The sequence below is a fragment of the Engystomops pustulosus genome, chromosome 10, assembly GCF_040894005.1.
Source record: "Engystomops pustulosus chromosome 10, aEngPut4.maternal, whole genome shotgun sequence".
Classification (NCBI taxonomy): Eukaryota; Metazoa; Chordata; class Amphibia; order Anura; family Leptodactylidae; genus Engystomops; species Engystomops pustulosus.
Window position 1 is genome coordinate 62,106,679 of NC_092420.1, and position 72,089 is coordinate 62,178,767.

Sequence of the window (72,089 nt, forward strand, 5' to 3'; positions counted from 1 at the left end):
CAAATGATTGAAGAGTAGGAGTACGTCCAGGTTTAGTAATTTTCTCTATTCCCTTGCATTTAAGAACGCTACAATCACCTGCATGACAGTCTCTAATGTGTTTTGATACTGCAGAAATGTGGACCGCACTGTCCAAACTGACATCAGATAAGTGTCTTCTAATGCGCGTTTTTAAACTATTGGTAGTACATCCAATGTAATCAAGACAGCATGCGGTGCAACGAATTTGGTATACCACATACTGGGTATTACAGTTGATAAATTGTTTTATATCATATTCTGTATCTGAATTGTGAGATGAAAAAGTTTTATTTGGATCTGCAATAGAACAACATTTACATCGTGTAGCTCCACCTTTAAAGAAACCCTGAGTATTAAGCCAAGTGGTTTTTGTCTTCTTCTGTTGGAATAAGCTGGGTGATAAATATTGCTTAAGGTAGGGGCCTTTTTGGCTACACATTTGACATTTTTATCTAATATTTGTACCAATGTTGGGTCTGTGTGTAATATTGGTAAATTTTTATAAATTATTTTCTCTATCTCTTTATATTGAACACTATATACAGTAGAGAACACAATTGGAGACGTAAATTTCTTTGATGAACCTCTAGATATGTTGGCATTATTACTTGGCGTACTTTGATTCTTTTTGGATGAACCTAATAGATTATCTCATGGAATGTTTTTAACAATATGGGATGCTCTGTTAAGCATCCATTTCGGATAATTTCTATCCACTATTTTATTATGTACTTTTTTCTCCTCCAATTCATAAATAGCCGGCGTGGAACAATTTCTTTTAGTACGTATTAATTCCCCTGTAGGGATGTTTTTTATCACATGATTGGGGTGACACAAGTTAGCCAAGAGAATGGAATTGGATGCTGTTGGTTTTTCATATGGAGAAATTTGTACCACAGTGGTACTTGTCAATTCTATGTCTAAGAAATTTATGTTTTTATTTGGAATATTATGGGTGCAATGCCCGCAACAATGGGGAAGAGAGGAGGGGGGAAATTTCCTTGTGAATTTTGGGCAATGAGTGAAAGATTGGGGTAACAGGGAATTTTACTAACAGGGAATAATATTCCAGGAGATCATGCAACTGGGCCTGAAAGGTAGTAGTTGGGTTGGACCTTAATTTTTTGTATGTACATGAGTCATCCAAGATTTCCAAGTTTAATTGCTTGTATAGCTCAGCATTTAACAGCACTATGGCCCCTCCTTTGTCCGCTGTAGCTTTGCGTTCTAACTTGGAAATGTTACATTGTTGAGGGGATGTAGTTTCGTTTTTCAGTTTCATAAGGTCCCGTTCAACTTGTTCCTGGAAGGTGTCCATTACAGATGATCGCGATGTGACAGGGTAGAAGAATGGGTTAGTCGTTCTAAATGTTGCATTGCGATTTATAGTTGTTTCATATTCTGATTCTCCCTGTAATTGGCGTAGTGTTGAAATATAAAATTGATCCTCAAAGGAATTCATGTCTTTGTTCAGGCTCAATTCGACAGGTTTTTCATCAGGAACATCATATGGATGATTGTCTTGTAGCCTGTATGTCTTTTTCCTTCCATCCTATGCTGTGCATGCTTATTTTTAAAAGGATTTAATAAATGCTGCCATTTTTAACCCATTTGCCGACTTTCCGTGCTCAGCTGGACGTACTCCTACTCTTTAAACATTTACTATAACACTGCTCCCTATGTACAGGAATATAACTACTATAATACTGTCTCCTATGTACAAGAATAGAACTACTATAATACTGCCCTCTATGTACAAGAATAGAACTACAATAATACTGCCCCCTATATAGAGGAATATAACTACTATACACCCCAATACCCATTAACATTAAAGGCCAAGAAAAATTCAACCCCAAAAATACGTTTAATGAAAATGCCACACTCATGAATCTACTTGAAATGGATACAACAGAGGAAAAACTAACACCCATACTGAACACCTCCCATCTAGTCAGCATAAAAAACCCTTCTTTCTATCCGGTAGGAAGTAGAACGACGGAAATGGATCTATTCCAGGAGATCGTCGAAGAAGAATTAAAGGAATTATCCATTAACTCTATGTCTATACAGTCGGGATCTAACCTTACTCAACAAGAACACAGAGCCATAAATCAACTCAAAAGAAATCCACATATATACATACGTCCCTCTGATAAGGGAGGCTCTGTAGTAATCTTGGATAAAGATTTATATCTCCAGGAAGTCGAAAAAATGCTAAACGATATCGATGTTTATCAAAAAGTACCAGAAGATCCCACTCCCATCATTACCAAGAATCTACAATCCCTACTAGAAGAAGGACGATATTTGGGCATATTTGATGACAAAACTATTCAATATCTGTTACCTAAAGATCCGGTCACCCCCTCATTTTACGCCTTACCAAAGTCACATAAGCCCAATTTTCCACCTCCATTCAGACCGATTGTATCCAGCGTGGGTTCATTAAACGAGAGACTGGGTATCTGGCTCGACAAACTCCTCCAGCCCCTAGTCTCCCGTCTGCCTGGATATCTACAGGACTCAAAAGCGGTATTATCTATCATGGATGACTTTGACTGGTCCCCTTCCTCAGGCTGGCTCACGTGCGATGTTGTCGCACTGTACACTTCTATTCCGCACAAGTTAGCCAATGAAGCTCTAGAATACCACCTCAGAAAGTTCAGCAACTACGATCTTGTTTTACAGGACTATATGATTTGTGTTTTATCTTTCTTGCTTTCCAATAATTTTTTCATCTTCAATACCAAATATTACATTCAAAAATTGGGGTGTCCCATGGGGGCCAGCTTCTCGCCCTCACTAGCGAATCTTTACATGGCCCTATGGGAAGAACACTATTTGTTTTCTCCTCTCAACCCCTATTCAGGTTCCATCTCTTGGTATGGTAGGTATATAGACGACTGTCTCCTGGTCTGGAACTCAGACCAGGAGACAGTTGTCCACTTCATGGAATTTATCAATAATAACCCTTATAATCTCAAATTTACCCATGCATATGAAAGGAACACCATCCCATTCTTAGACATCACCCTAGTGGGAGACAACACAACAGGCAAGGTTCAGACGTCACTGTTTCGTAAAAAGACATCAGGAAATACCCTGCTACATTCTACAAGTTGCCATGCCCCCCACACTGTAAAAAATCTCCCTATCGGTGAATATGTCAGGGCCAAAAGAGCATGCACCACAGAGTCCAAATATAAGGAAGAATGCCACATCATTACAGAACGACTCAAATCTAGGGGCTACTCTAACAATTCATGTAAACGAGCCATGCACATTGTCAGTAAAAAAACCAGAACCAACTATTTACAAATTTTACCTAAAATCAGGCAAGATAACCCTAAGCTCACGTTCAGCTCAGAATATAGTTCTCAATTTTATGAAATTACTAACGTCATAAAAAGACATTTACCTCTCCTTAACCATGAACCTACACTCAAAAAGATTCTAGAAAATGGAGTTGCATTTGTCTCCACAAAAGCAAAAACGCTGGGTGACATTTTATCCCCTAATACTTTCAACAGCACCATCCGGAAAAAATCATGGTTACATACCAGAGGTAGTTACCGTTGCGGTGGCTCACGCTGCAACATATGTAAATACATTAATAAAACCACACAATTTTTCTCCATCAACAACAATACTATTCATAACATCAGAACATACATGAATTGTGAATCTACACACTTAGTCTACCTCATTCAGTGCACCAAATGCTCACTACAGTACATAGGATGCACAATGAGAAAACTTAAGGATCGCATCAGCGAACATGTCACCGGTGCCAACCCCAAAACTATTTCTAGCACCCGGAACCTGTCGGGGGTTTCTAGGCACTTCAAAGAAATTCACTCTGGCAATATGAATGGCATGTTGGTGACTGCGATCGAACAAGTATCACGCCCCATTAGAGGAGGTGATTGGAAAAAATTGCTTCTTTCTAAAGAAGCCTATTGGATCCTCAATTTAGATACTCGCTATCCTAAAGGGTTAAACTACAGACAGGACCTGTTGTATTTTTACTAAATTCTAAATATGTCAGTCAGCCTTACACACAAAAACTCCCCCCCACCTTTGCGGGGGTGTGGTAACTCCCCACACCGGAAAACACGTATACACACTCACCTGTAACTCTACTTAATTCTGGTATGGGACATCAGTTTGTTAGGTATGACTAAGGACTAAGACGCTACCAGAGTCCGAAACGCGTTACCTCTACCACTATTTTGTTTTTGTGTCCTTTACTGTTTGCCTTTGTGTCCATGTTCCCGCATGTTTTAGCGGAACTTTTTAAGAATTTTTTGAATTAAACCTGTTGGATTTTACTCTTATCAGTCGTTTACCCTTTGGACTTTTGTGTATGGCTGCCGGATTCCCCACCTTCCCCACTTTCCTTTGCTCCTCATATTTATCATATCTCACTGTGGACTGCCGGACCAGTGAGTGGGAACGTTCCGTGCACCTGGCCTGAAACAACGCCGTGAAAAGCTGCAGCGACACGAGGGTGAGCCGATACCATTACTTTTTTTCCTTTTTTTCCTCCTTATAACTACTATAATACAGCCCCTTATGTACAAGAATAGAACTACTATAATACTGCCCCCTATGTACAGTGATATAACTACTATAATACTGCCCCCTATGTACAGTGATATAACTACTATAATACTGCCTCCTAAGTACAAGAATAGAACTACTATAATACTTTCCCCTATGCACAAGAATAGAACTACTATAATACTGCCCCCTATGTACAAGAATAGAACTACTATAATACTACATATATACACAAAAGCGAACATGAAAAAAATCATATACAGCTACAGAAAACACATGAGAGATCCCTACCTTATCTTCTCCATTAGTTCCACCATCACCTTGTCTCTTCCTCCAGTTACACAGCATTCCTGCAAAGTTTACCACACAGACGTCTTATGTTCTGCACTTTCCCATTGTGCCTTCTTCTGCTACCACCAATATTGTGCCCCAAATACCGTAATAGAGCCCCCTGAAATATTAGTGACACACAAATAGTGCCCCATAATGTAACACCCCTACCCTAGACATAGAATTAATTGCCCCAGCCAGCCCTAGACATAGAATTAATGGCCCCAGCCTGCCCCAGACATAGAATTAATGGCCCCAGTCTACCCCAGACATAGAATTTATGCCCTCAGCCTACCCCAGACATAGAATAAATGCCCCCTGCCTGCCCCAGACATAGAATAATGTGCCCAGCCCGCCCCAGACATATAATTATTGCCCCTGCCTGCCCCAGACATAGAATAATGCCCCCCTTGCCCCAGATATAGAATGAATGCCCCCTGCCAGCCCCAGTTTTGGAATAATGCCCCCTGCCCCAGACATAGAATTAAAGCCCCCTGCCAGCCCAAGATATAGAATAATGCCCCCGACATATAATTAATGCCCTCTGCCAGCCCCAGATATACAACAATGCCCCCTGCCCGCCTCAGACATATAATTAATGCCCCCCCCCCTTCCCAGACATATAATTAATACCCCCAATTCTATAATTTTAAAAAAAAACCCATAATATTCACAAACTTCTTTGGCGCAGGTTTCTTCCCGTCTTCCCTCGGTTTTTGGTAGCTTGGTGTAGAGGCGCGGGAGAGTGACGTCACTGCCCCGCACCTCTTATACCAAGCCATGGAGCTACATGCAGGGCTGCACAGCTAACAGCTGGTAAGTGTCAGCGCTCATCCACGCTGACCTGTGTAGCTGAATATATACACAGACGCAGAAGCAGCAGTGCTGCGCTGCGTCTGTGTACTAATTAATAGTACCTACATCGAATGATGCAGGTACTATAGATTAAATCAAAAGTTGTAGGGAGTGCGGACCGGCTCCGGACCGGCCCCAGACCGGCCCAGGACCAATCGGCCCACCGCCCCTGGACAGGAAACGCTGGAGAAAGGAGACGCAGAGGCTTCTAGAAACGCTGGAAGACGGGAGCGTCACTTCAACAGGAACCGCTGTGGGAAGCGAGGTGTGGAAACCTTGGAAGTTCCATCAAAATGCTGAAGATCCGGCCAGGGAGGAAGGGAGGTGCCGTAATATAAGGGCTGAGCCGGATTAGTGAACTCCAATTAGAAGGACGCTGGCCCTTAAAATCTTGAGAAGTTGGCGCGTATGCGCCCTAGCAGTGGGAGCACGTGGGCTGAAAGACAGGAGGTGTGCAGCCTACACGCTTCAGCATCTTTGTGCTTCGAGGGAATTGCACGGGGCTAGGCCATCGGACGGCAGCATGCTGGATGGCAACATAAGCCTATAAACCAGCAGTGTCTACCACTAAACAACCAGCATGTTCTTTTGGGGCGGTGAAGAGACAACTATCACAGAGCTGCTGAATCTAAGGCCCCAATGGCATGGGGCTGAAAAAAACGGCCTTGACGACACCATAAGGCACAACCACACATGTGTTGCCTAAAATCTACATCGTAACACCACCATGCACTAACGCCATGAATCTTATAGGGGGATATATGACGTCCTGTTACAAAAACAACTCAGAGCAACGCTCCGGGTGTCTCTGACCCATGACATACCCCAAAACAAAGAAAGCCTGAATCCAATTATTAATCGTATGCGCCACCTTTGGCTTCCTGTCCTGAGGCCAAGCAGTAGCCACCACCTGTTCCCAGGTGAAAGTATGCTGATCAACAGACACCAGGGAGCAAATATCTATGTATGAATTAGCCCAATAGACTAGACCAATGCTACAATATACGGGGTCCTTGTCTTTCCCCGCCAGGGGGGTGTTCTGTCCCCACAGGAGGCAAATTAAGGCGTAACTGACTGGTAGATAGTGACTGGGAGACTTTCCTACCTTCACACCCAGAATGTGGAGCATACAGGACCAGAGCTCAGATGCAGCAGAGTAGATGCAGTAACACAGTGATGTAAATCATGACTTGGTTTATTTACCTTAAATACAGATGTAGTCGCTGATACAGTATTGTGGTCGCTCTGTGATTGTTGATGCTGTAGTAGCTGCTTTTCCTGTAACTATTGACACCTGTTGCTGCTGTTCAGAAATTGATGCTTCAGTAGCCCAAAAACATGTGTGTTCCCATTTATGGACAACCTAAAATGTCTGCCACAGCAGATGGCAACATAGAACCAATATATGTCACATATAAGAAATATGGACATAGAACACAATGCAGTAATGGGAACAGCTGCATAGCAATATATATATATATATATATATATATACATATATATATATATATATATATATATATATATATATCTGAGGAGAACAGCACAGGGGGTACAAAAGACACCAATAGGGAGTCACCAGAACGGGAGCGGGTGATGTTGGAGCGGAAATATGATATAGTGGGTATCAGTGAGACATGGCTGGACAGTAGCTATGACTGGGCTGTTGCTATAGATGGTTATAGTCTTTTTAGAAAGGATCGTATAAATAAAAAAGGGGGAGGGGTTTGTTTATATGTGAATTCTTGCCTCAAGCCTGTCTTGCTAGATGACATCAGTAACGCAAATGCAAATGTGGAGTCCCTATGGGTGGAGATAAGGGGAGGGAAAAAGAATAATAAAATATTACTAGGGGTTTGTTATAATATTAATATTATAATATTACTCCCAATATAATGGAGGCAGTAGAGGAAATGCTGATAAGTGAAATGGATGCGGCTTCAAAGCATGGTGAAGTACTTATCATGGGGGACTTCAATTACCCAGATATTGACTGGGGGGCAGAAACCTGCAGGTCCTTCAAATGTAGCAGGTTCTTGTCAACAACAAAAGACAATTACCTGTCGCAGCTAGTCCTGGAGCCAACAAGAGGGGGGTGGGGTGGGGGCACTGCTGGACCTTATCCTTACCAAGAGACCTGATAGGGTATCAAAACTACAGGTTGGGGGGAACCTGGGGAATAGTGATCATAATATCATTGATTTTGTATTACGCTTTACTAAGAACGTTAGGGAAGGGGCAACCAACACTCTAAACTTCAGGGAAGACCTTAAAGGCATAGACTGGGATAATGTTCTCAAAGACAAAAGCCCCCCCAAAAAAGTTAGCCACATAGGCTTTTTCTTGTTCCTCTTATGCTTTTTCCCATAAGGTATGTGTTTCTCACAGGACTTTTTCAGAATATATGAGAAAAAGTCCTGTGAGAAACACATACCTTATGGGAAAAAGCATAAGAGGAACAAGAAAAAGCTAACTAGTCTTGTAAGGAAAGCAATACGCGAGAAAGATAAGGCGTTTAAGGTGCTAAAACGTGAAGGTAGCGATGAGGCATTACAGGATTATAGAGAGAAAAATAAATCCTGTAAAAAGCAGATAAAGGCCGCAAAAATAGAGACTGAGAGAAATATTGCCAGGGAGAGCAAAAATAATCCCAAATTATTTTTCAAGTATATAAATGATAGAAAACTAAAAACAGAGAGTGTGGGTCCCCTTAGAAATAATATGGGGGTCATGGAGGAAGGAGATGAGGAAAGGGCCAATCTACTGAATGTCGCCTTCTCAACTGTCTTTACCCAGGAAAATCCCCTGGTGGAAGACATAATGAGGAATAATGTAAATTCTTTTTGGAATGTCAACAGTTTAAGCCAGGAAGAGGTACGGCGCCGCCTCGCAACCACTATGATTATGTTCCACAGGACTGGCGCATAGCAAATGTGGTACCAATATACAAAAAAGGATCAAATAGCGATCCTGGAAACTACAGACCCGTGAGTCTAACTGCTGTGGTGGGGAAAATATTTGAGGGGTTTGTTAGAGATGCTATCCTGGAGTATCTCACTGTGCACAACCTTATAACCCAGCGTCAGCATGGGTTTATGAGAGATCGGTCCTGTCAGACTAATCTGATTGGTTTCTACGAGGAGGTAAGTTCAAGACTGGATCTGGGGGACGCTGTGGATGTTGTATATCTGGACTTTTCAAAGGCATTTGACACCGTGCCGCATAAAAGGTTGGTATATAAAATGAGACTGCTGGGAGTAGGAGAAAATCTGTGTATTTGGGTAAGTAATTGGCTTAGTGATAGAAAACAGAGGGTGGTCATTAATGGCACATTCTCAGATTGGGTTGACGGTACCAGTGGAGTGCCACAGGGGTCAGTATAGGGGCCACTTCTTTTTAATATTTTTATTAATGACCTTGTAGTGGGTTTACACAGTCAAGTTTCAATATTTGCAGATGATACTAAGCTGTGTAAAGTAATAAATACTGAGGTCGATAGTTTAGCATTACAGAGGGATTTGTGGAAGCTTGAGGAGTGGGCAGAGAAATGGTTGATGAGGTTTAATGTAGATAAATGTAAAGTTATGCACTTGGGCCATGGAAACAAAAAGTATAATTATGTTCTAAACGGTCAATTACTTAGTAAAACTGGAGCTGAAAAGGACTTGGGCGTATTGGTGGATGGTAAACTTAATTTTAGTGACCAGAGCCAGGCGGCTGCTGCTAAAGCAAATAAAATGATGGGATGTATCAAGAGAGGAATAGATTCTCATGATAAAGACATAGTTTTGCCTTTATACAAATCCCTGGTCAGACCACACATGGAATATTGTGTACAGTTTTGGACACCAGTGTATGAAGAGGACATAGTAGAGCTGGAACGGGTGCAGAGGAGAGCAACCAGGATTATTAGGGGAATGGGGGGATTAGAATACACTGACAAATTACAAAATTTGGGATTATTCAGTTTAGAAAAAAGACGACTGAGGGGAGACCTCATTACAATGTACAAATACCTGAACAGACAGTACAAGGATCTCTCCAAAGATCTTTTTATACCTAGGCCTGTGACCAGGACAAGGGGGAATCCTCTACGCCTAGAGGAGAGGCGATTTTACCATCAGCATAGACAAAGGTTCTATACTGTAAGAGCAGTGAGACTATGGAACTCTCTGCCGCAGGAGGTTGTTATGGCGGACTCTATGTACATGTTCAAGAGAGGCCTGGATGCCTTTCTGGAGAGCAAAAATATCACGGGTTATGGGGATAAAACATTTATTTAATTCTTAAAGGTTGGACTTGATGGACTTGCGTCTTTTTCCAGCCTTATATACTATTACCACAGTAATACCCTCCCCACCACTCCACATACTTGAAAGTACTTTGCTGAGTAGCACCCGTGGCAGAATCGCCCAAACCAGGCTGGATACCCTGGAAGACCCACTGCAGTCCCATTGCTGCCATACATGGTGAGATGGACCAGGCCTCACGGAGGGGTTTTTGTGCCTGATGACGGTGAGTGCTCCCTCGACGCCCTGGAACTCCTTCGAGTTCGCGACAACCTGGAAAGGCCACTGTGCTGAGAAATTTGTGCCACAGAGGCACAGGAGCTACGCCTGCGGCCCTCCCAGAAGGATGGGGATGAAGAAAAGCTCTTATATTGCAGGGATAGGGTTTGGGACGGAGGGGGCATAAGCAAAGAAGCCCCTGCAGGCAGGATCGGCAGACATCTTGTCTGACGCTGTGGAGCTGATCTGTGCTGCACCCTCGTGCAGGACGAAATCACACACTGAATTCCTGCCAGCAAATAAAACATCACAGCGTGAGGAAAGCTACAAGCTACAGGCAAATAAGTTCTTTATCAAGGGGAAGGGAGGCACATTAGATCTGGTAGTATGTTGTGGCAGAGCAGAGTTGTAGCAGAGCTAAGAATGTCATTGTATGTAATATGCATCTCATCAGTGGCATAACCTTTAGTGACAGGGCCCCCTAACAGGATACTGGATGGGGCCCCCCTTCCCACTTAAAAAATATACATATTAGTATACTCACACATGCGAGTTACAATCACATATAAATACACTCATGTGCACACACATCATATACACACATACAGTGCCATATGCAACATACTCACATACACCATATACACATCACAGATACTGCATATATACATCACAGTATATGTATACATATTATGCTGGACAATGTGCAGTACAATATAGATATATTGGTGCACATCCTCCATTCTTTATTGTGTCAGGTCGGATGACGGGGCCACCTGAAACTGCAGGCCCCATAGTGGCTGCTATGGCTGCTACCGCTGTAGTTACGTACCTGCATCTCATGGATCTCAGGATCTCATCTTTGATCTGCCTCATCTCTCTTTCTATGTGTCAGATACTACTAAATGAAAGTGTATATAAACCTGTACCCTGATAATCTAACCACATTGTCAGCACACTGTATCTCACAGCAATACAGGGATCATAATGGAGCACATTTACTTACCCGCCCCGTCGCGATCCCCGTTGTTCGACTAGGATTCAGAGTTGGCACGATTCACTAGGATTGTGCGTCCAATTTTCTGCATGTGCGCTTTGTGTCGCATGCAAGCTGGCGCCGATGAGCCACAATCCGATCGCGTGCGCCAAAAACTCGAGGCAATTCAGGGCAAAAAGGAAAAATTTGGGAAACCCGACAGAATCGCGGTCCGTGGACCCTTAGTGAATGAGCCTCTATGTGTCTGCTTAGAGAGTCCCAGCCCACAATGACTGACCAGCCTAAAGAGTGATAGGAGCTACAACAGCAATAAAACTGAGTAAAATTCTAAAGTAGGGGATTAAAAATTATCTTTATTGTGTAAACATCACTAGGTGATTGAAATGTGAGAATTTTTTTCAATAGCAAACTCCTTTAACCCCTTATCACCAACACTAGTTTTCAGCTCAAATCTGACATGTCTCACGATAATTGGTTATAACTTCGGAACGCTTTAACATATCCTGGTGATTTTGAGAATGTTTTCTCGTGACACATTGTACTTCATGTTAGTTATAAAATTTAAGTGATAAGTTTTGCGTTTCATTCTGAAAAAAAGTGAAAATTTGGCAAAAGTTTGTAAAAATTCTTCATTTTCCAAGTTTGAAATGTTCTGATTTCCAGACAAGATGTAAAACTACCCAAAAAGTTTGATAATTAACATTTACAGAATATCTGCTTTATGTTGGGATGATATTTTATGCTTCCGGTCATTTTTCTAGGATGTTATGAGGTGCAGAACTTTAGGTGCGATTTTTCTTATTTTCATGAAAATTGCCAAAACTCACATTTTGAGGGACAACTCAGCTTTCAAGTGACTTTGAGAGGCCTAAATAATAGTAAAACCCCATAAATTACCCCACTATAGAAACTTCACCCCTCAACATATGTAAAACAACTTCTATTAAGTCCATTAACCCTTTAAGTGTTTCACATGGGTTAAAAAATATGGACCTGCGATTTAGAAACTATAGAATTTTTTTGGAAATACATTCATTTAGGCCAAAACTGACATTTTCAGAATAAATTAAATGATGAAACGCACTGCAACGCTTGATGCCCAATTCCTCCCGAGTGTACTGATACCCCATATGTGGTGGTAAACTGCTGTACGGACGCACGGCCGAGAATAGAATGAATGGAGGCGCCATTCACAGCAGATTTGTATTGTCACATTGTACAACCTATACATTTTTATTTTTTTTGGTAATGCGAACATATGAAGGCTTATTTTTTATGGGATGAGATGCAATGTATAAATAATTTATTTTGGGAGTCTAAAGCTTATTCATGAGATTTTATTAACTATTTCAAGGGGGACACAAGCAAAATCATCAATTTTTATTTTGGATTGTTAGCATTTTTCCCCCCGCTCACCGTAACGTAAAAATAATATTTTATCTTTATTCTCTGGTTCACTACGATTGCGGTGATACCTCATTTATATAGTTTTTTTTATTTTTGCTCAATTTTCCTGAGCAAAACCAATATTGGAGAAAATCGCATTGTTTTTACTATTGACAACTTTTCAGGGCCATAACTTCTGTATTTTTCTGTTGTCAGATCTGGTTGAGGGCCTATTTTTTGCGAAAACAGTTGTTCTTTTCAGTCGTATCATATTAGGTAACGTAACTTTTTTTGATCACTTTTTAGAACATTTTTTGTGATGGTGTTTGATGAAAAATTGTATATTATGGGAAGTTTTTCGAGTTTTTTTTTTACGCAGTTCACCGAGCGGGTTCAATATTGATTTACATTTATTGTACAGATTAATACGGACGCGGTGATACCAAATATGTACGTGTTTTTGTGTTTTATTTACTTTATTTGCATTTTATGTGTTACTGGGGAGATTATGGGACTTTTATTTTATTTATTCATTTAATTATATTATAAAAAGATTTTTTTTTTTTTTTTTACTTTTTTACATTTTCTACTTCTTTGCTTGAATAAGCGATCATCCGATCGCTTATTTAAGCCTTTACACTGCAATACACTTGTATTGCAGTGTATAGTGTAAGTAACTGAGCATGCCGCGCATGCTCAGTTACTTACAGCCGGGTCCTGCTAGGAAGGCAGAACCCGGCGGGGAGAGAAGCTGGAAGCGGCAGCGGCAGGAGGGATCAGATCCCCCGGTAAGCACACCGGGGGGGTCCGATCCACGGGGGACACACTTGCACGCAGCGGTCATGCTTGACCGCGGCGTGTAAGGGGTTAAACACCCGGGATCGGAGTTTTTCCGATCCCGGGTGTTAGTGCCGGGTCTGGGCTGTGATATCACAGCCCGACACCGGCACCAGCGAGACCCGGTGTCCCGAAATCTTCTTCTGACGCGCCGCCGTAGAAAGGCGTACGCGTCAGAAGAAGTACCCTTAATGACCGCCGTAAAAACCCGATAGGGCGGTCATTAAGGGGTTAAGGTATTAGGTGACAGATGAAACTGGCTATCAACATATCATGGTCTGACCAAGTACAAGGAATGTACCTCGCTTGAACCAGGTTATGTAGTGTGAACATATTGGTTAAAAGCAATTATGGGCAGCAGAGTAGCAGGAATAATCCCTTCCAGACACCATGAAACTCTCTCCACACCTCAGCCAAACCCAGGTCATACAATGTTGTGGAAATAAAAGTTCTATTAGTGGCATTTAATCTATGAGGCGTGGGGTGAGATTTATTGAGTGTCAGGGCCAGCACCAAATTAAAATCCCCCGCCCGAAAATCCTATCGATCGTTAGATGTCACAGGTGACCGATGACACCTGAAGCAGTAATGAGTCATAAAGGAGTAGAACTACTCTTTTATTGGGAGTGCAGATACACTGGTTCGGAAGAGTGTGAAAGATGGGATTCTTGAATACAAAGAACGTACGATTTATGTTTCACGTATCGGAGAAAAGCCTTCCTCCTTTTAGAGGGGGAATTAAAACCCTTTACATTATGGGTCAAGAACATGAACGTACCTCCGCACTATAGGCTAGAAGACAAAGATCACAGTAAGCTAAGAGTAAAATAGAATAAAAGGGGGGAATAGGAAAAACACATAAGGAAGAAGAACACATGACACAAACAAGACTGGGGAGGACGCAAAGACTAGACATAACGAGACCAAAAAAATCTATATAAGTAGATATAAACAACTGTCACAGGAAACTGACCGATGACCCAAACTAACCTTAAATCCAGATGTGGCAAGGTCACCAGTACCTCACCTACTTAACCTGAAAACCTAAAAGCAGAGGGGCAACAAGTGCCCCATTCCGGCCCAGAGTGACTGGAGCATCAAATTGAGGAGTGTGTCCCTGAAAGGCAACATGATACCTTATTTTCAAAACTGTCCTGAGACAGACAAAGAGCCTTATTGGTCAGGCCTAAAACTTAACTTTTATTTAAGTGTTAATGTAAAACATGACTTATTAACCAATCACACTAAACTGTCTTAAAACTTCACATGTTGTGGCTGCTATTATTCATGAATGAGTATCAAAAAGGGTATGTATCTACTCAGCGTATTGTCCTAAATGGTGGATCTCTGCAGAGACCCTACTAATTAGCAGCCACAATCATGGTAATCTCAAGCCCAAACGAAACCCCCCTGACATGTTTCGCCAGAGCACCAGCGTCATCAGGGGTCGGGGCTACTGATTTAAGGGAGGATCTAAGGTAGACATTTATAACTTCTGGGTGGGACCAACCCTGCCCAACTACTGTGAGCTCCAATAATCTGAGACTCCTCTTGTTGTGATAGCCCATATATTGTCCAATTGATGGGCAGAATAAACCACCATTTTGGACAATATGCTTTTTGATACTCATTCATGGATGATAGCAGCCACAACATGTGAAGTTTTAAAACAGTTTTAATGTAATTGGTTAATAAGTCATGTTTTGCATTATCACTTCAATAAAAGTTAATTTTTAGGCCTGACCAATAAGGATCTTTGTCTGCATCAGGACGGTTTAGAAAATAAGCTCCCAAAACAGGAGGCAAGTGTCGGCCTTGGCTCGTTGCTGCCACCTCCAGGAAACGTTTCTCCTACCCTCCTCATGGTTCTGATTCCTACCTGAAAAATGAAGAGAGAATGTATAACCCCACCTATAGGTTTCTAATATTCCCTCTTTTATGTTAAATACACACATTTACCTTTAAAATTCACCTCCAAAATATTATTAGAAACATTTGAAATCCCAGAAATGGCTTTGCATAATATTGAAGGCCCAATGAAATGTTCTTGACAGGAGTTCCCGATCACCTATGGAGTAATTCCTCTCTGGAGCTGAGAAGGTTTTTGAGAAGAAGTCAGAAGTGAGAGTTAAACCTTTGGGCCCTTTCTGGGTGAGAATGGCTCCGGCACCAACCTCTAGCAGGAATGGTTTCTCTCTGTCAGGCTGAGAACGGTAGCAGAGGCAAAGACAGACCTCAGATTGGAGAAAGCTTCTTAAGTCACTGGATAATCCAGACGGCATGACAAGATACTCGAAGTGCCCATCACAAATATTGAAGGCGGTCTTCCATTCATCGCCTTTACGGATGCAGATGAGATTATATGCCCCACGTAGGTCTAATTTGATGAAGACCTTGGCTCCTCGTAGGCAGTCGAAGAGTTCCATGATCAGAGGTAGTGGGTAGAGGTTCTTCAGCGTAACCTTGTTAAGGCCGTGATAATCAATATATGGATGCAGTGAACCACCCTTCTTAGCCACAAAGAAGAACTCAGCATCGGCAGAGGACTTGCATATGTACCCCTTCTGCAGATTCTCCTTCACTTAGGCTGACATAGTGCTGTTTCAGGCACTGACAGTGGGTACACTCGACCCCGTGGAGGAGACGTGCCCAGCAACAGCTCTATAGAGCAGTCATAGGGACAGTGTGGGGGCAGAGTCCGTGAAGACGTCAACAAAGTCCAAATAAGCCGGAAGACCCCCCAGAGGCTTGGAGGACACTGGAGAAGTCATGGTGGATACAGGATGAGGAACCACCAAACAGCGTGACTGACATTCTGGTCCCCAGCATAGAATCTCCCCAGTCTGCCATTTGAGCACAGGAGCATGAAGTTGCAACCACGGGAGACCCAGCAGGACAGAAGACGTAGAATGGGGTAGCACATAGAACGACAGTCTCTCTTTGTGTAATGCCCCAATTTGCAGACAAAAGGGGACACAGGAAGAGGCCAGCTATTTATTAGGGCAGCAGCCAGCCTGGGGCAATCATTGGCACACTGGCCCCAGAGCTTGCGTGTACGTCATAGGAGGCGGGGACGTGCGCTCCGGAGCACGTGGACCGCCGCTGGAGTGAGGAAAGATGAGTGAGGTTGTGTCCGGGCTCCAGAGGCACATGGAGGCAAGCGAGTGCGACATGGGTCACAAGAGCAGCAGTGACAGTTGTTATGTGTCGTGCAGAGAGAAACGTTAAGGCCTAGTTTTATTAAAACCAACACCCATAAGATTACTTAACCTTATTGCACAATATTGGCAAATGCAATGATTTTAGGTGTGGCTAAATGTTTTTAGTTGGTGCCAACAACTTAAGTAAACTGTCTGTTAACTCCATAATGTGCAATTTTTTTTCCAAACAATAGGACATTTCATTGTATACATGTGAGTTTAAAAAAAATTATAATAAAAAAACATAAAAATTCAAATCCCTCCCCTTTCCCTAGAACTGATCTAAAAATAAATAAACAGTACAAATCATAAACACTTTAGGTATCACTGCAAAAATGCCCGATATATCAAAATATCAAAACGTTTTTTTACTGCATTTAACCACGTAACAGAAAATAGCGCCCAAAGTCGAGTATGGCCCTTTTTTGCCATTTCAAAAAATATTTCAAATTCTATAAAAAATAATCAAAAGGTCGTACAGTCCTAAAATTTATAACATTGAAAACGTAATCAAAAGTCACAAAAATTGACACCACCCAAAGCTCTGTATACTAAAGTATGAAAAAGTTATTAGAGCCAGAAGATGGCAAAATCCCCCCCCCCCCCTCCCAAAAAAATTGTGAAAAATGGTGTAAATGCATTGGATGCAACACCATTTTTATTATTAAAACCTGCGCTCAATCCGAATCAGACTGATCGTCCAACGGCCCGCCCCCGATTTCTGTTGCATGAAAGCCAGTGCCTCTGTGGCAAAATCTGATCGAGTGCGCCAAAAACCTCTTTTAAATCCCTGTCCCAGTGGCGCAAAATGGAACTTGCTGGGATGTCCGACAAAAGTGCGGTCCGCGGGGCCCTTAATAAATGAGACCAAATGGGGGTAATTTACTAAGGGTCCGAACGCCACACTTTCGTCGGGTTTCCAAAATATTTACATTTTGTGCCGAATTGCCCCGGGATTTTGGCCCACGCGATCGTATTTTGGAGCATCGGCGCGAGCTTACATGCGACGGAAATCGGGGGAGTAGACGTTGGACAACCCGACAGATTCTGAAAAAACGCAGAATTTAAAAAAGGATTTGTGTCGCAAGATCACGCACTTACAGGCACCGGGAAGAAGGTGAACTCCGGCGGACCTCGGTGCAGCAGCGACACCTGCTGGATATCGGGCGCACGACCTTAGTGGATCCCGGCAGACCTGAATCCTCGTCGGACAACGCGCTGCGGTATCGTGACTGGACCGGGTAAGTAAATGTGCCCCATTGTCTTTCACTTGTCAAAATTAGAAACTGCACCCTCAGGGCGCGTTCACACATTGCATTTGCCCTGCATTTTCATTGCATTTGAAACGCATTACAACAGCTGAGGAGAGGTGATTTGCCTAATCACATTACTGTTAACATTTGCGTTTACAAAACACATCACAAAAGTGTTGTTAATGCATACATTAACATCGCATTAACACATGTGTTTTGTTAACATACACTATGAGGGAGGAATTAACCCCTTCCTGCCTGTTGTTCCTGTACCTCGACCTTGGCGGCCACCACGGACAAGTCACGCCTGTGGAACGACCTGGTGGTACCACACCGCAGCAAGACCATCCTGCTTTGTGGCAAGCTCTGGTGAAGAATGGTCGCAGGTCTTGGCTTGTGTCAACGTTGGTTCCCTCTGATCCTGACAGCTGGTTTTGGAAAAGATTGCAGGCACTTCCAGTGGAGGCCACGTCCCGCTATGCCCCCACACCCACATGGAGTGGAGGTGGTGTATTCGCAGGTTTAATCTCAAATTCTCGCACTGTTCAAGAATTTGTGATTTTTCCTCTGCTTCTACACCAGAAAACTGTCATAGAAGCAGTTTCAAATCCCCCCCCCCATGTGTGAATTATGAAAAGTATTGGAACAGGTGGCACAGAGGTAAAATAGTAGGGTAGGGGTAAAAGGGTAGCTCTGTCCCGCTGAGTGCACATGATAAAGAGACAAGCCAGAGTGTATGGCTGCTACTTTAGCTTCCTCCAGAGTTCAAACACACAGCAGCTTTACTCCTACCATGCTGTCCTCCGAAGCCTCCTCACACAGGGTCAGCAGATATCACATTGCAGTGGACAAATTCCGTGCATTATCTTGCCTCCTGTCAAGAGATGTTCCCACGAAGTGAAACAAAGGGGCAGATTTACTTACCTAGTCCATTCGCGATCCAGCGGCGCGTTCTCTGCGGTGGATTCGGGTCCGGCTGGGATTCACTAAAGCAGTTCCTCCAACGTCCTCCGGGTGTCGCTGCTGCACTGAAGACCATCGGAATGCACTGAAGTTCACCGAGCCATCGTGGGTGAAGGTAAGCGCGTGTCGAGCTACACTTTTTTTTAAAAAAATGTGGCGGTTTTTCAGAATCCGTCGGGTTTTTTTACGGCCACGCCCCCGATTTCCGTTGTGTGCATGCCGGCGCCAATGCGCCACAATCCGATCGCGTGCGCCGAAATCTCGAGGCTATACAGGGAAAATCGGCGCAAAACGTAAAAATTCGGTTAACCCGCCGCAAAAACGTAAATCGGGCCCTTAGTTAAATGACCCTCAATGTGTTGTGTGCATCTGATAATACTGCTGCCCGACCCGGTACAGTGCTGGTGGCTGGAGGCAGTGTTTAGTAAAAAAACACATTGGCCGCCCAGTGCAATGCTGGATCACCGGCACTGTTGATGCTGAGAACAAGCGCTGTCTGCATCAGTATTATACTTAAAGCCTTGAGACTCACCACCCCCACCTCAGTCCACCCAGCACCAGAGGGCCTCGGCACTCACCCAAGTATGCTAGGTGCTGGTACCGGCCCTGATTGTGGCGTCCGTTCTTCATGAATCTGACGCTCATTGCACTGCCCCAACTTTTTTCCCTTGCACCTTTAACATGGGGCGTGCAAAACTTCTGTCAGACTTTGCATGTTAAAAGTGGCGAACAGACCGACTGAGCAGGGAAACTCCTTTTTCAATGGCAAAATTTGTGTTGCGTGACAAATTGTGCAGCCGCGACACAAAAGGGTAGCGGGTGACACAAATGTGGTGCGGACACTTCTTAAAGGACACCGGTCATCAGGTCTCTGTCACTTGTCCTGTCACTACTACCTATTGGAGCAGCTCACAAGGATCCATCACAATCTTAATCTATTCAATTCATACATTAATAATTGCAAAATCATCTTTTCTTTATTATGTAAATGAGGCTGGTCACACGGTCAGAGGCAGTGATGTCACTCCTGTTCACCCTACCCTCTCCTCCCCCTGCTCATGTCTGTGTGTAATGTATAGTAAAGCATTGCTAGTGTCTGTGCTTTATCTGCTGACATGCTGCATCCTCCTAATACACATGTGAGAGACACAGACATCAGCTACACAAGTGCCTGACATGTTCTGCTACACACATGTGTGACACAGATATCGGCTAAACAAGTACCTGACATGTTCTGCTATACACATGTGTGACACAGACATTAGCTACACATGTACCTGACATGTTCTGCTATACACCGGTGAGTGACACAGACATCAGCTACACAAGTACCTGACATGTTCTGCTATACACATGTGAGACACAGACATCAACTACACATGTACCTGACATGTTCTGCTATACACATGTGAGAGACAGACATCTGCTACACAAGTACCTGACATGTTCTACTATAACATGGCTGCCTGGAGCTGTTGTATCTTTCACATACACACACACACAGGTTGCAGGGGGGCGCCAGCACCAGGAAACAAATGGAGGAGACATTACACCATTATACCTCACTTCATTATACAGGCTGTCAGTCAAGCACTGGAAGGTGTGGCTGTGCCTCCCACTCATGAATAATTGGGAGATTATAAGTGAATAAGCTTGAATATGATAATGACTCATCTCATGGGTCATTTGCATAGAGCTTTAGGACCTCACTGCTTAAGTTTACAGGCATGTAGAGGGACAATGAAGGGATAGAGGCAATGCTCTCTAATGGCAGTTTATGAAAAAATATTTAGTTTAGCGGGTTATTTTGTCTGACGGGTTCTCTTTATGCCCTCGGGCAGCAGGGGCTTCTAAAAACATTAAAAAGATGTAAATAAAATGTGAAATAAAACATTGTCAGGCTCCAGGGGTAGTGGACCCATACATGTGCAAGCAGTTTGCATATGAAAGAACGTGCAAAGTCTGACAGAAAACTGGCGCAAGCAACTTAGTAAATCTGCCCCATTGAGTTTCCCTAAAATCAATAATTTGTTATGTATACTGCAGGCAGAATAGATTTCTTTTTCCGTTTATGCCATTAAAAGTTAATAAAAGTTCCTTTCTAAATTGTATGGACTCCAAAGCATTGAAAAAATACATTTTGTGGAAATAAACAAACCATCATACATTTATGTAAACTGGTTATGCATATTTTCTAATAAAGCACCCTAAAATATATAATATCTGAGCACTGACTGCACAATACCACCACCATGGGAAATGGCAAAACCCTGGTGTAATTGGATAACTCCATGATAAAGGAACATACAACGTATACTAGATCCTCCTGATTTATTATAATATGGGAAATAAAAGTCGTTTTTTTAAAATATTCCTGTCCAGCGTGAAACATAACAAAATATCTCATCCACTCTTAACAGTTTTTTAGCTTTGAAATTTCGGAAAAAGTGTTGTCAAGGAAAGATTTAGACCCACAAACCACCACCAATGTGTAAACTGGAACATGGACATGTTTACAATTATTAAAGGTTTCCATTAATTCCACATTATTCAGTTTCTTAAATGCTTACAGTGTTAAGAGAACAATAAGAAAAAAACCAGCTGAGCTTGGAAAGCTAGGTATTGTTTATGCGCAAAAAAAAAAATGTGTGCTAAGCAATTAAACATGACAGAACCGGTATTGATCCCGGGTGTAGCCTGGGATAACAACCAATAATAAAATTGTAACCATGCCCTTATGTATATATAATACATTGTGGAAAGTACTCATCAGAGTCTATATGTCGTAGCAGCACCTAAACGAAATCCACTGTTGTTGAGATCCAAAAGCAGTCACCATGAATTTGGGGAAACAGATTCCAGACTTCAAAGCTGAAACAACAGAGGGTCCTCTTCAAATGTATGAATATATTAAAGACAGGTAAGTTCCTCGAAATACATGCAGAATGTAAAATTGGTGTCGCTGATAAAGTTACTCATCTATGGTATTGGCTAAAATGGTTGTTATAACCTCCAGTTTATGGAAAGATTGTTGGACCCCAAAACCAGGGAGTCCTGTATTACCCCATTCTACACATACAGGGGCACATTTACTAAGAATGTGGGAAACTGCACTAAAAGTGCTCTGCCCGTGTATAATGGTGCATGCGCCAGATTAATTTAAAAAAACATGCTCAAGAAATCATAAATCTGTTGCTTCCCTGCACTGGCCCCACAGAGTTCACCAACTTTTATAGGGGGCACCTTTAACATAGGGCGTGCAACAGACTTTGAATTTTAAATCAGGCGCACGGTCCGACTGAGCACCAGAAAGCCCCCTAATTTGTGTCGCATGGTGCCTAGTTTGTGGTGCAAACAGATCTTAAATACCTGAGCAAGCAGTTTGCATCTAAAAGAACATATAGGGGCATATTTATCAGGACCTCTGCGCAGAGGCCCTGAAATAATCGCAAATGCTAGCTTATCGCTAGCTTTTGCGATTATTTGGCCCGATCCGCCACCTTCACAATAGTGGGGCGTGAAGGGGCGTGAAGAGGGGTGCGGCAGGCCGAGCGGAGGGCGCAGCCGGCCGGGAGTGGGCCGGCGCGGGGCGTTACTGTCCCCGCATCCACTGCTGCCGGCGACTTTTCATATGTGAAAAGTCGTCGGCTGTGTTTTTTAAGATAAACGCTGCGCTGCCGGCAGCCCCCATACATCAAGAGCCAGCGTATGATAAATATCCCCCATGAAGTCTGTCAGAAAGCTGTCACAAAGCTCTTAATAAATGTGCCCCACAGTTTTGACTGTAACTGTATCAGTACTGATACATTGGGTACTTGATTGAGCCAGTACTGATACATTGGGTACTTGATAGAGCCAGTACTGATACATTGGGTACTTGATAGAGCCAGCACTGATACATTGGGTACTTGATAGAGCCAGTACTGATACAGATTGGGTACTTGATAGAGCCAGCACTGATACAGATTGGGTACTTGATAGAGCCAGTACTGATACAGATTGGGTACTTGATAGAGCCAGTACTGATACAGATTGGGTACTTGATAGAGCCAGTACTGATACATTGGGTACTTGATAGAGCCAGTACTGATACAGATTGGGTACTTGATAGAGCCAGTACTGATACAGATTGGGTACTTGATAGAGCCAGTACTGATACATTGGGTACTTGATAGAGCCAGTACTGATACAGATTGGGTACTTGATAGAGCCAGTACTGATACAGATTGGGTACTTGATAGAGCCAGTACTGATACAGATTGGGTACTTGATAGAGCCAGTACTGATACAGATTGGGTACTTGATAGAGCCAGTACTGATACATTGGGTACTTGATAGAGCCAGTACTGATACAGATTGGGTACTTGATAGAGCCAGTACTGATACAGATTGGGTACTTGATAGAGCCAGTACTGATACATTGGGTACTTGATAGAGCCAGTACTGATACAGATTGGGTACTTGATAGAGCCAGTACTGATACACTGGATACTTGATAGATCCAGTACTGATACAGATTGGGTACTTGATAGAGCCAGTACTGATACAGATTGGGTACTTGATAGAGCCAGTACTGATACATTGGGTACTTGATAGAGCCAGTACTGATACATTGGGTACTTGATAGAGCCAGTACTGATACAGATTGGGTACTTGATAGAGCCAGTACTGATACATTGGGTACTTGATAGAGCCAGTACTGATACAGATTGGGTACTTGATAGAGCCAGTACTGATACACTGGGTACTTGATAGAGCCAGTACTGATACATTGGGTACTTGATAGAGCCAGTACTGATACAGATTGGGTACTTGATAGAGCCAGTACTGATACAGATTGGGTACTTGATAGAGCCAGTACTGATACATTGGGTACTTGATAGAGCCAGCACTGATACAGATTGGGTACTTGATAGAGCCAGTACTGATACAGATTGGGTACTTGATAGAGCCAGTACTGATACAGATTGGGTACTTGATAGAGCCAGTACTGATACACTGGGTACTTGATAGAGCCAGCACTGATACAGATTGGGTACTTGATAGAGCCAGTACTGATACATTGGGTACTTGATAGATCCAGTACTGATACATTGGGTTCTTGATAGAGCCAGTACTGATACAGATTGGGTACTTGATAGAGCCAGTACTGATACAGATTGGGTACTTGATAGAGCCAGTACTGATACATTGGGTACTTGATAGAGCCAGTACTGATACAGATTGGGTACTTGATAGAGCCAGTACTGATACACTGGGTACTTGATAGAGCCAGCACTGATACAGATTGGGTACTTGATAGAGCCAGTACTGATACATTGGGTACTTGATAGAGCCAGTACTGATACAGATTGGGTACTTGATAGAGCCAGTACTGATACACTGGGTACTTGATAGAGCCAGCACTGATACAGATTGGGTACTTGATAGAGCCAGTACTGATACAGATTGGGTACTTGATAGAGCCAGTACTGATACATTGGGTACTTGATAGAGCCAGTACTGATACAGATTGGGTACTTGATAGAGCCAGTACTGATACAGATTGGGTACTTGATAGAGCCAGTACTGATACATTGGGTACTTGATAGAGCCAGTACTGATACAGATTGGGTACTTGATAGAGCCAGTACTGATACACTGGGTACTTGATAGAGCCAGCACTGATACAGATTGGGTACTTGATAGAGCCAGTACTGATACATTGGGTACTTGATAGAGCCAGTACTGATACAGATTGGGTACTTGATAGAGCCAGTACTGATACAGATTGGGTACTTGATAGAGCCAGTACTGATACATTGGGTACTTGATAGAGCCAGTACTGATACATTGGGTACTTGATAGAGCCAGTACTGATACAGATTGGGTACTTGATAGAGCCAGTACTGATACATTGGGTACTTGATAGAGCCAGTACTGATACAGATTGGGTACTTGATAGAGCCAGTACTGATACACTGGGTACTTGATAGAGCCAGTACTGATACAGATTGGGTACTTGATAGAGCCAGTACTGATACAGATTGGGTACTTGATAGAGCCAGTACTGATACATTGGGTACTTGATAGAGCCAGTACTGATACACTGGGTACTTGATAGAGCCAGCACTGATACAGATTGGGTACTTGATAGAGCCAGTACTGATACACTGGGTACTTGATAGAGCCAGCACTGATACAGATTGGGTACTTGATAGAGCCAGTACTGATACATTGGGTACTTGATAGAGCCAGTACTGATACAGATTGGGTACTTGATAGAGCCAGTACTGATACAGATTGGGTACTTGATAGAGCCAGTACTGATACATTGGGTACTTGATAGAGCCAGTACTGATACATTGGGTACTTGATAGAGCCAGTACTGATACAGATTGGGTACTTGATAGAGCCAGTACTGATACATTGGGTACTTGATAGAGCCAGTACTGATACAGATTGGGTACTTGATAGAGCCAGTACTGATACACTGGGTACTTGATAGAGCCAGTACTGATACAGATTGGGTACTTGATAGAGCCAGTACTGATACAGATTGGGTACTTGATAGAGCCAGTACTGATACATTGGGTACTTGATAGAGCCAGCACTGATACAGATTGGGTACTTGATAGAGCCAGTACTGATACAGATTGGGTACTTGATAGAGCCAGTACTGATACAGATTGGGTACTTGATAGAGCCAGTACTGATACACTGGGTACTTGATAGAGCCAGCACTGATACAGATTGGGTACTTGATAGAGCCAGTACTGATACATTGGGTACTTGATAGATCCAGTACTGATACATTGGGTTCTTGATAGAGCCAGTACTGATACAGATTGGGTACTTGATAGAGCCAGTACTGATACAGATTGGGTACTTGATAGAGCCAGTACTGATACATTGGGTACTTGATAGAGCCAGTACTGATACAGATTGGGTACTTGATAGAGCCAGTACTGATACACTGGGTACTTGATAGAGCCAGCACTGATACAGATTGGGTACTTGATAGAGCCAGTACTGATACATTGGGTACTTGATAGAGCCAGTACTGATACAGATTGGGTACTTGATAGAGCCAGTACTGATACACTGGGTACTTGATAGAGCCAGCACTGATACAGATTGGGTACTTGATAGAGCCAGTACTGATACAGATTGGGTACTTGATAGAGCCAGTACTGATACATTGGGTTCTTGATAGAGCCAGTACTGATACAGATTGGGTACTTGATAGAGCCAGTACTGATACAGATTGGGTACTTGATAGAGCCAGTACTGATACATTGGGTACTTGATAGAGCCAGTACTGATACAGATTGGGTACTTGATAGAGCCAGTACTGATACACTGGGTACTTGATAGAGCCAGCACTGATACAGATTGGGTACTTGATAGAGCCAGTACTGATACATTGGGTACTTGATAGAGCCAGTACTGATACAGATTGGGTACTTGATAGAGCCAGTACTGATACACTGGGTACTTGATAGAGCCAGTACTGATACAGATTGGGTACTTGATAGAGCCAGTACTGATACATTGGGTACTTGATAGAGCCAGTACTGATACAGATTGGGTACTTGATAGAGCCAGTACTGATACATTGGGTACTTGATAGAGCCAGTACTGATACAGATTGGGTACTTGATAGAGCCAGTACTGATACACTGGGTACTTGATAGAGCCAGCACTGATACAGATTGGGTACTTGATAGAGCCAGTACTGATACATTGGGTACTTGATAGAGCCAGTACTGATACAGATTGGGTACTTGATAGAGCCAGTACTGATACACTGGGTACTTGATAGAGCCAGCACTGATACAGATTGGGTACTTGATAGAGCCAGTACTGATACAGATTGGGTACTTGATAGAGCCAGTACTGATACATTGGGTTCTTGATAGAGCCAGTACTGATACAGATTGGGTACTTGATAGAGCCAGTACTGATACAGATTGGGTACTTGATAGAGCCAGTACTGATACATTGGGTACTTGATAGAGCCAGTACTGATACAGATTGGGTACTTGATAGAGCCAGTACTGATACACTGGGTACTTGATAGAGCCAGCACTGATACAGATTGGGTACTTGATAGAGCCAGTACTGATACATTGGGTACTTGATAGAGCCAGTACTGATACAGATTGGGTACTTGATAGAGCCAGTACTGATACACTGGGTACTTGATAGAGCCAGCACTGATACAGATTGGGTACTTGATAGAGCCAGTACTGATACAGATTGGGTACTTGATAGAGCCAGTACTGATACATTGGGTACTTGATAGAGCCAGTACTGATACAGATTGGGTACTTGATAGAGCCAGTACTGATACACTGGGTACTTGATAGAGCCAGCACTGATACAGATTGGGTACTTGATAGAGCCAGCACTGATACAGATTGGGTACTTGATAGAGCCAGCACTGATACATTGGGGCACATTTGCTTAACCGTCCAGAAGAGCTCACAGAAAGTGAATTGCTGACGATCATGCACGGTGCAGTGATTCACTAAGATATCGGCGCCCGATATCCTGCATGTGTCGCTTCCTGCTCAAGTCCACCGGAATTCAGCTTCTTCGTCCTGGTGCATGTAAGTTCTTCATCTTGCGACACAATTTGAAACTTAAATCCTGCGTTCATTCTGAATCAGTCAGATCGTCCGTTGGGCCGGCACTTGATTTCTGTCGCACGAAAGCCAGTGCAGCTGCGCCACAATCCGATCGCGTGCAACACAATGCCCTGTTAAATATCTGTCACAGCTGCACAAAACCCGAAAACGTCAAGAAGTCCGACCAAAGTACGTCCACGGACCCTTAGTAAATAAGCCCCATTCTTTTTATTTCTTACTTAAAATTCAACAAGATAAGGTTAAGAGTTTATGTGATATTGGGATTGAAATATATTTCAGATATGAACTTATACTTGACTTAGTAAATATAATAATTAAATATTAAATGTATTCTTGTTTATTTTTCTCAGCTGGAGCGTTCTCATGACTCATCCCGCTTCCTTGACTCCTGTATGTACCACTGAAATGTCTGAATATATAAAACTAATATACGAGTTTGAAAACAGGAAAACAAAGCTCCTTACAATGTCTTTTGATTCCAAGGAGAAGAACAAACAATGGGTGGAAGTGAGTCATACTAAACCAAAGCTACATCACTGAAAAAAAAAGATATACTGAGAATACAGACAGACATGATAATGTGATACTTCAATTGTCTTCAATGGTACTGTGTGACAGGACATGATGAGGAGATGGTGTCCTAATTCTATACACTGACAAAAAATAAGTACTGTATATAGTAATACTGTATATGTACAGACAGATATGATAATGAGATACTGGTATAATACTGTATATACACTTTCAGACACCATAAGGGGATGCTGTGGTAATACTGTATATACACTGACATTATGATGAGATATTACTGTCATACTTAAAGGGGTTGGCTACTATACCTCATGTTTTTTGTAATGGGCGTGTAAGTATTGGGGGGCAGGATATTAGGTAATTTACCAATAGTAAAGGTAAAAATAATACTCGGTCTCCGTTTCAAGGGTTTATTCACATGTAGATATATGGCAACGTTTCAGCTAACTCAATGTAGCCATTTTCAAGCAGTGATAATTTACCAATACACATCTATTAATTGTTCTGCACTGCTTTATGGATATGTAAAGTGAAGCCTCATGTCTTTTACCTCATCAGCCAGACATTCCTGTCCTTAAAATGGCTGCAGATGGAGGGTCATGTGATCTCTAGTGCTAAACACTGGGACACCATTTAAAGATTTGGTGGAAATTTGGAGGGGGGGGCAGGTTAGGATCTTGACTTCCCTATAAGAGGCTAGACCTATAATTCGGCAGTAGTGTGGTGGTTGTTGAGGATATCATTAATGGTGCCCAAATAGGGCAAAATGGTGCTTTAAGCTGGGAGATGGCGTGGGGGAGCGGCTCAGTAACTAACCCCTCAATGCTGCACTGTGGTGTGTTGTTTGGTGCAGTTACCTGCTACCAATTGTATACTAGCGGTAACCGCTACTTATTTCAGTGGTTAAAGGAAACCTACCATTTCAAATGGTAGGTTTAAGCTGTAAACACCGAGCACCAGCTCAGGGTGAGCTGGTGCCGGTGCTTAGTTTCGTTAGTGTTAAAACCGCGGTATCGCGGTTTTAACACTTTTTAAACTTTATAGCATAAACTGCTTCGGCGCTGCGTGCGCACGACCGAAGCGGCTTCTGCTATAAAGTTTAAAAAGTGTTAAAACCGCGATACTGCGGTTTTAACACTAACGAAACTAAGCACCGGCACCAGCTCACCCTGAACTGGTGCTCGGTGTTTACAGCTTAAACCTACCATTTGAAATGGTAGGTTTCCTTTAATGTATGCTATTATTTCACCTTCTGTATGATTTTCCATCTTATTATTGTTATTTTCTTTTTGGATGGAGATCCTTATAGCACTCTGTAATAGCATTCTACAGAGTCTTGGCTCTGATTTATAATGTGCAAGGCCAAAGCTCTAATAATTTGCCAGAATTTAATGTGTTGCGACTGACCGCCACCTATTTGGAAGTTTAATATTAATAACCATATGATCATTTCTTTATTACACAGTCAAAGTTTAGGTTTTTATATACTGACAGCTAAGAGAGTGTGTTGTTTCCATACAGGATATTATTGCTTTAAGTAAAGTTGACTCTTCAAAACCCCTGCCCTTCCCTTTAATTGCCGATGAAAACCGTGAAATTGGAGTTATGCTTGGCATGATTGAAAAAGAGAAACAAAATGCACCAGGAATATACTTTCCTGCTCGTCATGTAAGTACCTTATCATATGAGTATAAACTTGTGTATTGTTTATAAGTCTAGGGTTTCTGCTTAAGTCAATAGGAATAGAGATGAATGGAGCAGCCCACCATGTGTAACCAGCTGCTCCACTCATCTTGAGGAGCAACGAGGGGTCCAACGGGGGTACATCAGACCAACCAATGATTGATGAGACCCCTACCAATCAGCAAGTTAGGCCCTATCCTGTGGCTTTTTAGTGAAGTTAATCAAGATGTGGTTGATGCACAATTTTAAAGGATACATCAACATGATCTTGAAAAAACATATCCTGTACTTGCCCTTGTAATGTTGCAGAGGAGACAACAGAAACATATGCCAAGCTGAAGAATAAACTTTAAGTGAAGGGTTAACAAGTACAATTGTCCATATAATGCAGGAATAACGTTTCAAACAATGGGATTGCTTTAGTCCTTCTGCTCTGTTAGTCTTTCTTCAGCTGTACATCTGTGGGACAGGAGACTCCCTCTCCATCCAAGATGTCCCCAGACTTTACCTGCAGACTGTCCTTCTCTTGCTCTCCCAAAATAAAGACTCCATTAAAAACTATGATGAAAATGCATTGCCATTATCCCTAAATGGTTCCTTTCCATGGCATCTATGTTACAAACATTGAGTCATGTGGGATGTCATGTGATCAGATACATACATGAGGGAGATGTTTCAAATGTAACGGGAGTATATCGGAGAGACAGCTGAGCAGGAAACACCCCCGCTGATGCCAGGTAATATAACATAAAGTTGATTTATGGGTATGTAAGGAAAACATTTTTTAGCTACAAGGTGGGCGTTTGCTGCATATTACAGCATACACCCACCGATAACACCCAGGTGTTAACCCTTGATAGAGATTTTTATCTGGGGCTCAACCCCCCATTGCAAGGTGACTTTCAAATTAACTCTTTCATGGCTGCCCGGTACCAGGACGAGAGAGCAAAAACCCAAGACACATCAGTCTCTTAGTGAATGTAGAATCTTCCCCCAGTTTATTAGTGCCCAGTTGCATATCAAATACAGAGTCATCAAGAAAAAGGGGCTTGACAAGGAGATAGAATACTGTAATGCTACTGGTCATAATGAATTTTACAAGGACATTCTCCGAAAAGGTTAATAAATCGTGCACTATCTTCCCATGCCTTGTTCACAGACATGTTTATATTATCCCAACTACAGAATTTCCTGAGAATGACTACAAAACAAGATAAGGGGAAGAACAGGCCGAAGGACAATCGTCTATAACAAGTGTCAAGGAGAAACTTTTACAGGCAGGTTACAGAAAAATGGCTGAATCATCACATTAGTTGGACAGTGGTCAGCATGACCCCCGGCTAAGACTGAAAATGGCCGCTTGATCTCCAAAATGGCCGCTGTTTGGTTCTCTTGGTCCAAGATGGCCGCTGTAGAGGAATATATCATTAACACCCTGTAAATTCTGTGATTTAAATCCTGTCATTTAAATCCTGCCATATTGGATTTGATCGCCATCCCTGTGAAGTCATCGGAGGGGGGGGCGGATGTCAGTTGTTATGAACCTCGGGTCGTACAGAGACCCAAGGCTGTCTAATTTTAACCCATGTATTACAATTTGTGATTTACACATTGAAATTGGTGATGTGTAAAATCTGCATATACTACCATACTGTAGTATGGCCACCGAAAAAGGACCCACAAATTTAAGACCCAACTTTTTAGAAGGAATCTTCAACTTCAAATTTTTTGTCAGGAGCCACGCACGGTCATCTACCACATTTTAGTTTTCAGTGAACAGGCCACCAGATTCCTCCTTACCTTGACCCAAATATTCTCCAATTTATTAGAGTAGAACTCCTCTTCTGGCACCAACGACTTTGCTCCAGAAAAGGGTCCAAAAACAGGGTTTTTCACCATTACAACAGAAGAACAGTGAGCAACCTGTCACAGAGGAATCATGGTTGATGAGTGCAAATTCAGCCAAAGGTAAGCAATCTGCCCATCATCCTTATTATCAGACACAAAACAACGAAGGAACTGTTCAAAATCCTGATTTTTTTCATTCAGTCTGTCTGTTGGACTTGGGATGTTACCCAGAGGAGAACAATTTTATTCCCAACCTGCCTCAAAATGCCCTCCAGAAACTTGCTACAAACTGGGAACCCCTGTCGGAGACCATGTCCTTCGGAACACTGTGCAGATGAACCACATTTTTAATAAATTTCTTAGCCAAAATTTTTGACATTGGCAACTTGGGAAAAGGAATCAGGTGAAACATTCTCCTAAATCGATCCACAATGACCCAAATTACGATATTTCCCTTTGAGCATGGCAGATCCGTTATGAAGTCCATGGCCAAATATGTCCAAGGACTACCTGGAATAGGTAATCGGTGCAGTAACCCTGCCGTCTGAGCATGAGAGGCCTTAGATCTTAGACAGACCGCACATTTAGAAACATGCACCGCCACCTCCACTCTACATCCAGGCAACCAGAAATTCCTAGTAACTAGGGAAACAGGGATGGGGGAAACTATCCCTTACTCTAAGGCTAAGCTAATCCCTGCCTGGTCATGTTCATGGTCAGCTGACCCAGGCTAGTTACAGTCCCGACAACCTCTCTCTCCCTGAACACGAAGATCCTTTTCCAGATAGTAGGGAACTAAAGGATACTTGCCTTTGGTGTTCTAAATTTGGGCCACCCTAATTACTGTTGCCTGTTGCTCAACCACCTGAGCAAATATAGTATGGAGGCATCTGTTACATAAATCCTCAGTTAGTCTCTTCATGTTGGGGTGGAAGTTAAAGGTTTTGGAAAAAGTTTTGAAAGACCAAAGTGTCCTTTTTTATGCACCCACAGTACTATTCTCTTCACTTTGTTGGAAGGCACAACCACTTGCCAGTTAGGGCATATCTCTGAGGGTAGCTGTACTGTCAAGGTATCACAAAACTTTTCTCTAATGGGCCAAACTACTGCCAGCAATTCCAGCTTGAATGAACTGTAGTTATCAGGGTTCTTCTCCCCATCCCTAAAGTCCATCCGGCATAAGCTATGACTCTCAACTGGCACAGCCCTTAAGTCAGCACAGCCCTTAGATCTTTCAAGCTCCTGTTAGTCTGTAGCACAAAGGGCAAATCACAATCTGCACAAGCAAGAATCGGAACACTGGTTAAGAGTCTCTGGTTCCACATCATCATTCCAAGAAAACACTCTTCGTTTGACTTCCTCTGGGGTGGCTCCATGAAAAAGGCCATGCAAAAGGGCAGCAATCATAGCAAAGTCTTTCAGGAAACGTCTATAATACCCCACTATACCCAAAAAGGACAGCAGTTCATTTACCGTACGAGGGGTAATTGCTGTACCGCACGTACCTTGGAGACCACGGGCTGGAGCCAGTCTTTGGAAACCATATAACCCAGGTATTCTATGCTCTCCCTGAACACATGACATTTGTGGGGCTTCAACTTAAAGCCAATGGCTTTCAGCCCTGCTCACAGTTAATTCACAGAGCATCTGGCACAACTTATGTCATCTAGGTTGATGACCAGACACTCATTGTTTAAGTCCTCCAGGCATAGCCAGGCACAGTCTCTGGAAAGGGGCTGGTAAATTGTTTAGTCGAAATGGCATACACAGGAACTCAAACAGTTTAATGGTGTGACAAAAAATGCTTTCTCCCGTTCCTTCTCAGTGATTTGCACCTGCAAGTACCCACTAGCCAAGTCCAGCGTAGAAAAGTATTGGGTGCCCTCCCCACAGTAAATAGGTAGCCAACTCACTTTAGACCCTTCACTTACTTTATTTGTCCCCAAAGGCAAATTCAAATTCAAGGCAAATTCTTGTACAGCTCAAACACAAAAGTATAAAAGACATTAAAATACATCAGCACATCATAACATCGACATACACAATACAATAACATCCACACTACAACTGTAAACACTTATTCTTGTAACTTGTTGCGTTCCCCGTCGCAGGCTTACCTTCAGTCGCCGTGTCTATCCATCCTTCAGCTGCCACAGGTGGTGCCTCTCACTCCTTCTCGCCTATCAGCGTATACCTCCAGCCATGTACCCCAGCATGCCCTTTTCTCCACACCTGAACAAGGTTGTTACTTAGGTCTAAACTTGCTGTATGGTGTTTGTATCTGCTTGTGTTCCCATGTGTGACCCCGGCTCGTCCTCTAACTCTGTTTCTGCTTTGTGTTCCCTGGTATCAGACTCCGGCTTGTATTCAGAACCTGCTGACTGCCACGCTCCTCTGCTTGTCTTCGTTTCTGCTTGTACGCTGCCTGCCTTAAATCCAGATTGACTCTGAGCTACATGATCCCTTGGTACCACATACCAGCATCTCTGTGCTCACTGGGCTAGCTGTTATCCACACTGGAACAACCAGAAAAGGTAGCGGCCTTCCGATCTCTCTGCATCAAAGTTCAGATCCCTGTAATGGGGTAAAAGGGTGAAAACCAGAGAGGTACATGGATAACGCCCTTGGTGTGTGGCCCAAAGCCAAACCTGTTGGATAGCACAGTGGTTCAAAACCCTCTGCTTGTCACAGTTTGCTCAGGCCATGGAGCCTGCTGACCAAGCCAAGTCCCTGATGCAAGCTTTGCTGGAGGACACCTGAACTCTGCATCGACTCCTGTAGTACCACAGGTCCCAGCCACAGCGCTCCTCAGTCTGCTACAGCTTCTGTCAGTCCCGCTGTCCAGCTTCTACTTCCGCCTTGTATGATGGAAGTGCCAAAGCCTGTTGTGGCTGCAAGGTTGTGTGTTTTATATGATTGGCTTGTATTGGTTTAAGGCAACTGGGCTTGCATCTATATTTGTCATAGAGGGGATTCGTTATAGTACCATTATTATAAGTTGAGTGGAATGCTAATATTGGTGTTTTCATAAGAGGAACCACATGGATCCATATTATTGAGAGAACAGAGGGGAGACAGTATGCATATCACAGATAGATGTGGTGTTGATGTGCAAACAGACAATAGATGTTACTATTGGGCAATGGTGTTCTTGCTTCAAATTAGTAAATGCTACTTTATTGCAGCATCGTTGATTGACTGTAGTGTCTGTTAATAGTCATCTATTAAGTTCTGTCACTTTGTAGCTCCACTGTATATCTTGATCTTTCTCAGTGCCATTTTCACCAATATGCACTCATATGGTGTAACCACTCATACTTCTATTGATCACTCATGCCATCACATTCACACATTATTTCTGCCACTAAACTAAATCTGGCTCCAATAGGTGTTGTCAACCCTTAGTCCGCTAAATAAAAGCTAACTAAACACTAGAGCCCCCCCCCCCCCCGACATGTTTCGCCACATCCGTGGCATCCTCAGGGGTGCCGGGGCTAAGTGTGTGGTCTAGCGGTCCGGAACTGCCATATAAAACCTCCGTTTGTGATGTAGTGGATGACGTCTTCCGATACAAGGCCAATCACTGGTGGGCTACTAGTGGTTGAAGGATATGTTACCTATTGGTTGTCACCCTTGTCAGTTGAGTCCGCGCATGCGGGAAAACTTACATTAATTGCCAGTAAGATATGTCAGCGCCGGTCATTGGGAAAGGATCTGACTCGAGAGGGGGATCTACTGCGCATGCGTGGGAATTTTCCGCGCATGCGCCCGGACTTGGGGTATTTCGCATTTCCCTTTTGTTGATCGGCAGTACGCGTAATCTGTGCGTGCGCTGGGACTTAGATTTGGCTTCATCTCGATGTCCCGATTAGCGGTGCTATTGTTGTCATCTCACTTTGGTTATCATCATCCAAAGGTAGTAAGAATATTTACAAGTCTTGGAAGTTAAATTCTATACGATGTGTCCCCTTTGTATAGCATTCACTTATTTCTTTATACAGGCGGTCCCCTACTTAAGGACACCCGACTTACAGACAACCCATAGTTACAGACAGACCGCTCTGACCTCTGGTGAAGCTTTCTGAATGCTTTACTATAGTCCCAAGCTGCAATAATCAGCTGTAAGGTGTCTGTAATGAAGCTTTATTGATAATCCTTGGTCCCATTACAACAAAAAATGTTTAAACTCCAATTGTCACTGGGGCCAAAAATTTTTTGGGTCTGGATCTACAATTATAAAATATACAGTTTCGACTTACATACAAATTCAACTTAAGAACAAACCTCCAGACCCTATCTTGTACGTAACCCGGGGACTGCCTGTATTGGCTATCCGAGATGCAATATGCTGGACCTATGTACAGACATGGTGTCATATTATACCTGTATTATATGTTAGACCTTAGTATCGTAGCAAAATATTAGCATTCCACTCAATTTATAATAATGGTACTATAAAGGCACTAGCAATAGCTCATCAATCTGAACTATAGCCGAGGGGGAACGAATCCCCTCTACGACAAGTTGCCTTAAACTAATACAAGCCAAACATATAAAAAACACAACCTTGCAGCCACAACTCCTTTTATAACAATACTAACATACACCAACCCTATAGTCTGTAGATTTTTAACTTTATTTGTGAGTGTCATCAAGTTCAATTTTAATAAATTTAAATAAAGATTGAAGTTTTAATGGGGAATATGAATTTCCTCTCTACCTCTTGACCAATGGGTCTTTTGTGAGGCCATCTCCAGGCCTTTTTTGTGAAATAAGATTGAATCGTTGAGGACCCAGTCAGAGAAAGTCACCCACGATTTGGTTTTTGATATTAAAGCCTGTTGTGGATTCCTGAACCAGTGTCTAATCCATTTTGAGTTGCATGCTCATCTGTTTCCCACTGAGCGTTCTAAGGTGGCATTCATTATTTCTTTGCTTTATTGAGAAGCTTTATCCTGGGCTAATCCTCTCAGGGAGTGTGGCAGTCCTGAAATAGAAGTTTGACAACTTTTCTGACTACATTTAGGACAGTCTTTAAGGAACCAGGAAAAGTTTTATCTGCGGCATCTGCACTGCTTGGTCTGTGTCAGGACAGACAGTGGGGCAGATTTACTTACCCGGTCCTGTAGCGGTCCAGCCGCGCGTTCACTGTGGAGGATTCAGGTCTTCCGGCGATTCACTAAGGTAGTGCGCCCAATGTCCACCAGGTGTTGCTGCTGCGCTGAAGTCCGTCGGAGTTCGCTGGAGTTCACAATCCGTTGCTGGGTGCAGGTAAGCGCGTGTCAAGCAACACTTTTTTTTTAAAAAATACGGCGTTTTTTCCGAATCCATCGGGTTTTCTGACAGCCACGCCCCCCGATTTCCGTTGCGTGCATGCCGGTGCTGATGCGCCACAATCCGATCGCGTGCGTCAAAAACCCAGGACAATTCGGCGCAAATCTGAAAAATTCGGGAAACCCGAAAAAAAAAATAGCGATTCGGGCTCTTAGTAAATGATCCCCATTCAGTTACGGATTCTTGCTGCAGAAGTAATGTGGAATAATGATGCTCTAGTTGTTTCTGCTTTCTGGTCTGGTCTTGCTTCTCATATCAAAGATGGCAGGCTACACGTATTGACGTGCTTTTCCTGAACATGTCAAGGAGGTATCTTATGAGAAGAGGATTTCAAGACTGGCACCAAACTTTCAGCAGCCTCTGCTTACCTCTGCTGACTCGCCTACTGACGAGCCCATGCAATTTGATAGGACTAAACTCAGTGAACAAGAACGTTTACACTGACGCACCGAGAATTTGTGTCTGTACTGCAGCAAGAGTGCACACTGGGGCAGATTTACTTACAAGGTCACCGGAGTTCACCGAAAGTGCATTGTCCAATTATAATGCACTGGGCGGCGATTCACTAAGGTTGTGCGCCCCATATCATGCATGTGTCGCTTCTCCGCTCAGGTCCGACAGAGTTGACCATCTTTTTAGTGGTGCATCTAAATGCTAGGGCTTGTGACACAATTAGAAAGTTAAATCCTACGGTCAGTCTGAATCAGTTGGACTGTCTGACGGCACGCCCCGTAATTTGTGTTGCATGGAAGCCAGCGCAGCTGCTCCACAAAAAGCGATGCGTGTGCCACAATTCCAACACACACACTTCTTAAATACCTGTACAAGCCATTTAAGCCCCCCAAACGACGCACAGTCCGACAAAAGTGCGTGTGCGACCCTTAGTAAATGAGCCCCACTATGTAGCCGGGAAACCCAATCTCCTAGGTTTGATAGGAGAGACAAATCTAGGAGGGAATTCACTCTCTCGAAGATCAATTTTCCTGCCTCTTTGGGGTCTGGCAAAAGTCTGATCTCAGTCTCTGTGTATCCTGATTGTGGAGCTGTAGCTAACTTTATTCAAGAGGATTTTGTTTTGCAGCACAAACTCCCTGTGACTCGCCTTGCGAAGCCTTTCCACTTTCCACTGTTAATGGCAGAAGTTTTCCAGAGAAGATTGAGTTTGTGACTGAACTCTTGTCACTGAAGATAGGGGCCCTGCACTCAGACAATCTGTTTTTTTTTTGTTCTGCCCAATTCCATGGACCATGTTCTGGAACTGCCCTGGTTCTGATGCCATTCTTTGATTGGTGAAGTCCTGCAATGGGGTACTTGCTGCCAGAGGAACTTTATGTCTAAGGTCCTTCCTGTCTGTTCTGCGAAACCTGAGCTGCTACTTGACCTGCCTCCACAGTATGCTGCCTATGCGGATGTCTTCAGCAAAAAGGAGGCTGAGACTCTCCCACCACATCGTACATATAACTGTCCGATTGATCTGATGCCTGGAACTTCTCCTCCTCGTGGACGGGTTTATGTTCTGTGTCTGCCAGAGATTCTGGTCATGTCTGCCTTTAGAGAGCCTTAGAGAGGGGGTTTATAAGAAGGTCTACTCCAGCCGGAGCTGGGTTTTTCTTCGTAGAAGAATGGATCTCTTTGACCTTGTATAGACCTCCATGGTTTAAATAAGATTACCATAAAAACAAGTATTCCTTGCCTTTTATCTCCGAACTCTTTGATAGGATCCATGGAGCTAAAGTCTTCTCTAAGTTAGATCTCTGAGGGGCCTACAACTTGATCCGTATCCATGAAGATGAAGAGTGGAAGACCATATTCAACACCCGAGACCGTCACTACGAGTATCTGGTGATGCCCTTCGGTCTGTGTAATGCTCCATCTGTATTCCAAGAATTCCAGGACTTGTTGAATATCTGCGTCGTGGTGTGTCTACTCTCCCGATTTGATGATGCATCGGTGCATGTTCGCCTAGTTTTGTCGCGTTTCAGGGAAAAGAATCTTTATGCCAAATTAGACAAATACCAGTTTGAGAAAACTTCACTGTGTTTCTACGTTTCTGCTTGTACGCTGCCTGTTTAGACTCCGGACTGACTCTGACCTCCCACTATGCCTGATCCCTTGGTACTACATACCGATGTCTCTGTGCCTGCTGGGCCAGATGCTATCCACACTGGAACTGCCAGAAGAGGTAGCAGCCTTGTGATCTCTTTGCAGCAAAGTCCAGATCCCTGTTATCGGTAAAAGGGTGAATACCAGAGAGGTCCAGGGACACTCAACGTCCCTAGTCTGTGGCCCAAAGCCAAACCAGTTGGATAGCACAGTGGGTTCACAACCCGCTGCTTGTCGCAATTTATAAATCTTACAGCCATTGGAAGAAAGGTTCCTCGGTTTTGTATTTCAGTTAAATAAATCTACCACTAAAAGAACTCTCTGTTCTACGAAACTGTGCAACGGGTGGTCAACATTTCCTATTATTGTTGTTGATTAAGTAATTACTTTATCTGCCAACATTATGTCCCAGTTACTCAGATCACGTCCCAAGATCATTGGAAGAAGAGGGATTTGATGTAGGTGAGAATAGCAGTGCTCCATAAGCTTACGACACAATCTTGTAGCAAAATCATGGAAATGGCATACTTAACAGATAGAATAAAGATATGTTATATTACATTTGGGGGAGGTGGTTATGGATCTCCTATAGACTTTACATCAAATGGAGTGTATTGTTTTCTGTAAAATGTTTTTGTGATTAGCTACAAAATAGAGCTGGTGTGAACTAATTAATAGGTCAATGGTTGAAAAATTTGCACTTAATACATTTCTAAATGACTATTGTTGGTATATACTTAATTATTTTGGCTTTCTCTTTTCTTTAGTGTGTAATCATTGGCCCAGATACAAAGATCAAGGGCATTTTTGTACATTCAGCATCAACAGGAAGGAACATGACTGAAATATTAAGAGCTTTAGACTCTGCTCAACTTACTTTCAAGACCGGAGTAGCTACACCAGTAAACTGGAAGGTATTACATTGTTTCTTCCTTTTCCTTTTATAATAAAACAGCAATAAAATATGGTTAAGTAAGCCCCAAAATGTGGAAATGTGGGTTTACACGAGTAAAGATGTGTGTATAATTTTTTGGGGCAGATTAATCAATACAGTCTTATAGTTTAAAGTGATATTGGATGCTCTCAAAAGTACTTAGCACAAGGTCAATAACTTTTACACCATTAATCTATTAGCCCCTCAGGAATCAAATCCACTTTTATGTTAACTAGCATTAGGAAATACAAAAGCGGTATTGCGCTCCTCTAAGGTAAATAAAACACAATCAAATGGTGGAAACCCCTGTTTATCCCTATTAGAGTGGGGGTTTACCTTAACCCCTTTTCATCGTACTAGTGCATGGAGAGGGTTCACGGGCCAAGCCCTCTCCATAGCCGGTAAGTCTTTGCTGCATATTGCTAGAACCGATGTTTTCACCTCAATTGCAGCATTGCCGGCGGCTTAAAAAAGATGGCGGCGCATGGGCGTCTCCATCTTGCCGCGGATCGTCGCTCCCCGATGACGTCACAGGGAGCAGCGATCCATCGCCATGGTAGCCTCGAGTGTTCCGAATATCCGAGGCTACTTCATTTTATCCCATGCATTACAATGTGCTAATTGCACATTGTAATGAATGGGGAGTAAAATCCACATATACTGCCATACAGTAGTATGACAGTATATGATAGGATGAATCAGACTACCTAGGGTTAAAGTACCGTAGGGAGTCTGAAAAATAGTAAAAGTAAAAATAAAAAAAGTTAAAAAAAAAAAAAGATACCGTATATACTCGTGTATAAGCCGAGTTTTTCAGCACAAAAAATGTGCTGAAAAACGTCCCCTCGGCTTATACACGAGTCTATTACAAAAAAAAATTACCCACTAAAAAAAATAAACTTAAATACTCACCCTCCGATGTAAGCGCGGCTTCCCAAAGTCAGCGCGTCCTGTCTTCTTTCTTCTCCGCGGCTCCTCTTCTCTCTTCAGTCATGGACGCGGCCATGTTTTCTTCGTGGCCGCGCATACTATGACCTCAGCAGCGGCCACATCATAGTATGCGCCTGCTAGAAGAAAACATGGCCGCGTCCATGTCGGAAGAAAGAAGAGAGAAGAGGAGCCGCGGAGAAGAAAGAAGACGGGGCACGCTGACATCGGGGAACCGCGCCGACATCGGAGGGTTAGTATTTAAGTTTATTTTTTTAAGGGCCATGGGGGCAGGCTGGCTGTATACTACTAGGGGCTTTCTGTATACTACTAGGGGCTGCTGTATACTACTAGGGGCTTGCTGTATACTACTAGGGGCTTGCTGTATACTACTAGGGGCTGCTGTATACTACTAGGGGCTGCTGTATACCACTAGGGGCTGCTGTATACTACTAGGGGCTTGCTGTATACTACTAGGGGCTTGCTGTATACTACTAGGGGCTGCTGTATACTACATTGGGGCTGGCAGGCTGTATACTACTAGGGGCTGCTGTATACTACTGGGGGCTGGCAGGCTGTATTCTTCTGGGGGCTGGCAGGCTGTATACTACTGGGGGCTGGCAGGCTGTATACTACTGGGGGCTGGCAGGCTGTATACTACTGGAGGCTGGCAGGCTGTATACTACTGGGGGCTGGTAGGCTGTATACTACTGGGGGCTGGTAGGCTGTATACTACTGGGGGCTGGCAGGCTGTATACTACAGGGGACTGGCAGGCTGTATACTACAGGGGACTGGCAGGCTGTATACTACTGGGGGCTGGCAGGCTGTATACTACATGGGGGGTTTGACCAATGCATTTCCCACCCTTGGCTTATACTCGAGTCAGTAGTTTTTCCCAGTTTTTGGTGGTAAAATTAGGGGTCTCGGCTTATACTCCGGTCGGCTTATACTCGAGTATATACGGTAATAAAAAAAAAACTAAAAATTCAAATCACCCCCCTTTCCCTAGAACTGATATAAATATAAATAAACAGTAAAAATCATAAACACATTAGGTATCGCCGCGTCCAAAAATGTCCGATCTATCAAAATATAATAACAGTTTTTCACTGCGTTTAACCCTGTAATGGAAAATAGCGTCCAAAGTCGAAAATGTCGAAATATAAAAAAATTAATAAAAAGTGATCAAAAGGTCACACAGTCCCAAAAATTATAGCAATGAAAACGCCATCAAAAGTCGCAAAAAAGGACTCTACCCACAGCTCTGTACACTAAAGTATGAAAAAGTTATTGGCGCCAGAAGATGGCAAAATAAAAAAAATATATTTTGTACAGGAGGTTTTAATTTTTTTAAATGTATGAAAACATTATAAAACCTATACAAATTTGGTATCTACGTGATCGTACCGACCCAAAGAATAAAGTAGACATGTCATTTGGGACGTAGAGTCAAAGGTGTAAAATCCAAGCCCACAAGAAAATGTCGCAAATGTGGTTTTTCACCATTTTCACTGCATTTGGAATTTTTTCCCGCTTCCCAGTACATGCCATGGAATATTAAATACCGTCACTATGAAGTGCAATTTGTTACGCAGAAAATAAGCCATCACACAGCTCTTTATGTGGAAAAATAAAAAAGTTATAGATTTTTGAAGTTGGTGAGTGAAAAATGGAAGTGAAAAAACTAAAAAAGGCCAAGTCGTTAAGGGGTTAAAAAAGTCTCGGTTCAAGCCTTTCATTAAATATCCAGGAGGAGCTACCCAACAGTCAGATGCTGTGTGTAGACTGCACTTGGTGGCTAGTACTTGGGGAGACCAGGGGGGGGGGGGGGTGACTGCAACGGCGCTAGCTGGATAGTAATGGTTCATAATTGCTTTATTGATGACACGTTTCGGAGACTCACCGTCTCCTTCAGATCTACAGTTAAAATATTTATATATATATACAGAAACATGTATGATTCGTATAGATTAAAAGAATGGAAAATTAATCCATAAAATTATATATGTACATTAGTCAATAAAATATATATATACGTAAAACCATGTATAGTTCATACAAACTAAAAGGATATAATATTCATACAAACTAAAAGGCAGGGTCTGGCGTAGAATAAAAACTGCGCAGCACCCCGCCTGATACATCAAGAGGCTGCGAAAATGCAGTGGTGGGGCTATCATACTCCGGCACACAACTGCCAGCATATGATAAATATCCCCCATTGTGTGCAATATTTAAAATCACAAATCAATATTTAAACTAGGTAACACATGCAGTTGGTCTGTAAACTGCATCCCAGTCGTTAGGGGAAATATATGGAGAACTGAGTGGACATCAGACCTATAAATTAACACAAACAGATATTGCAATAGAACTCACCAATGCATGTAGCAAGTGTTGCTGAGAGAGGTGGACTAGTTGTGTATGCTTGGTTCTACTGTTATATTTATTCAAAAAAAAAAAGACTACAAAAAAATGTATGTATAAATGACCAGGTGTCTCATGGGTTCTCCCGCGATCCTTGTTTTGGATTGCAGGCGCACCCATGTCCCTCTGTGAACCCCCAGAGCCCTTACACAGCAGAACTCAACTCTCCTGCTCCAGGGGCGGTCTCTGTAGCTCCCGCGGTTCGGCGTGTGCTTCCCCGTTTTCTAGGGCGTGCACGCGCCGGCTTCCAAAGATTTAAAGGGCCAGCGCGCCGGTAAGTGGCGCTGGCCTGTCGCCTTCCCAAATACATTCCTGCCTCTTCCTGTGTTCCTTGCCGGATCTTTGTGCCTCACAGCCTTAGAAAAAGCTCCCCAGCGGTATTTCTGCGTTCCTGTGTATTCCTGCATTCTCCAGTCCCAGGTGTCGGCTAGTACCATTTCCCCCGGTAGTCCAGAGGGTCAACAAACTCACAGCCATGACAGTAAGATCTGGCCATGGATCCCGCCGAGGTTCCACTTCCCGTTGGGCCCGATGTTGCCACCATCATTGTCCAACAATTCTGGCAGATTGCTGCTCAACGTGTACAGCTGCGAGCCGCCCAGCCATAGCAACAGGTTCCTGAGACTGCTCCTGCGACTTCTGCTACCCCGGTCTGTCTTCCTGCCGCTGAACCTAGGCAACGGCTGTCTGTGCCCGGCAAGTATGATGGAGATCCAAAGTTGTGCAGTGGCTCTATAACACAGTGCTCCCTGCACATAGAACTCATGCCGTCTCAATTCATCACGGAGCGATCCAAGGTGGCATTCTCCTCTCTGAAGGAAAGCCCTGGCTCGGGGTTACTCCTCTTTGGGACAGAGACGACCCAGTCGTCAGTGCGCCAGCCATTTTCCAGGAATTTGTTAACGACGTCTTCAGGGACTTATTCTACAGTTGTGTCGTGGTTTACCTGTATGACATCCTTATGTATTCTCCTGATCTTGAGTCCCACCAGTTCATTTACGGCAAGTGCTCAGCCACCTCAGGGTTAACCATCTCTATGCCAAACTGGAGAAGTGCCAGTTTCATCAGAAGAGCCTTACATTCCTCGGCTACATAATTTCCGATAAAGACTTGCTGATGGATCCTGCCAAGTTATCTGTGGTTCTTCAGTGGCCACGCCCAGAGGGACTGCATGCTATTCAAAGATTTCTGGGCTATGCAAATTATTATAGACAATTTATCCCACATTTCTCATCTTTGGTAGCTCAGATGGTGGCGCTAACGAGGAAAGGTGCAAATTCCCGGGTCTGGAACATGCGCCCGGTGGTCCCTCTTCTTTTCTTGCTTTGACTTCCAGATCCATTTTTGTCCTGCCGAAATGAACATCAAGGCTGACACCGTGTCCCATGCCTTCGATGTTATGGGGGAGGACTCTGCTCCGAGACATATCGTTCCTCCAGAGAGGCAACTACCTCCCGACAAGACTTATGTGTGACCTGGCCTTCGAAAGACGATCCTGACCTGGGGACATTCTTTACGTGTGGCGGGGCACCCTGGGGTGGCCCTCATTTCCCGATTCTATTGGTGGCCTGATTTGGTCAAGGACGTTCGGGATTTTGTGGGTTCCTGTGCCTCCTGTGCTTGCAATAAGCCCTCACGACAAAAAGCTGCTGGTCTTCTGTTGCCGTTACCCATCCCTACCTGCCCAAGGTGTCATGTGTCTTTGGACTTTATTACGGATTTGCCGGCATCATCTGGCAACACCGTCATCTGGGTGGTGACTGACCACTTTTCGAAGATGTCTAACTTTGTCCCCCTGCCAGGTTTGCCTCCTGCTCCACATCTTGCCAGCCTCTTCTTCCAGCACATCTTCCGGCTGCATGGTCTTTCCCGGCACATCGTTTCGGATCGAGGTGTTCAGTTCATGTCCAGGTTTTGGAGGTCTCTGTGTAAACAGTTGCAGGTGAAATTGGACTTTTCTTCCGCCTATCATCCTCAGTCTAAGGGCCAAGTGGAGAGGGTGAAACAGACGTTGGGTTGCTACCTCCGCCACTTTGTGTTCGCCCGTCAAGACGACTGGGCTTCTCTTCTTTCATGGTCAGAATTCTCCTACAATTCCCTAGACTCCACTTCTGTAGTCTTTAGCTTCTGCTCATATCAAGCATCAGGCGGACAAAAGAAGCAGACCATCTCCTCTCTTCTCCCCTGGTGACAAGATCTGGTTGTCCTCCACAAACGTCTGGCTAAAGATCCCTGGCTACAAATTGGGACCCCGATTCTTGGGTCCATTTGAAGTCCTCAGTCCCATCAACCCGGTGGCCTACAAATTGCGACTGCCTCCTAGCATGCGCATACCCAACTCCATCCACGTTTCTCTCTTCAAATCAGTCATCTTGAACTGCTTCGCCCAGCAAGTTCCTCCTCCTCCGGCACCTCAGGCTGATTCCACCAATGTCTTTGAGGAGAAGGAGATCCTCGACATGAAGACTGAGAGGTAGATGATTCTTTCTTGTTGACTGGAAGAGATTTGTTCCTGAGGAGAGATCGTGGTTAGCCAGAGGATAATGTCCTGGACAAAAGCCTGCTTCAGCGATTCCTCAGGCCCAAGAAGAGGGGGAGGCCAAAGTAAGGGGGGGTACGTGTATCCCCGTAGCCCCTACATGGCAGAACTCACCTTTCCTGGCTCCAGGGGAGGTCTCTGCAGCTCCCGCAGTTTGGCGTGCGTGTCCCTATCTCCTAGGGCGTCTGCACGCTGGCTCGCACAGATTTGGCGCTAATTGGCGCTGGTCTGCTGCCTGATTTCCTGCCTCTTCCTGTGACCCTCTCCAGCGATATTCCTGCGTTCCTGTGTGTTCCTGCATTCCTGTGTGTTCCCGTGTTACCAGAGTCCCTCCATATTCCTTTGTTACCAGAGTTCTTACGTGTTGCTTTGTTCCTGCGTTGCTTTGTTCCTGTGTCCTTGACCTCGGCTGCCACCGCTGGCTAGTCGCACCTGTGGAACGACCCTGCCGCAGCAACTCCATCCCATTTGCGGAGGGCTCTGGTAAAGACCAGGTTTCACTTATACTCTGGTCCCAGGTGTCGGCTAGTACCTTCTCCTGTGGTGGTCCAGAGGATCCACTGATCCTGACAACAGGGAGCAGGGTGTTCAGAAAAAAAAAACTTTATGTAAATATGAGCAGAGTGTTCAGAGAGGAAATGGGAAGATGAATACATTCAATGAGGGGAGATGATTTATTTGATAGATTCTATTACTTCATTAAGGTCCCTTGGGATTAAACTTTTCAATTTGTAGATTTGCATATTTTCCCAGAATCCCCCTAGTGGACCATCCATGGCTATAAGACTCCAAACAACTACACTGTGGCCTTAATTCGCACTCTCCATAAGGAGAACTCTTACTTACCGACCTATGACCTCCAGTTCAGAGAAAATGGGGGCCATGAAGCTTGCATGTAAATTTAGACCACTTTGTAAGGTGTTAAATCTGTGCATTAATTTATACTCCCATAGTGTGGTCCTCTCTGGAGAAATGTAAATCCACTGGGAGATCTTTATTTTCCTTTTTAATGTCAGATTGGTGTGAGTTCGAGTGCTGATGAGGTCTCTGGCCTGTCTCATACTAAAAAGCCTGTGGTAGAACACTGTTCACACATAATAAGCTGTACCACATTGGAGAACCTGCAGGAAAATGTCCCCTTAATCTTAAATACCTGTTGTGATTGTGGTACAGGCACATGGTCAGCCGTGTGGATGCGCCAACATGTTTTTCACCTGTTTTACAGGCAGGGTGAGGTGCCCTTTTCTGAAGAGGGTCTCAGGGCACTCTGGACAACAAGTTGTTTGGAAGACCGTTTCCTTATATATAAGGAGGCCCACACACCCCTACTAGTCAACTACAGCCCACAACGTGAGATCCTACATCTTATTGCCAAGGAACTAAACCGATTCTGCAGAAAGATACAAGACTAAAAGAAATATTTCCAGTCCTTCCTCTACTTTCCATCTAGCAACCACCAAACCTGAAACAACTTGTTGTCCGGAGTGCCCTGAGAACCCCATCATTAGACCCCCATCAATGGCATTTCACCCTGTCTGCAAAAGGAGTGGAAAAACATGATGGCACATCCACACGGCTCATCACAATCACAGCAGGTACATAAGATCAAGAGGACCTTTTTCTGCAGGTCCTCCAATGTGGTATACCTTATTATATGCGAACAGTGTCCTACCACAGGCCTTTAGTTGGGGAAACATGTCAGAGACTTCATCAGCGTATGAACTTGCACCGACACTTTGACATTAAAGAGGAAAGGAAAGATCTCCCACTGGCTGCACATTTCTCCAGAGAGAACCACACTATAGAAGATTTGAGGATTATTGTTTTAATGGCATATTTCAAGACACGGAGGGAAAAGCATTATATTTGTATATGTCCCCTATAATTTGTAAAGTCCTGTGAAAGTTGATGGCGCTATATAAAGATTATTATTATTAAAGGAAAGAATGGGAGTATTAATTAATGCAGAGAGTTAACACCTTACAAAGAGGTCTAAATTTACATGCCAGCTTCACGACCTCCAATTTTTAACCTGGAGGCCACAAGCAGATAAGAGCCAGGGCTGTTTTGTCATTCCTCACAGGTTTTTAGTCTGTTTATTGCCATCCTGTTATAAAACAGATGTCCCTGTATCTATCAATCTGTTGTTTAAAGGTTTTTTTTATATCCTCAGATTATTACTGCCTAGTGTGTATAAAATGCTGTAAATTTTCTGTTTATGCATAACATCATGTATGACAAATAGAACTAGCATTCTCGAAAGCTCACCATAAAATATACTCAGCCTCAAAAAGGTATCACCTGATTTCTTCAATCTGGGGTAGAAGAAGGAAAATACATGATGTTACATGACCTGAGTGAAGTTGGCCCCCCCACCTTGTTCAAATCAGACAAAATTGGTGTCAAACGTTTGTGCTAGGTTTGTGCTGGTTTGTGCAGCAGAAATTTTTGTTTGTGCCGCCATCGTTTTCGAGATTTTAATGAAAGTTTCCAGAGGTCATCAGAGGTCAACCAGCCCCCCCCACATTGCCCAAATCAAACAAAACTGGTGCCAAACAATTCTGCTACGTTTGTGCTGGTTTGTGCTGCATAAATTTTTGTTTGTGCTGCTTTTGTTTTGAATATATGAACAAAAAATTAAAGTTCAAAAGTTCAAGCAGCCCCCCCACATTAACCGAATCAAACAAAACTGGTGTCAAACGTTAGTGCTACGTTTGTGCTGGTTTGTGCAGCAAAAATTTTCGTTTGTGCCGCTATCATTTTTAATATATTCATACTTTTTTGCAGAGGTCATCAGAGTTCATTTCTTCCAAAGTACAATGTGTTTGCTAGCTCCCCCTGGTGATCAAGCCAGGGAAGTGTCACTAGGTTTGTTTTTTACCAGTTCATCCTAAACACCTCAAACACCTGAACATACCTTAAAAATGATAGCGGCACAAACTAAAATTTTTGCTGCACAAACCAGCACAAACGTAGCACTAACGTTTGACACCAGTTTTGCTTGATTTGGGCAATGTGGGGGGGCTGACTGACCTCTGATGACCTCTGGAAACTTTCATTAAAATCTTAAAAACGATAGCGGCACAAACGAAAATTTCTGCTGCACAAACCAGCACAAACGTAGCACAAACGTTTGACACCAATTTTGTTTGATTTGAACAAAGTGGGGGGGCCAACTTCACTCAGGTTGTTACATGCCATTGATTAATTTAAAAATGTTGAGGTACATATTAACTTTCACTTTGCCTTCATACTTAGTAGGAGTATTTTCCGACTAAATTATATAAACAAGACTTGTTCTGTTGGTCCAATCCCTTTTAATTTTTCTTACCTTTGTTCATGTAAATATTTTCTGCATTGCTTAAAGTAATAATAACCTAGATTTGTATATCTATAGAGATTATAATCCAAGATTCAAATAAACCCAATTCTATGTCAGCCTTTATGCATATTATTTCACCGTTTTTTAATAATGTCTCTTTATATTTCCAGATTGGTGATAACGTCATTGTTCCGGAAAAACTTCCAAAAGACCAAGTTGAGAAATTTGTAAAGAACTTACAGACGGTAGCTTTGCCTTCCAAGCAGACTTATTTACAAGTTGGTGAACTGAAGTGAAATAACAGCAACCGGCTTGTACCAAAATGTCCAAAAATAATACTACGCTACTTTATATGGTGGCTTGTAACCCGCAAATGAAAATGATACTGTGTAAATTGGTAGCCTGCTCAGCCTAAAAAAGTACAAAGCATGCCTGCAAAGTTATTGAACTGTACATGAATATGGGAAAGGTGTAATTCAGCTGCTTTAAACTGCACCTAATAAAGTGATATAGCCGGCTTGTATTGCACATTTTCTTCAACTAGAGATTTTCTATTTAAAATGTAATATTGAACTTTTACAACTACATTAAGACACAATATAGAAATCACAAACCTAGAAAAGGTGTCATGCATGTAGTTGTAGCTTTTGTTACATTTCAGGTCAATATAATGTGTAAAAAGGAGCAAAAAAGTTATTGTAGATTATATGTTCACTGCTGAGGTGTATATATAAGAAAAAAAGAAAAAATAGAATGTTATGGATGCTATCCTCACTCTCACCAGCCAGAGTTCAATAGGTATCCAAAAAATTAAGACAGGCGCGCTCCAAAGTAGTGAAAAAACTTGAGTGTTTATTCCACCTCCCGCAAGGAGGAGTGATGCCTGTCTTCATTTTTTGGATATATATATATACATAGTAAAGTCCAAGTCAGCACAATCTTATAGACTCCTAATAAGGAGGGGTGCAGCGCCCCCAAAGGTTCAGGCTCGATCCTCTTGTAGATAAATAAAGTAGAAAGCTGGCAGCACTCCATGGTTCAAATTTCAAAATAAAAGTTGAACTTTATCGAACAAGTGACGACGTTTCGGTGTGTGGTAATGGTGTGATAAAGGCTTGATAAAGGTGTCACACACCGAAACGTCTCCACTTGTTCAATAAAGTTCAACTTTTATCTTGAAATTTGAACCACGGAGTGCTGGCCGCTTTCTACTTATATATATATATATATATATATATATATATACTCAGAATTCTGGTGTATTTAGTAGCAAAATAACTGCAGAAGCTACTAAGGCTTGTACTAGCCTGGCCGGGCACTGGGAGCTAAAGCTAGTACACGCCCAAGTAGCCTCTGCAGGTAATTTACATATTACTAAAATAATGTATTTAACAAGTTAGTTTAGGTTCCAGGATTATAAAATTACACATTAGGATTTAGGCAGGCAGGGGGAATCTACCTTCAGATCTACTTCTGATAGTAGATTGCTCATGGTAGGTTTCCTTAATGGCATAAAGACATTACATATATTGGCATATTTTTTTGCATAAACTAAGCCTGGAGCGAGCAACATGACACACTAGATATTCATTAGATGTCCACAATAAGTAGTACAGAAGAAGTCTTTTCTACTGTCTTTGGGGCCACTAAAGAGCACAAGTAAGCATTTGGCCTAAGACTGTTAGTAACTCAATCCTAACTGCCCCTGTTTTTCACTGTGTTTAACCCTGTAACATAAAATACGACCCAAAGTAGAAAATGGCACTTTTTTGCTATTTTGAAAAATATAAAAATTTCAATAAAAAGTTATCAAACGGTTGTACAGTTCTAAAAATGATAGCAGTGAAAATGTCATCAAAATTGCAAAAAATGACACTGACCACAGCTCCGTGCACTGAAGTATGAAAAAGTTAATAGCACCAGAAGATGGCGAAATAAAAACACAAATTTTTGTACAGGATGTTTTAAATGTACAAAAACATTGTACATTGTAAGGCCCCTTCCACACTTGCGTTGCATTTCACGTCAGGGTGCAATGTGTGAAAAACTGACGTTTTTGGCTGCGTTTTTGTTCCATTTTTCCTTGGAGTCATTAGCGTTTTTGCGTTTTTCACGCGCGTGTTGTTCGCATTTTTTTGCGTTTTCGGTGCGTTTTTCAAGTCAATGGGACTTTTTCAAAGGGACCATAGTTCGGGAATAAAATGTTTTATTTAATTGAAAAAGAATGTCTTCTGATAAGTTAGCAGATGTATGCAAACATCTGCAATCTATTCTTCACTGTTCTGCACGTATATTATCTCCCGACAAGTTAGCAGATGTGAAGAACAGTGAAGAATAGAATAAAAACAGTGAACACAGTGAACACAGGATCATTTAAGTGAAAAACACAGTGCAGAATAGATTACAGATGTTCAGCACATCTGCTTACTTGTCGGAAGATACGCGCGGAACGGTGCGAACAAAATCGCATGTGAAGAACAATATATATGTGTGAAGAACACATTGCAGATGTATGGAAACATCTGCAATGTGTTCTTTACACACATATATATTGTTCTTCACCGTTCCGCGCGTATCTTCCGACAAGTAAGCAGATGTGCTGAACATCTGTAATCTATTCTTCACTGTGTTCTTTAATGTGTTTTTCTCTTAAATGATCCTGTGTTCACTGTGTTCACTGTTTTTATTCTATTCTTCACTGTTCTTCACTGTGTTTTTTTAATTAAATGCTCGATCTCGAGCAGGGGAATTATTCATGTCACCTAGCAACCCATCCATTTAAAACGCATTGCACTCGCATTGCACTTGCAATGCTTGTGAGTGCAATGCATTTTTGATGCGTCTCCATAGACTTGAATGGGGCGGGAAAAACGCGCGTGAAACGCAAAAGTAGAGCATGCTGCAATTTTGACGCGCGTCAAAACAAGCGCAAGCACGCGCGTGCAAAACACCGCAAATGAGGAAAGACCCATTGGAAACAATGGGACAGAGTGCAATGCAAGTTCTGCGCGTCAAAAGCACGCGCAGAACTCGCGCGTGAAAAACGCTAGTGTGGAAGGGGCCTAAATGTAAGAAAACATTATAAAACCTATACAAATGTGTTATCCCTGTGATCGTACCGACCCAAAGAATAAAGTAGAAATGTCATTTGTGGTGAACATTTCTATAAAATCCAAGCCCACAAGAAAATGGTGCAAATGCATTTTTTCATCATTTTCAATGCATTTGGAATTTTTTCCCCGCTTCCCAGTTCACGGCATGGAAGAATAAATACCATAACGATGAAGAGCAATTTGTTACGCAGAAAACAAACCGCTGCACAGCTCTTTAAGTATAAAAATAAAAAAGTTATCGATTTTTGAAGGTGGGTAGTGAAAAATGGAAATGAAAAAACAAAAAAGGGCCAGGTCGTTTAGGGGTTAACAGGACAGTGGGGCAGATTTAACAAGCAGTTTGAAAGTCAGAATATTTCCAATTGCCCATGGCAACCAATCACAGCTCCCCTTTAAAATATTCATGAACACTGGTGAAATGAAAGCTGAGCTGTGATTGGTTGCCATGGGCAACTGGAAATATTCTGACTTTCAGACTGCTTGTTAAATCTGCCCCATTGTGTCCCACGTGATGGGTTTTTGGTGCAGCTGCGCTGGCTATCATGTGACTGAATTCAGGGGGCAGGGGGCATCGGACGATCCGACTGATTCGGATTGAGCGCAGCAATACTACTCCTATCCTGGATATCTAGGCACAGCACAGTACTACTACTCCTATCCTGGATATCTGAGCACAGCACAGTACTACTACTCCTATCCTGGATATCTGGGCTCAGCACAGTACTACTACTCCTATCCTGTATATTAAGATATATCACAGTACTACTACTCATATATATATATATATATATATATATGGACACAGCACAGTGCTACTACTCCTATCTACTGTCACAATCAGGCATTTCTGTGACACAATAAGGTAGTGATGTCCCAATAATGTACCTGGAAGATGCACCATAGTGATGTCACAGTAATGTACCTGGGAGATGCACCATAGTGATGTCACAGTAATGTACCTGGGAGATGCACCATAGTGATGTCCCAATAATGTACCTGGAAGATGCACCATAGTGATGTCACAGTAATGTACCTGGAAGATGCACCATAGTGATGTCACAGTAATGTACCTGGGAGATGAAACATAGTGATGTCACAGTAATGTACCTAGGAGATGCACCATAATGATGTCACAGTAATGTACTTGGGAGATGCACCATAGTGATTTCACAGTAATGTACCTGGGAGATGCACCATAGTGATGTCACAGTAATGTACCTGGGAGATGCACCTGGGTGATGCACCATAGTGATGTCACAGTAATGTACCTGGGAAATGCACCATAGTGATGTCACAGTAATGTACCTGGGAGATGCACCATAGTGATGTCACAGTAATGTTCCTGGGAGATGTACCATAGTGATGTCACAGTAATGCACCTGGGAGATGCACCATAGTGATGTCACAGTAATGTATCTGGAAGATAGAATACAGTGATGTCACAGCATTGTACCTGGGAGATGCACCATAGCGATGTCACAGTAATGTACCTGGAAGATGCACCATAGTGATGTCACAGTAATGTACCTGGAAGATGCACCCATAGTGATGTCACAGTAATGTACCTGGAAGATGCACCATAGTGATGTCACAGTAATGTACCTGGAAGATGCACCATAGTGATGTCACAGTAATGTACCTGGAAGATGCACCCATAGTGATGTCACAGTAATGTACCTAGGAGATGCACCATAGTGATGTCACAGTAATGTACCTGGGAGATGCACCATAGTGATGTCACAGTAATGTACCTGGAAGATAGAATACAGTAATGTCACAGTAATGTACCTGGGAGATGCACCATAGTGATGTCACAGTAATGTACCTGGGAGATGCACCATAGTGATGTCACAGTAATGTACCTGGGAGATGCACCATAGTGATGTCACAGTAATGTACCTGGAAGATGCACCATAGTGATGTCACAGTAATGTACCTGGGAGATGAAACATAGTGATGTCACAGTAATGTACCTAGGAGATGCACCATAATGATGTCACAGTAATGTACTTGGGAGATGCACCATAGTGATTTCACAGTAATGTACCTGGGAGATGCACCATAGTGATGTCACAGTAATGTACCTGGGAGATGCACCTGGGTGATGCACCATAGTGATGTCACAGTAATGTACCTGGGAAATGCACCATAGTGATGTCACAGTAATGTACCTGGGAGATGCACCATAGTGATGTCACAGTAATGTTCCTGGGAGATGTACCATAGTGATGTCACAGTAATGCACCTGGGAGATGCACCATAGTGATGTCACAGTAATGTATCTGGAAGATAGAATACAGTGATGTCACAGCATTGTACCTGGGAGATGCACCATAGCGATGTCACAGTAATGTACCTGGAAGATGCACCATAGTGATGTCACAGTAATGTACCTGGAAGATGCACCCATAGTGATGTCACAGTAATGTACCTGGAAGATGCACCATAGTGATGTCACAGTAATGTACCTGGAAGATGCACCATAGTGATGTCACAGTAATGTACCTGGAAGATGCACCCATAGTGATGTCACAGTAATGTACCTAGGAGATGCACCATAGTGATGTCACAGTAATGTACCTGGGAGATGCACCATAGTGATGTCACAGTAATGTACCTGGAAGATAGAATACAGTAATGTCACAGTAATGTACCTGGGAGATGCACCATAGTGATGTCACAGTAATGTACCTGGGAGATGCACCATAGTGATGTCACAGTAATGTACCTGGGAGATGCACCATAGTGATGTCACAGTAATGTACCTGGGAGATGCACCATAGTGATGTCACAGTAATGTACCTGAGAGATGCACCATAGTGATGTCACAGTAATGTACCTGGGAGATGCACCATAGTGATGTCACAGTAATGTACCTGGGAGATGCACCATGGTGATGTCACAGTAATGTACCTGGGAGATGTACTATAGTGATGTCACACAAATGTACCTAGGAGATGCACCATAGTGATGTCACAGTAATGTACCTGGAAGATAGAATACAGTGATGTCACGGTAATGTACCTGGGAGATGCACCATAGTGATGTCACAGTAATGTACCTGGAAGATAGAATACAATGATGTCACAGAAATGTACCTGGGAGATGCACCATGGTGATGTCACAGTAATGTACCTGGAAGATAGAATACAGTGATGTCACAGTAATGTACCTGGGAGATGCACCATAGTGATGTCACAGTAATGTTCCTGGGAGATGCACCATAGTGATGTCACAGTAATGCACCTGGGAGATGCAGCATATTGATGTCACAGTAATGTACCTGGGAGATGCACCTAAGTTGTGTCACAGTAATGTACCTGGGAGATGCACCATAGTGATGTCACAGTAATGTACCTGGGAGATGCACCATAGTGACGTCACAGTAATGTACCTGGAAGATAGAATACAGTGATGTCACAGTAATGTACCTGGGAGATGCACCATAGTGATGTCACAGTAATGTACCTGGGAGATGCACCATAGTGATGTCACCGTAATGCACCTGGGAGATGCACCATAGTGATGTCACAGTAATGTACCTGGGAGATGCACCATAGTGATGTCACAGTAATGTACCTGGGAGATGCACCATAGTGATGTCACAGTAATGTACCTGGGAGATGCACCATAGTGATGTCACAGTAATGTACCTGGGAGATGCACCATAGTGATGTCACAGTAACGTACCTGGAAGATAGAATACAGTGATGTCACAGTAATGTACCTGGGAGATGCACCCATAGTGAAGTCACAGTAATGTACCTGGGAGAAGAACCATAGTAATGTCACAGTAATGTATCTGGAAGATAGAATACAGTGATGTCACAGTAATGTACCTGGGAGATGCACCATAGTGATGTCACAGTAATGTACCTGGGAGACGCACCATAGTGATGTCACAGTACTGCACCTGGGAGATGCACCACGGTGATGTCACAGTAATGTACCTGTGAGATGCACCCATTGTGATGTCACAGTAATGTACCTGGGAGATGCACCATAGTGATGTCACAGTAATGTACCTGGGAGACGCACCATAGTGATGTCACAGTAATGCACCTGGGAGATGCTCCATAGTGATGTCACAGTAATGTACCTGGGAGATGCACCATAGTGATGTCACAGTAATGTACCCGATAGATAGAATACAGTGATGTCACAGTAATGTACCTGGAAGATGTACCATAGTGATGTCACAGTAATTCCCCTGGGAGATGCAGCATAGTGATGTCACAGTAATGTTCCTGGGAGATGCACCATAGTGATGTCACAGTAATGTACCGGGAAGATAGAATACAGTGATGTCACAGTAACGACCTGGGAGATGCACTCATAGTGATATCACAGTAATGAACCTGGGAGATGCACCATAGTGATGTCACAGTAATGTACCCGATAGATAGAATACACTGATGTCACAGTAATGTACCTGGGAGATGTACCATAGTGATGTCACAGTAATGCACCTGGGAGATGCACCATAGTGACGTCACAGTAATGTACCTGGAAGATAGAATACAGTGATGTCACAGTAATGTACCTGGGAGATGCACCATAGTGATGTCACAGTAATGTACCTGGGAGATGCACCATAGTGATGTCACAGTAATGTACCTGGAAGATAGAGTACAGTGATGTCACAGTAATGTACCTGGGAGATGCACCATAGTGATGTCACAGTAATGTACCTGGGAGATGCACCATAGTGATGTCACAGTAATGCACCTGGGAGATGCACCATAGTGATGTCACAGTAATGCACCTGGGAGATGCACCATAGTTATGTCACAGTAATGGACCTGGAAGATAGAATACAGTGATGTCACAGTAATGTACCTGGGAGATGCACTCATAGTGATGTCACAGTAATGTACCTGGGAGATGCACCATAGTGATGTCACAGTAATGTACCTGGGAGATGCACCATAGTGATGTCACAGTAATGGACCTGGAAGATAGAATACAGTGATGTCACAGTAATGTACCTGGGAGATGCACTCATAGTGATGTCACAGTAATGAACCTGGGAGATGAACCATAGTGATGTCACAGTAATTTATCTGGAAGATAGAATACAGTGATGTCACAGTAACATACCTGGGAGATGCACCATAGTGATATCACAGTAATGTACCTAGGAGATGCACCATAGTGATGTCACAGTAATGTACCTGGGAGATGCACCATAGTGATGTCATAGTAATGTTACTGGGAGATGCACCCATTGTGATGTCACAGTAATGTTCCTGGGAGATGCACCATCGTGATGTCACAGTAATGTACCAGGAAGATAGAATACAGTGATGTCACAGTAATGTACCTGGGAGATGCACCATGGTGATGTCACAGTAATGTACCTGGGAGATGCACCATAGTGATGTCACAGTAATGTACCTGGAAGATGCACCATAGTGATGTCACAGTAATGTATCTGGAAGATGCACCATAGTGATGTCACAGTAATGTACCTGGGAGATGCACCATAGTGATGTCACAGTAATGGACCTGGAAGATAGAATACAGTGATGTCACAGTAATGTACCTGGGAGATGCACTCATAGTGATGTCACAGTAATGAACCTGGGAGATGAACCATAGTGATGTCACAGTAATTTATCTGGAAGATAGAATACAGTGATGTCACAGTAACATACCTGGGAGATGCACCATAGTGATATCACAGTAATGTACCTAGGAGATGCACCATAGTGATGTCACAGTAATGTACCTGGGAGATGCACCATAGTGATGTCATAGTAATGTTACTGGGAGATGCACCCATAGTGATGTCACAGTAATGTTCCTGGGAGATGCACCATCGTGATGTCACAGTAATGTACCAGGAAGATAGAATACAGTGATGTCACAGTAATGTACCTGGGAGATGCACCATAGTGATGTCACAGTAATGTACCTGGAAGATAGAATACAGTAATGTCACAGTAATGTACCTGAGAGATGCACCATAGTGATGTCACAGTAATGTACCTGGAAGATAGAATACAGTGATGTCACAGTAATGCACCTTGGAGATGCACCATGGTGATGTCACAGTAATGTACCTGGGAGATGCACCATAGTGATGTCACAATAATGTACCTGGGAGATGCACCATAGTGATGTCACAGTAATGTACCTGGGAGATGCACCATAGTGATGTCACAGTAATGTACCTGGAAGATAGAATACAGTGATGTCACAGTAATGCACCTGGGAGATGCACCATGGTGATGTCACAGTAATGTACCTGGGAGATGCACCATAGTGATGTCACAATAATGTACCTGGGAGATGCACCATAGTGATGTCACAGTAATGTACCTGGAAGATGCACCATAGTGATGTCACAGTAATGTATCTGGAAGATGCACCATAGTGATGTCACAGTAATGTACCTGGGAGATGCACCATAGTGATGTCACAGTAATGTACCTGGAAGATGCACCATAGTGATGTCACAGTAATGTACCTGGAAGATGCCCAATAGTGATGTCACAGTAATGTACCTGGGAGATGCACCATAGTGATGTCACAGTGATGTACAATGGGAGATGCTCAATAGTGATGTCACAGTAATGTACCTGGGAGATGCACCATAGTGATGTCACAGTAATGCAACTGGCAGATGCACCATAGTGATGTCACAGTAATGGACCTGGGAGATGCACCATAGTGATGTCACAGTAATGTACCTGGGAGATGCACCATAGTGATGTCACAGTAATGTACCTGGAAGATAGAATACAGTGATGTCACAGTAATGTACCTGGAAGATAGAATACAGTGATGTCACAGTAATGTACCTGGGAGATGCACCATAGTGATGTCACAGTAATGTACCTGGGAGATGCACCATAGTGATGTCACAGTAATGCACCTGGGAGATGCAGCATAGTGATGTCACAGTAATGTACATGGGAGATGCACCTAAGTGATGTCAGAGTAATGTACCTGGGAGATGCACCATAGTGATGTCACAGGTATGTACCTGGAAGATAGAATACAGTGATGTCACAGTAATGTACCTGGGAGATGCACCATAGTGATGTCACAGTAATGTACCTGGGAGATGCACCATAGTGATGTCACAGGTATGTACCTGGAAGATAGAATACAGTGATGTCACAGTAATGTACCTGGGAGATGCACCATAGTGATGTCACAGTAATGCACCTGGGAGATGCACCATAGTGATGTCACAGTAATGTACCTGGGAGATGCACCATAGTGATGTCACAGTAATGTACCTGGGAGATGCACCATGGTGATGTCACAGTAATGTACCTGGGAGATGTACTATAGTGATGTCACATAAATGTACCTAGGAGATGCACCATAGTGATGTCACAGTAATGTACCTGGGAGATGCACCATAGTGATGTCACAGTAATGTACCTGGAAGATAGAATACAGTGATGTCACAGTAATGTACCTGGGAGATGCACCATAGTGATGTCACAGTAATGTACCTGGAAGATAGAATACAGTGATGTCACAGTAATGTACCTGGGAGATAGAATACAATGATGTCACAGTAATGTACCTGGGAGATGCACCATAGTGATGTCACAGTAATGTACCTGGGAGATAAACCATAGTGATGTCACAGTAATGTACCTGGGAGATGCACCATGGTGATGTCACAGTAATGTACCTGGAAGATAGAATACAGTGATGTCACAGAAATGTACCTGGGAGATGCACCATAGTGATGTCACAGTAATGTACCTGGGATATGCACCATAGTGATGTCACAGTAATTTACCTGGAAGATAGAATACAGTGATGTCACAGTAATGAACCTGGGAGATGCACCATAGTGATGTCACAGTAATGTAACTGGGAGATGCACCATAGTGATGTCACAGTAATGTTACTGGGAGATGCACCATAGTGATGTCACAGTAATGTACCTGGAAGATAGAATACAGTGATGTCACAGTAATGAACCTGGGAGATGCACCATAGTGATGTCACAGTAATGTAACTGGGAGATGCACCATAGTGATGTCACAGTAATGTACCTGGGAGATGCACCATAGTGATGTCACAGTAATGTACCTGGGAGATGCACCATAGTGATGTCACAGTAATGTACCTGGGAGATGCACCATAGTGATGTCACAGTAATGGACCTGGAAGATGCACCATAGTGATGTCACAGTAATGTACCTGGGAGATGCACCATAGTGATGTCACAGTAATGCACCTGGGAGATGCACCATAGTGATATCATAGTAATGTACCTGGGAGATGCACCATAGTGATGTCACAGTAATGTACCTGGGAGATGCACCATAGTGATGTCACAGGAATGTACCTGGGATATGCACCATAGTGATGTCACAGTAATGGACCTGGAAGATAGAATACAATGATGTCACAGTAATGTACCTGGGAGATGCACCATAGTGATGTCACAGTAATGTACCTGGGAGATGCACCATAGTGATGTCACAGTAATGTACCTGGGAGATGCACCATAGTGATGTCACAGTAATGTACCTGGGAGATGCACCATAGTGATGTCACAGTAATGTACCTGGGAGATGCACCACAGTGATGTCACAGTAATGTACCTGGGAGATGTACTATTGTGATGTCACATAAATGTACCTAGGAGATGCACCATAGTGATGTCACAGTAATGTACCTGGAAGATAGAATACAGTGATGTCACAGTAATGTACCTGGGAGATGCACCATAGTGATGTCACAGTAATGTACCTGGGAGATGCACCATAGTGATGTCACAGTAATGTACCTGGGAGATGCACCATAGTGATGTCACAGTAATGTACCTGGGAGATAGACCATAGTGATGTCACAGTAATGTACCTGGGAGATGCACCATAGTGATGTCACAGTAATGTACCTGGGAGATGCATCATAGTGATGTCACAGTAATGTACCTGGGAGATGCATCATAGTGATGTCACAGTAATGTACCTGGGAGATGCACCTAAGTGATGTCACAGCAATGTACCTGGGAGATGCACCATAGTGATGTCACAGTAATGTACCTGGGAGATGCACCATAGTGATGTCACAGTAATGTACCTGGGAGATAAACCATAGTGATGTCACAGTAATGTACCTGGGAGATGCACCATGGTGATGTCACAGTAATGTACCTGGAAGATAGAATACAGTGATGTCACAGAAATGTACCTGGGAGATGCACCATAGTGATGTCACAGTAATGTACCTGGGAGATGCACCATAGTGATGTCACAGTAATTTACCTGGAAGATAGAATACAGTGATGTCACAGTAATGAACCTGGGAGATGCACCATAGTGATGTCACAGTAATGTACCTGGGAGATAAACCATAGTGATGTCACAGTAATGTACCTGGGAGATGCACCATGGTGATGTCACAGTAATGTACCTGGAAGATAGAATACAGTGATGTCACAGAAATGTACCCGGGAGATGCACCATAGTGATGTCACAGTAATGTACCTGGGAGATGCACCATAGTGATGTCACAGTAATTTACCTGGAAGATAGAATACAGTGATGTCACAGTAATGAACCTGGGAGATGCACCATAGTGATGTCACAGTAATGTAACTGGGAGATGCACCATAGTGATGTCACAGTAATGTAACTGGGAGATGCACCATAGTGATGTCACAGTAATTTACCTGGAAGATAGAATACAGTGATGTCACAGTAATGAACCTGGGAGATGCACCATAGTGATGTCACAGTAATGTAACTGGGAGATGCACCATAGTGATGTCACAGTAATGTACCTGGGAGATGCACCATAGTGATGTCACAGTAATGTACCTGGGAGATGCACCATAGTGATGTCACAGTAATGTACCTGGGAGATGCACCATAGTGATGTCACAGTAATGGACCTGGAAGATGCACCATAGTGATGTCACAGTAATGTACCTGGGAGATGCACCATAGTGATGTCACAGTAATGCACCTGGGAGATGCACCATAGTCATATCATAGTAATGTACCTGGGAGATGCACCATAGTGATGTCACAGTAATGTACCTGGGAGATGCACCATAGTGATGTCACAGGAATGTACCTGGGATATGCACCATAGTGATGTCACAGTAATGGACCTGGAAGATAGAATACAATGATGTCACAGTAATGTACCTGGGAGATGCACCATAGTGATGTCACAGTAATGTACCTGGGAGATGCACCATAGTGATGTCACAGTAATGTACCTGGGAGATGCACCATAGTGATGTCACAGTAATGTACCTGGGAGATGCACCATAGTGATGTCACAGTAATGTACCTGGGAGATGCACCACAGTGATGTCACAGTAATGTACCTGGGAGATGTACTATTGTGATGTCACATAAATGTACCTAGGAGATGCACCATAGTGATGTCACAGTAATGTACCTGGAAGATAGAATACAGTGATGTCACAGTAATGTACCTGGGAGATGCACCATAGTGATGTCACAGTAATGTACCTGGGAGATGCACCATAGTGATGTCACAGTAATGTACCTGGGAGATGCACCATAGTGATGTAACAGTAATGTACCTGGGAGATGCACCTAAGTGATGTCACAGCAATGTACCTGGGAGATGCACCATAGTGATGTCACAGTAATGTACCTGGGAGATGCACCATAGTGATGTCACAGTAATGTACCTGGGAGATGCACCATAGTGATGTCACAGTAATGTACCTGGGAGATGCACCATAGTGATGTCACAGTAATGTACCTGGAAGATAGAATACAGTGATGTCACAGTAATGTACCTGGGAGATGCACCATAGTGATGTCACAGTAATGTACGTGGGAGATGCACCTAAGTGATGTCACAGTAATGTACCTGGGAGATGCACCATAGTGATGTCACAGTAATGTACCTGGGAGATGCACCATGGTGATGTCACAGTAATGTACCTGGAAGATAGAATACAGTGATGTCACAGTAATGTACCTGGGAGATGTACTATAGTGATGTCACATAAATGTACCTAGGAGATGCACCATAGTGATGTCACAGTAATGTACCTGGAAGATAGAATAGAGTGATGTCACAGTAATGTACCTGGGAGATGCACCATAGTGATGTCACAGTAATGTACCTGGAAGATAGAATACAGTGATGTCACAGTAATGTACCTGGGAGATAGAATACAATGATGTCACAGTAATGTACCTGGGAGATGCACCATAGTGATGTCACAGTAATGTACCTGGGAGATAAAACATAGTGATGTCACAGTAATGTACCTGGGAGATGCACCATGGTGATGTCACAGTAATGTACCTGGAAGATAGAATACAGTGATGTCACAGTAATGTACCTGGGAGATGCACCATAGTGATGTCACAGTAATGTACCTGGGAGATGCACCATAGTGATGTCACAGTAATTTACCTGGAAGATAGAATACAGTGATGTCACAGTAATGAACCTGGGAGATGCACCATAGTGATGTCACAGTAATGTAACTGGGAGATGCACAATAGTGATGTCACAGTAATGTAACTGGGAGATGCACCATAGTGATGTCACAGTAATGGACCTGGAAGATAGAATACAGTGATGTCACAGTAATGTAACTGGGAGATGCACCTAAGTGATGTCACAGTAATGTACCTGGGAGATGCACCTAAGTGATGTCACAGTAATGTACCTGGGAGATGCACCATAGTGATGTCACAGTAATGTACCTGGGAGATGCACCTAAGTGATGTCACAGTAATGTACCTGGGAGATGCACCATAGTGATGTCACAGTAATGTACCTGGGAGATGCAGCATAGTGATGTCACAGTAATGCACCTGGGAGATGCACCATAGTGATGTCACAGTAATGTACCTGGGAGATGCACCATAGTGATGTCACAGTAATGTACCTGGGAGATGCACCATAGTGATGTCACAGTAATGGACCTGGAAGATGCACCATAGTGATGGAACAGTAATGTACCTGGGAGATGCACCATAGTGATGTCACAGTAATGTACCTGGGAGATGCACCATAGTGATGTCACAGTAATGTACCTGGGAGATGCACCATAGTGATGTCACAGTAATGTACCTGGGAGATGCACCATAGTGATGTCACAGTAATGTACCTGGGAGATGCACCGTAGTGATGTCACAGTAATGTACCTGGGAGATGCACCATAGTGATGTCACAGTAATGTACCTGGGAGATGCACCATAGTGATGTCACAGTAATGTACCTGGGAGATGCACCATAGTGATGTCACAGTAATGTACCTGGGAGATGCACCATAGTGATATCACAGTAATGTACCTGGGAGATGTACTATAGTGATGTCACATAAATGTACCTAGGAGATGCACCATAGTGATGTCACAGTAATGTACCTGGAAGATAGAATACAGTGATGTCACAGTAATGTACCTGGGAGATGCACCATAGTGATGTCACAGTAATGTTCCTGGGAGATGCACCATAGTGATGTCACAGTAATGCACCTGGGAGATGCAGCGTAGTGATGTCACAGTAATGTACCTGGGAGATGCACCATAGTGATGTCACAGTAATGTACCTGGGAGATGCACCATAGTGATGTCACAGTAATGTACCTGGGAGATGCACCATAGTGATGTCACAGTAATGTACCTGGGAGATGCACCATAGTGATGTCACAGTAATGTACCTGGGAGATGCACCATAGTGATGTCACAGTAATGTACCTGGGAGATAGAATACAATGATGTCACAGTAATGTACCTGGGAGATAAACCATAGTGATGTCACAGTAATGTTCCTGGGAGATGCACCATAGTAATGTCACAGTAATGTACCTGAAAGATAGAATACAGTGATGTCACAGTAATGTACCTGGGAGATGCACCATAGTGATGTCACAGTAATGTACCTGGGAGATGCAGCATAGTGATGTCACAGTAATGTACCTGGGAGATGCACCTAAGTGATGTCACAGTAATGTACCTGGAAGATGCACCATAGTGATGTCACAGTAATGTACCTGGGAGATGCACCATAGTGATGTCACAGTAATGTTCCTGGGAGATGCACCATAGTGATGTCACAGTAATGTACCTGGGAGATGCACCATAGTGATGTCACAGTAATGTACCTGGGAGATGCAGCATAGTGATGTCACAGTAATGTACCTGGGAGATGCACCTAAGTGATGTCACAGTAATGTACCTGGAAGATGCACCATAGTGATGTCACAGTAATGTACCTGGGAGATGCACCATAGTGATGTCACAGTAATGTACCTGGGAGATGCACCATAGTGATGTCACAGTAATGTACCTGGGAGATGCACCTAAGTGATGTCACAGTAATGTACCTGGAAGATGCACCATAGTGATGTCACAGTAATGTACCTGGGTGATGCACCATAGTGAAGTCACAGTAATGTACCTGGGAGATGCACTATAGGGATGTCACAGTGATGTACCTGGGAGATGCACCATAGTGATGTCACAGTAATGTACCTGGGAGATGCACCATAGTGATGTCACAGTAATGCACCTGGGAGATGCAGCATAGTGATGTCACAGTAATGTACCTGGGAGATGCAGCATAGTGATGTCACAGTAATGTACCTGGGAGATGCACCTAAGTGACGTCACAGTAATGTACCTGGGAGATGCACCATAGTGATGTCACAGTAAAGGACCTGGGAGATGCACCATAGTGATGTCACAGTAATGTACCTGGGAGATGCACCATAGTGATGTCACAGTAATGTACCTGGGAGATGCACCATAGTGATGTCACAGTAATGTACCTGGGAGATGCACCATAGTGATGTCACAGTAATGTACCTGGGAGATGCACCATAGTGATGTCACAGTAATGTACCTGGGAGATGCACCACAGTGATGTCACAGTAATGTACCTGGGAGATGTACTATTGTGATGTCACATAAATGTACCTAGGAGATGCACCATAGTGATGTCACATTAATGTACCTGGAAGATAGAATACAGTGATGTCACAGTAATGTACCTGGGAGATGCACCATAGTGATGTCACAGTAATGTACCTGGGAGATGCACCATAGTGATGTCACAGTAATGTACCTGGGAGATGCACCATAGTGATGTCACAGTAAAGTACCTGGGAGATGCACCATAGTGATGTCACAGTAATGTACCTGGGAGATGCACCATAGTGATGTCACAGTAATGTACCTGGGAGATGCACCATAGTGATGTCACAGTAATGTACCTGGGAGATGCACCATAGTGATGTCACAGTAATGTACCTGGGAGATGCACCTAAGTGATGTCACAGTAATGTACCTGGGAGATGCACCATAGTGATGTCACAGTAATGTACCTGGGAGATGCACCATAGTGATGTCACAGTAATGTACCTGGAAGATAGAATACAGTGATGTCACAGTAATGTACCTGGGAGATAAAACATAGTGATGTCACAGTAATGTACCTGGGAGATGCACCATGGTGATGTCACAGTAATGTACCTGGAAGATAGAATACAGTGATGTCACAGTAATGTACCTGGGAGATGCACCATAGTGATGTCACAGTAATGTACCTGGGAGATGCACCATAGTGATGTCACAGTAATTTACCTGGAAGATAGAATACAGTGATGTCACAGTAATGAACCTGGGAGATGCACCATAGTGATGTCACAGTAATGTAACTGGGAGATGCACCATAGTGATGTCACAGTAATGTAACTGGGAGATGCACCATAGTGATGTCACAGTAATGGACCTGGAAGATAGAATACAGTGATGTCACAGTAATGTACCTGGGAGATGCACCTAAGTGATGTCACAGTAATGTACCTGGGAGATGCACCATAGTGATGTCACAGTAATGTACCTGGGAGATGCACCTAAGTGATGTCACAGTAATGTACCTGGGAGATGCACCATAGTGATGTCACAGTAATGTACCTGGGAGATACACCTAAGTGATGTCACAGTAATGTACCTGGGAGATGCACCATAGTGATGTCACAGTAATGTACCTGGGAGATGCACCATAGTGATGTCACAGTAATGTACCTGGGAGATGCACCATAGTGATGTCACAGTAATGTACCTGGGAGATGCACCATAGTGATGTCACAGTAATGTACCTGGGAGATGCACCATAGTGATTTCACAGTAATGGACCTGGAAGATAGAATACAGTGATGTCACAGTAATGTACCTGGGAGATGCACCATAGTGATGGGACAGTAATGTACCTGGGAGATGCACCATAGTGATGTCACAGTAATGTACCTGGGAGATGCACCATAGTGATGTCACAGTAATGTACCTGGGAGATGCACCATAGTGATGTCACAGTAATGTACCTGGGAGATGCACCATAGTGATGTCACAGTAATGTACCTGGGAGATGCACCATAGTGATGTCACAGTAATGTACCTGGGAGATGCACCATAGTGATGTCACAGTAATGGACCTGGAAAATAGAATACAGTGATGTCACAGTAATGTACCTGGGAGATAGAATACAATGATGTCACAGTAATGTACATGGGAGATGCACCATAGTGATGTCACAGTAATGTACCTGGGAGATGCACCATAGTGATGTCACAGTAATGTACCTGGGAGATGCACCATAGTGATGTCACAGTAATGTACCTGGGAGATGTACTATAGTGATGTCACATAAATGTACCTAGGAGATGCACCATAGTGATGTCACAGTAATGTACCTGGAAGATAGAATACAGTGATGTCACAGTAATGTACCTGGGAGATGCACCATAGTGATGTCACAGTAATGTTCCTGGGAGATGCACCATAGTGATGTCACAGAAATGCACCTGGGAGATGCAGCGTAGTGATGTCACAGTAATGTACCTGGGAGATGCACCTAAGTGATGTCACAGTAATGTACCTGGGAGATGCACCATAGTGATGTCACATTAATGTACCTGGGAGATGCACCATAGTGATGTCACAGTAATGTACCTGGGAGATGCACCATAGTGATGTCACAGTAATGTACCTGGGAGATGCACCATAGTGATGTCACAGTAATGTACCTGGGAGATAGAATACAATGATGTCACAGTAATGTACCTGGGAGATAAACCATAGTGATGTCACAGTAATGTACCTGGGAGATGCACCATAGTAATGTCACAGTAATGTACCTGGGAGATGCACCATAGTGATGTCACAGTAATGTACCTGGGAGATGCAGCATAGTGATGTCACAGTAATGTACCTGGGAGATGCACCTAAGTGATGTCACAGTAATGTACCTGGAAGATGCACCATAGTGATGTCACAGTAATGTACCTGGGAGATGCACCATAGTGATGTCACAGTAATGTACCTGGGAGATGCACCATAGTGATGTCACAGTAATGCACCTGGGAGATGCACCATAGTGATGTCACAGTAATGTACCTGGGAGATGCAGCATAGTGATGTCACAGTAATGTACCTGGGAGATGCACCTAAGTGACGTCACAGTAATGTACCTGGGAGATGCACTGATAGTGATGTCACAGGAATGTACCTGGGAGATGCACCTAAGTGACGTCACAGTAAAGGACCTGGGAGATGCACCATAGTGTTGTCACAGTAATGTACCTGGGAGATGCACCATAGTGATGTCACAGGAATGTACCTGGGAGATGCACCATAGTGATGTCACAGTAATGTACCTGGGAGATGCACCATAGTGATGTCACAGTAATGCACCTGGGAGATGCACCATAGTGATATCATAGTAATGTACCTGGGAGATGCACCATAGTGATGTCACAGTAATGTACCTGGGAGATGCACCATAGTGATGTCACAGGAATGTACCTGGGATATGCACCATAGTGATGTCACAGTAATGGACCTGGAAGATAGAATACAATGATGTCACAGTAATGTACCTGGGAGATGTACTATTGTGATGTCACATAAATGTACCTAGGAGATGCACCATAGTGATGTCACAGTAATGTACCTGGAAGATAGAATACAGTGATGTCACAGTAATGTACCTGGGAGATGCACCATAGTGATGTCACAGTAATGTACCTGGGAGATGCACCATAGTGATGTCACAGTAATGTACCTGGGAGATGCACCATAGTGATGTCACAGTAATGGACCTGGAAAATAGAATACAGTGATGTCACAGTAATGTACCTGGGAGATAGAATACAATGATGTCACAGTAATGTACATGGGAGATGCACCATAGTGATGTCACAGTAATGTACCTGGGAGATGCACCATAGTGATGTCACAGTAATGTACCTGGGAGATGCACCATAGTGATGTCACAGTAATGTACCTGGGAGATGTACTATAGTGATGTCACATAAATGTACCTAGGAGATGCACCATAGTGATGTCACAGTAATGTACCTGGAAGATAGAATACAGTGATGTCACAGTAATGTACCTGGGAGATGCACCATAGTGATGTCACAGTAATGTTCCTGGGAGATGCACCATAGTGATGTCACAGAAATGCACCTGGGAGATGCAGCGTAGTGATGTCACAGTAATGTACCTGGGAGATGCACCTAAGTGATGTCACAGTAATGTACCTGGGAGATGCACCATAGTGATGTCACATTAATGTACCTGGGAGATGCACCATAGTGATGTCACAGTAATGTACCTGGGAGATGCACCATAGTGATGTCACAGTAATGTACCTGGGAGATGCACCATAGTGATGTCACAGTAATGTACCTGGGAGATAGAATACAATGATGTCACAGTAATGTACCTGGGAGATAAACCATAGTGATGTCACAGTAATGTACCTGGGAGATGCACCATAGTAATGTCACAGTAATGTACCTGGGAGATGCACCATAGTGATGTCACAGTAATGTACCTGGGAGATGCAGCATAGTGATGTCACAGTAATGTACCTGGGAGATGCACCTAAGTGATGTCACAGTAATGTACCTGGAAGATGCACCATAGTGATGTCACAGTAATGTACCTGGGAGATGCACCATAGTGATGTCACAGTAATGTACCTGGGAGATGCACCATAGTGATGTCACAGTAATGCACCTGGGAGATGCACCATAGTGATGTCACAGTAATGTACCTGGGAGATGCAGCATAGTGATGTCACAGTAATGTACCTGGGAGATGCACCTAAGTGACGTCACAGTAATGTACCTGGGAGATGCACCTAAGTGACGTCACAGTAAAGGACCTGGGAGATGCACCATAGTGTTGTCACAGTAATGTACCTGGGAGATGCACCATAGTGATGTCACAGGAATGTACCTGGGAGATGCACCATAGTGATGTCACAGTAATGTACCTGGGAGATGCACCATAGTGATGTCACAGTAATGCACCTGGGAGATGCACCATAGTGATATCATAGTAATGTACCTGGGAGATGCACCATAGTGATGTCACAGTAATGTACCTGGGAGATGCACCATAGTGATGTCACAGGAATGTACCTGGGATATGCACCATAGTGATGTCACAGTAATGGACCTGGAAGATAGAATACAATGATGTCACAGTAATGTACCTGGGAGATGTACTATTGTGATGTCACATAAATGTACCTAGGAGATGCACCATAGTGATGTCACAGTAATGTACCTGGAAGATAGAATACAGTGATGTCACAGTAATGTACCTGGGAGATGCACCATAGTGATGTCACAGTAATGTACCTGGGAGATGCACCATAGTGATGTCACAGTAATGTACCTGGGAGATGCACCATAGTGATGTCACAGTAATGTACCTGGGAGATGCACCATAGTGATGTCACAGTAATGTTGTACCTGGGAGATGCACCATAGTGATGTCACAGTAATGTACCTGGAAGATAGAATACAGTGATGTCACAGTAATGTGGTACCTGGGAGATGCACCATAGTGATGTCACAGTAATGTACCTGGAAGATAGAATACAGTGATGTCACAGTAATGTACCTGGGAGATGCACCATAGTGATGTCACAGTAATGTACGTGGGAGATGCACCTAAGTGATGTCACAGTAATGTACCTGGGAGATGCACCATAGTAATGTCACAGTAATGTACCTGGGAGATGCACCATAGTGATGTCACAGTAATGTACCTGGGAGATAAAACATAGTGATGTCACAGTAATGTACCTGGGAGATGCACCATAGTGATGTCACAGTAATGTACCTGGGAGATAAAACATAGTGATGTCACAGTAATGTACCTGGGAGATGCACCATGGTGATGTCACAGTAATGTACCTGGAAGATAGAATACAGTGATGTCACAGTAATGTACCTGGGAGATGCACCATAGTGATGTCACAGTAATGTACCTGGGAGATGCACCATAGTGATGTCGCAGTAATGTACCTGGGAGATGCAGCATAGTGATGTCACAGTAATGTAACTGGGAGATGCACCATAGTGATGTCACAGTAATGTAACTGGGAGATGCACCATAGTGATGTCACAGTAATGTAACTGGGAGATGCACCATAGTGATGTCACAGTAATGGACCTGGAAGATAGAATACAGTGATGTCACAGTAATGTAACTGGGAGATGCACCTAAGTGATGTCACAGTAATGTACCTGGGAGATGCACCATAGTGATGTCACAGTAATGTACCTGGGAGATGCACCTAAGTGATGTCACAGTAATGTACCTGGGAGATGCACCATAGTGATGTCACAGTAATGTACCTGGGAGATGCACCTAAGTGATGTCACAGTAATGTACCTGGGAGATGCACCATAGTGATGTCACAGTAATGTACCTGGGAGATGCACCATAGTGATGTCACAGTAATGTACCTGGGAGATGCACCATAG

General features: G+C 43.2%; 1 protein-coding gene across 2 annotated transcripts; it reads left to right on the forward strand.

Annotated features, from left to right (window-relative positions):
- The first annotated feature begins 21,678 nt into the window (after positions 1-21,678).
- LOC140104279 (peroxiredoxin-6-like) lies at positions 21,679-49,712 on the forward strand. 2 transcript variants are annotated; one of them, XM_072127747.1, is made up of 5 exons: positions 21,679-21,833; positions 27,897-28,053; positions 29,599-29,745; positions 39,813-39,959; positions 49,366-49,712. In XM_072127747.1, the coding sequence occupies exons 1-5, from the start codon at positions 21,751-21,753 to the stop codon at positions 49,489-49,491; spliced, it is 660 nt and encodes a 219-aa protein (XP_071983848.1). In that variant the 5' UTR covers positions 21,679-21,750; the 3' UTR covers positions 49,492-49,712. The 2 variants fall into 2 exon arrangements, with proteins under 2 accessions (XP_071983848.1, XP_071983849.1); XM_072127748.1 differs by having other exon boundaries at positions 27,897-27,936.
- The last annotated feature ends 22,377 nt before the right edge of the window (positions 49,713-72,089 follow it).

Bases quoted from the DNA above. Each gene is read 5' to 3' on its own strand.
- LOC140104279 (XM_072127747.1), top strand. From the start codon at position 21,751: ATGAATTTGGGGAAACAGATTCCAGACTTCAAAGCTGAAACAACAGAG. The intron at 28,054-29,598 runs GTGAGTCATACT...GTTTCCATACAG, and splicing joins AGAACAAACAATGGGTGGAA to GATATTATTGCTTTAAGTAA. The intron at 39,960-49,365 runs GTATTACATTGT...TTATATTTCCAG, and splicing joins CTACACCAGTAAACTGGAAG to ATTGGTGATAACGTCATTGT.